Source organism: Cygnus atratus, chromosome 1 (assembly GCF_013377495.2).
Source record: "Cygnus atratus isolate AKBS03 ecotype Queensland, Australia chromosome 1, CAtr_DNAZoo_HiC_assembly, whole genome shotgun sequence".
Lineage (NCBI taxonomy): Eukaryota > Metazoa > Chordata > Aves > Anseriformes > Anatidae > Cygnus > Cygnus atratus.
The window spans coordinates 39,031,086-39,092,033 of record NC_066362.1 but is presented as its reverse complement, the minus strand read 5'-3'; the positions used below and the strand labels follow the sequence as shown (position 1 = coordinate 39,092,033).

At 39.1% G+C, this 60,948-nt stretch overlaps 2 protein-coding genes across 2 annotated transcripts in view; both read right to left on the bottom strand.

The window, feature by feature from the left end:
* Positions 1 to 6,503: 6,503 nt before the first annotated feature.
* Positions 6,504 to 39,529, bottom strand: TBC1D15 (TBC1 domain family member 15). Its single transcript, XM_035544005.2, has 17 exons — positions 39,360 to 39,529; positions 27,831 to 27,929; positions 27,514 to 27,588; positions 26,763 to 26,901; positions 25,142 to 25,352; positions 21,042 to 21,144; positions 19,902 to 20,099; positions 18,290 to 18,418; positions 16,277 to 16,380; positions 15,895 to 15,989; positions 14,371 to 14,487; positions 12,470 to 12,570; positions 11,601 to 11,700; positions 11,086 to 11,183; positions 9,140 to 9,256; positions 8,488 to 8,574; positions 6,504 to 7,840 (listed from the first exon to the last, which is right to left on the bottom strand). The coding sequence occupies exons 1-17, from the start codon at positions 39,381 to 39,383 to the stop codon at positions 7,634 to 7,636; spliced, it is 2,004 nt and encodes a 667-aa protein (XP_035399898.1). The 5' UTR covers positions 39,384 to 39,529; the 3' UTR covers positions 6,504 to 7,633.
* Positions 39,530 to 51,637: 12,108 nt separating this feature from the next.
* RAB21 (RAB21, member RAS oncogene family) overlaps positions 51,638 to 60,948 on the bottom strand; it is a 12,597-nt gene continuing 3,286 nt past the window's right edge. Inside the window, exons 2-7 of the mRNA XM_035544003.2 lie at positions 57,413 to 57,472; positions 57,103 to 57,210; positions 55,464 to 55,527; positions 54,653 to 54,707; positions 54,182 to 54,270; positions 51,638 to 53,327 (exon numbers count right to left, since the gene is read on the bottom strand). Coding sequence (XP_035399896.1) covers positions 53,188 to 53,327; positions 54,182 to 54,270; positions 54,653 to 54,707; positions 55,464 to 55,527; positions 57,103 to 57,210; positions 57,413 to 57,472 — 516 coding nt within the window. The 3' untranslated portion in view covers positions 51,638 to 53,187. The remainder of the gene's footprint in view (positions 53,328 to 54,181; positions 54,271 to 54,652; positions 54,708 to 55,463; positions 55,528 to 57,102; positions 57,211 to 57,412; positions 57,473 to 60,948) is intronic.

Sequence of the window (60,948 nt, the reverse complement as noted above, 5' to 3'; positions counted from 1 at the left end):
GCGAGTATCATAAGTCATTAGTTTCATTTCCCTCAATTCAAAAAAGTGACTTACACAAGATGAAAACTAGGGCTGAGCTTCTACATACAAACAGCATAACACATTAACATGTAGACAAAAGCTGTGGTACAAAATTCACAGCAGCTAGTGTAGGACATCAAAAGATTACTTTTTCTCTACAAATACAGCAGCAGTCAGAAAATAATGAAACTATTAGCCCACTACAAGGAAAAGACAAGACAGAAAAGAAACTTTTTTAAAAAAAAGTATTTAATGTTTTTGTTTTTTTATTTTAAATTATGCTTTGCTAAAAGAATCTACTGTGACCAGGGGGCTATCATAATTAATAGCAGGGACAGATAGATAAGCTCTCAGCTTTTCACAGGATAAAATTTATTGGAGAATACTTGGGTTAAATCTGATCATAGGAAATAACATGGTGCAGAAACTATGCTAACAGAGTAGGCACATTAAATCTCAGCCATCAATAATTATTTTGATAACTCAGAGGATGGACACATGAAAAAATACTTAAATGATGCCTATCTTTGAAAAGATATGGGGGTAGGAAGGGCTGAAGAGTTCTGGACCAGCCTAATTTAATTCTGGGGGGAAAACAGTAGTAGCAAAATTATTTGTAAGAACCTAAAAGATAACAGATGATTAAACAGTCAAGATGGATTTGCTGAGAACAAATTGAATCGAGTAAATCTCATTTCCTCCTATGCCAGTCCTGTGGACCACGGCAAAACAACTCACATCATCAATCTTGATGGTAGTGAAGCATTTGCCATGGTCTCTCATAACAATCCCATGAGACAGATAAGGAAAAATGCAGATGAAACCAAGAGATGGGACAAAGGAGCGGATTCAGAGTTAAATGGAAGGGTGTAAAGAACAGGGGAGCTGCAAGTACCTACCCTCACTCCTATGCTATTTAATAACAGGCCAAAGGACCACAAAATGACCACCCTTGAATTTCCAGATTGTATCTAACTCAGAGATGCTCAACAGTTACAAAAATCTAAATAGATCTTGGGTAGGTGATGGTGGCAAGCTACTTACAGACCAGCTGCACAATTACAAGGGAAAGCAGAGCTCATATCCAGGGAGTCAGAGGCTACAGAAAACCACCAGCTGAATGTGATCACTCAATCTACCATGGAAGCATACAAACACCTGAAAAGTGTTTGGGTAATAGCCTGCAAGAATTACAGTTATTCTCCAGTCCTCTTCAATATGGTGATCTCACCCAGGCTACTCCAGCCAGTTTACATCCCAAGATCAAAAAAAAAAAATTATATGGATCATCTCTTGTCCAGAGAACGTCTATAGGAGTGCAAAGAAGGGTGATCTGTACATAAAAATCTATTGCAATTATGGCAGGGTTTGTTTGGGTTGGGTTTTTTTGTTTGTTTGTTTGTGGGGTTTTGGACTAAGCAGGAGAAAAGGACAAAACTAGCTACACAGAAGATTGCTGGAAGAAGCAATGTTTTCCATGTCGGTAAGCTCTTCCAGTTCAGTGTGAGCAAAGGCCTTCTGACAGCAAGAACCACCAGGCCATGGAAGAGTTGTCTGCAGCAGTTGTGGACCCAACGTTATTGGAAGCCTTTAAGAAGAGCTAAGGCAAGAAAGCATCTGGCAGAAGCAAGATATGCCTTCCAACAGGAGATGCTCTTGCTAGTCTATAGTCACAAGCTTTTAAAAGTGCCTTCCAATGTTGCAAATCCGTGATTTTAACAAACTCGCTGTATGTGTATACTCAGGTATACACACTCGTGAAAAAATGTGCAGGATGGTTGACCTGGCTAAGAGAACTGGTTAGCTCTGAAACTTATCAGATACTTTATGTGATTTAACACACACCTGCACAAATTGATCATACCCACACAAACAGGATAGTAGCACAAGGAAGAGAACAAACAATCTGGACAACCACTTTTTCTAGCAGTAGCTATATTGCTTCACTGCTTGAGGAATTATCGAGTCCGTGAAATCACATGCCTATACTTTAAAGGTCTTCTTGGTCTCCTGCATCAGTTACTTTAACTGAAGAGTGTGGAATCTTTTAAGAAGAGTCTTTTAAACACGAAGAGCATTGAAGCTCTCCAACACCAGTGCCCAAAGCTGGCATGCACCCAAGTAACTTAAGGGACAAGCGGACTAGTTAAAATACCAAGAGTATTGTGGCAAAGTTTCTGGTGTTTCACCTTGCAGAGTTAATGACAGGCAACAGAATGACTGAATAAAAGTTGCTTGTATGTAATACAACCATTTCGGTATCAAGTCTAAATGGGCATTTAAAAAGTATGATCTTCAATAGGAAGGATTAATTTAGTGTAGCATGAGGTCGCACACCATCAAGTGTGGCTATTGTCATATCGTGCTGGGTCTGGCTGGGATGAAGGTAACTTTCCTCACGGTAGCCCACATGGTGCTGTGCTTTTCATTCATGGCTAAAGCAGTGCTGGTAACACCAGCTTTTGGCTACTGCTGGGCAGTGCGTGCACAGCACTGAGGTTTTGTCTCTTCTTAGCCCAGGGGTGCACACAAGGTTGGGAGCGGACAGCTGACCCAAACTGACCAAAGTAGTTAATGAAATCTGTGCACTTTGCTTGCAGGAGCAGCTTTTGCTTTCCCTGTCATCGTCTCCATCCATGGCTCTTCTCACCTTCTCCAACTATCTCTACATTTCATGAGAGGGGAGTGAGAGGCTGAGCAGGTGCCTGGCTCCTTGCTGGGGCCAACCACACCGCACACAGGGGAAACAAGTGACAGCAGTCTCCTGAAGTGCTCACCTGGGCAGAAAGTTAAGTTCTACCCAACAGGCAGGCAGTTGGTTAATAACAAGGTACGTACGGAAAAGGACTAATGTTACTGTGTGGCACATGTATCCTGTATAATCAAGATGTGCATTATAATCCAATTCCTTCAAAACGTAACTGTTTTAGAAGATTTAATTTATTTGAATTACAAGGACAGTTTGAAATATACATTTATGACTAATTTCTAAAATTTATTTGGGATGGGGCAAAAAGTGACATCCTACAATCTATTTTGTTTGGAATGCATCAGAAAATTAATTTGTGACAAAGATAGTGATTTAACATGAAAACATAGCACACGTGCTCTAGAAAATGTTTATGGTTAAAATCCCCACTTAAATGAAAAATGATTTTCAAGCTTAATTTATATGAGATCTGCACTGCAATAACATCACTTAATTGAATAGCAGATGTTATCAGGTCCCACTAAACATGAAGCGCAATTCATTTGGGTTTTTAATACCATGAAAAAGCATTTGAAAGTATCTTTAAATGAAACCTAATTGCAGGCATATATGAAATCTGAATGCTCTGCTATGTAGCTGTGTCATGTCAATGTTCATTTACAGTCACAACATAGGTACATGAGCACACGCGCAGAACCCAGGGTTGGGATTTCCCACCACAGAACAGCTCAAAGAATTTCTGCCGTATGAACAAGCACCAGCCTCTGTCACAATTCTTTCACACAGACAGAGGTGGCACCAACCACTGTCTGGAAGTATTCAGAAAATAGTCAGCAGGTTGGAAAATATATATATTTTAAGATATTTAGTTAGCTACAGACAAAATCTTGTTACCAGCCAGTTTTCTACAGCACATGGAAGAAACAACTTCAGTCTTAAATTGCATCTATACCAGAATATCAGTTAAATGAGAGACTGAAAAATGCTCAACACTTTTCCTAAGCAAGCGATTATTCCTCCTCATAGCCCACTTAAATCACCCATTTCCACATTTTTAATGTCAATCAATACTTTTATCAATACTAATGTCAATAATGTCAATCAATACTTTTAAAATTCCGGTAACCTCATCAGCACTTTCCTTTGTTGTCCAACATGGAACAAGTTGAGAACGTACACGTTGCCTATGGAAATGCAGTCCCTATAACTCAGCAAGGCTCCATTTGCAGCACACCAGGACATGCACGAGTTGTGTCAGTGGTACCAAAACTTCTGTCTATGGTTTACATTCTAAATGCCAAATCACTTACAATAAAATCTCTTTTTCAAGTTTAGGGGAGTCCCGTAGCAGAAAATTAGTTTTAAAATGTGAAGAAAGTGTCTCAAACTTATTTTGAACTGTTATCTTTAGAAGTAAAAGTTGTGAGAATACTTTTGACTGCTTTCTAGTAAGTTCCCACAGTGGAACTTCGATTCAGCACTCAATAACGCATCTGAAAGTATCCTCACTGCGTAGGTTGATTGAGAGCCAAAGAATTTTTCGGGGAGCAATACGTGAGAAAAACCTAGAGAGAGTAAGTGAGGAGGCAACATCAGCATTACAAGTTTGTCTGCTAGAAAAAAAAAAAAGCAAATGTGTTATTAAAAAAAAAAAAAGTTAGCAAGAAAGCTGGCCTTATTGAACAGTAACACCTTCATTTTAATTAAACTACAGATCAATGGGAACAACTTGCTAATACAGTCAACATCACAGGATTTCCATATCTGGTTCTTAAAGCAGTTAGGACCCGTTACTATATGTAGCCTTGATATTTAGAGAAATTACCCACAACTATTACTAACACTAAACTTCCACTCCTGACATGGGTTTGAAGGCCACTTGCTATGATGCTTGCCGGGTACAAATACAGTGATTACAGATGAACAGGACAGGCACACCTCTGCTAAATCTATTCAATATAACTGGAGTATTAATGATGAGCAAGTAAGTACAGCATCACCCTTTTATAAGATTTTTAGACCTGCCACTACCAAATCCATTCTATAAACGTTGACATTAGTCCAAACTCCCAAGAACCTTTAGAAAATTCTCTTTCGTACAGTAACCTCAAAGCCTCAAGAAATTACTTTCCAGGCAAATAAAATTGCCCAAACAGGCTCAAAATGGAAAAACATCTCTTAAGGAGAAGAGTACATAAGTGTAAATCTTACCTTGGAACAGGTACTATTAGAATACTAAGACTGAAAATCATAAAGTTTTAAATACGCACCCCCAAAAGATAACTATCTTCAAGTTCAAGCATTAAAAAACAGGTTTGCAGGAACCTGCTTACAATTATTGCCTTATATCCTAACAACTGTAGCCAAAACTATATTCGGAATTAATTCATATTTGTTAATTCTAAGCAATCTAAATAATGCAAGAATTTAAAAAAAAATACATAATCACACATCCAGAACCTCCAACCCATGAGCATTTTTGCTAACAATCACAATCCTGATTAAGGCCTTTCACAATGCCTGCAGTCTCAGCTTATACTATATCCATCCCTAATGATCAGGAACAGGTTGGTGGAGGATGAGGTTGCTCTTGATTGTAACTCTTGCAAGTTGCCTGTCAGCAGAAGGAAGCTACAGATAATGAACACTGCAATGGGCATTTCACTGCTGGGAAGCACAGTAAGCCTACCTACTCCAAGCCTTCTACAGCAGCTGCTCTCTGTAGTTTAGGAGCAGCCTTCTCATCCTTGACTTCCAAGTGCTTCATACAAAGGGAAAAGGTCAATAATTATACCCAAAAAGCAAACTTTTTTTTCCCCTCACAGGGCTGGTAGTATTTGTTAGTCACAACTGAAATTTTTAAAGAAATTACAGAATCCCCCTTAAATACATACGCTTTTCCTAAGCACTTAAATATTCACCCGATTATTACTTCAAGATCCTAATGTTGCGTATAATTTTGTGACTGCATATCCCGAATAACTAAGACCCACGCATAGTTAATTGACAGACTCGTGCATTACATTTCCCAGTTTTAGATGTTTCCCTTCCCTACTTTCATCTTAATTTTTGACAAAAATATTTAACAAGTACACTTCAAAGTGAACTAGGTGCTCCAAAAATACTGAAACTAACCTGCTTAGTATATTTGAACCACGGTGTTGATTATATAAATTTTAATGCCTTTTTGTATTCTACACCATGTTAAATGAGCTGCCAGGAAGCACAATGCTCCACAGTGAACAAAGGCATGATGCTTCACAGTAATTTCCTGAGCAGGAAATGAAAGGCTATAGATATGCTGAGCTGTGGTGAATCCTTGACTTTCAACGCGTAAGATTTTCTTATTAGCTGATGAGAGATAGCGCATTGACGATATTAAAAACAAAGCCTATACTGATTCAGCTCTTCAGTGTCTGTTCACAACTGGTGTGAGAAGTTTGATCAGGTCTCAAATTGTTGTAGAAACTTGATTTATCTATTAAAGCCTTTTTGTATTGCTTGTGTTTGGCTTTATGTGTTACAAATACCATTTGTAATAGCAAACTGCTCCAAAAGAAAAGAAAGCTCCTCCGTATCCAGCATCAACAGTCCAGAGACGACAGGCATGCTTCAGTCTACAAGAAAGATATTCCCCCTGCTCTTCATTACACATACGATATATATCAATGGACTAATGGTTGCTAGCTGTCCCCTCTATCTCATGATTAGATCAACAACGAGACAACTAGATTTTTTCTCTAAATATGATTTAATTAAAAACACTAAATCAGCTTTGATTTTTATTTTATATATGTACAGTAGTTACCAAATAATGAATACACTGAATCAGTTATGTTAAATTTCACATAACGTCAAAGGACATCATCGTGGCATGGAATAAACTCACACTGCCTTTTGCATATACAAAAAATGCATTAATGTTAATTGTGATTACTTTTTTTAATAACCTGCTTATTAATTCTCCAAATAATCTTGGCATAAAAAGTTTAAGTAGTTAATTGATCCGTTAATATATTAGCAAAGATAAACATTAGTAAACTTGCAAGAAATTATTTGCAAAATGACCTCAAGTGTAAGACTGAATGTATTCACATGAAAGTTTCCTTCAGTTAGAAAATAGTTTTGAAAAAGAGCCCAAGTTTGAGCTGCGCATTAATTTGGTCAAACTGATTCATATGAATGAACAGTCAAGCTTATTCAGATATTGAAAATATGACTATCCTTCTAGTATTCACAAACATCTGTGTATATAGTGTATGCGTGTAAATATATATATATATGCATATATAAAGTGAAGATATGTTAATGTAAAAATATACTGTTCATCCACTCCCAGATACACAAAATTCAGTATTTGGACATTAAACTGTATGTAAAAATGTCCATTTCAAATCTACATTCAACCAGCAACAAATACTTACAAATATTTTTGTAAACATTTGAGATAAGGAAAACCCATTCATTTACAAAATGATCTTTAACATATCAGCATCTCTTCAGCTTGAAATTTTTTTACAGCAGCTTCAGCTGGCCTATTGTGAATCTGCTTAAATCAAAGAACTCACACCATCTTAGATCAATGTGTGAAAGCTCAGCAAATATGTACTTTCCAAATTCTTTCTTAATCACCATTCAATTCCAGTTCACCAGCAAAAAGAAAATGCACTTGGCTACAAAAATATTAAGGAATGTTATTGAAAACAAAAGGCTATTTTGGTAGAAGAAACTACAAAAATAGTTACGTTGAGTCATGTCGTAAAGCTTTAATGCAAGAGCATTACAGTACAGATTTTCTTTCCAACCTTAAAGCTTAATCAACACCAAATTTAAATATCCATCTCTCAAGTGCTTGGAAAAAACTTGCTCAGTAAAGTCTTTCTTCAATTTAATCAACTGTAATTATGCAGGTGTCAAGCTCTGCATCTCAGACATCTGTTGAGTGCTTTCTCTTGTTCCATTGGCAGCAGTTACAGGTGTTGAGATACTCTGATACAACGACGTAGGACAGCTCAGCACTGTTGCACTTTCATCTTCTCCAGTATCTGAATCTGGTGTTACGGAACTGCTTTCTATGCCCAGGATCTCACTAACTGCTTGAGGCAATTCCTGTAAAAGAGAAGGAAAAAACAGCCCAACACTGTAATTAAATTTAAAAATAAAATTTACAAATTCCCCCCTCCCCAAAATAAGTAATCATTCATCTGAATTTGGCTGTACTGCAAACATCTCTCCCAGCACTATTTCCATTAAAGAGACTGTTTTCTGCATCTGCTTTTCAAAAAGACAGTAAAAGGCTCAGTAATCAGTTACTGATTATCTTCTTCATCACAAAAATAATACTCCACGTAACTATTATAATTACACTTCATATTATTGAAATTACATTTTTTAAATCAAGTGAACCATTAGTTGCAGTCAAATACATTTGGTATGCATTCAGTGCAATGGATCTTTCACCTCATCTTTTCTGAGCACACCAAATATCAAACTACTTGTACTAAGGTTACCTAGTAAGAGTAAAGAAATTACAATCGAGAGGCACAATTCAGCTTCTCCCCCCCGCCATGAACAGTATTTCCCTGTAACATTAATCTTGCTTATAGACTTTTGGAACGTAGGTGCCATATAGATACAGCACACCCTTTATCATACCCAAACATTTAGTTGTTTCACAAGTCATACATATACAATTAGAGCCAACTACTGCTTTCACTGTCTAGAAATGCTCACAGATAGATTCAAAATATTGTTACCTTGCAATTCATCATCTGCATAGAAATAGCTTCTGCTTTGCAGAGTATATATTCCACGTCAATTTTCATGGACAGCTCATTGATATGCTGAAAATACATTCACAAATAACAGTAAGTGTAACAAGCTGTGTGAAATATGCTGTATTGTAAAATATAGTAATACTGTGCTGCACTGCTAATAAGTATCACAGGCTTGCCCCTTAAGCTGTGAAGTGCTAAACATACTCTATTTGCATTAACAAAATAGGTACTGAAAGATGCATTTAACAGCTAGGTTTCATCACTGTCTGAGACCTTTCAGGAGAATCCATGGTATTTTCAAATGTGACAAACTACCCAGCCTTTCCAGTTAACCCCAGCTCACTTTTTCAAACATTTATCAAATAAGACTATAGAAGACAAAGCAAATATTAAGAATAAACATACTAAGCAGCAGTCTAAGCAAGAGAACCATCTGTTAATGATCTTACTACAAACCACAGGCATCCAATAAGCCTTTTTGAAATTATGAAAAACATATATTCAAATTTTACACTTCTGAAGAGAGTATGTACCTTCCCTACACCTATTCCCCCTAAACATGAATACAAACATACTGTATTCACTCCAGAAAGTTAATTAATATTTAAAATTATGCATAAGAACTTAATACCTTTAATATTTCATTAAAGCCATAGTGCTTGTCCATTATTTGCTGTTTTTCAGATTCTAAGATAGCACAACAGAGAAGAAGATGAAAATTCTGGCAAGGCAATTCTGTCCACATGACCTGTTAAAATATGAGAAAAACTTTTGAAATGCTTATGTTCTTCCTCTGAGAAGAAGGGTAAATGTTAGAAAATAATGTTTTAATGAAGCTTCAATAAGCCCTAAAGCCTAGTTGTTTAAGAACAAGCTATTTTTGATGGCATCTAAGTATTTCTAGAAATATTTAAAACTTTTCTTTTAGCCAATTAGTGACAACTGCAAGTTTGAATCACTAAATGCCTAATTCTTCCTTTTCTACCCAGTCTTCCTGTGCCATCTTGAGAATGAGGCAGTTCACTTGTGGAAGGGAAAAAGATCAAAGGGCTGGCTGGAATTACCAGGTAATATTGTATGTCGCGGGTATCCAGTGTGAAGGAAGGACTGAGCTGCTCTCAATTTTAGGACATCTCAGCAGCTGGTCAGTATGCTATCTGGGTTGAATTTGGGAGAGACTACTAAAACACTGTACATAATCCCACCCAGACAGAGCAGCGGAACGACTTAACTTGCATTCATCTTTCTGTAAAAAATGCTGAGTATATAATGTTGCACATAGCACTGCACATGACTCTGCAGTCATGCTGTGCAGCCCAACTTAACCACACAAGGTAGAATGTTGCCCCTCTAGTGCACGCACTGCACAGCACACCCTGCTGCCCCATGCAGTGATGATATAACCACCTACATTTTCTACCCCAATCTGATGATTACAACTCTTGCTTAGAGAGCGTAAGGTTCTAGCTGCTGGTCAGCGTGATAGAAACGGATATGCCCCATCTCTAGGGTGAACATCTCATCACCAGCCTTGTGAAGAATCTTCTCCATTCCTTGTTTTGATATAAGGCACTGAACTGCTAAATGATTTCCTTTAGACAGTTTTATATACTGGTCCTCCTCTTCAAGTGGAAAAAATGAATGAAGCACCAACATTATATTTCATTATACCATAAAAAACATTAGTTTTCTTTATAGGAGAAATCTTACACATCTCGGTCCTGTTCTTTTCATAACCCTTCTGTTCCCCAGCACAACTCTATGTGATGTTACGTCCTAGAAAATACTCATTTCCAGGCTGCTCCCATTCATCTGAATGTTTACATGAAAAACTCCCAAGTGAGTGTATCCTGTGCTCTTGTTAAATGCATCTTGGACAATAGAGCTGTACTGTTGTTAGACTTTCTTCTTGGAACAAAGAATTAAACACTGCTCAAAGAAGTTTGTTCATCTTAATTATGCTATCTGAACCCAAGATCGCTTCAGTAAAAAAAAAAAATCTCATTAACCTGGAATTATCAGAACTTCCACATTTTGATATCCTTTATAGTATGTTACCTGGCATCATGAAGCCTCATCATCAAGGTTAAAGAGGATAATGTCAGAAGATTTGGTTATGGCTTTGGCAAGCACAAAAACTACCTGCCACAGCTTCATTCCTCATAATCTATAAAGCAACACCAATATCAAGCCGAATATCAGAAAGATGAGTAACTAATAATCCGAGACACAAGTGCTATTTCTTCTGTTTTTCACAAAAAAAGTAAGCTGACATTCTCCAGTAACTACTCTCACTTATGAGCCTCATCTGAGGGATCCTATCCAAACCTTATGAAAAAGCTGACTTGTCCCCATCAGATCTTAGAAGGATTTTTTCATTAAACTCCTAAGTTGTTGTTTTGGCTAAAAAGACATAACATATGCTAATGTCCTCTCTTTATTACACTGATGCAGATTTTTTTTCTTCTATGAGCCTATTAATTACTTTGTAGAATGACCCATGCTTTTGTACTGAAGAGGGGTACTTTACAGAAATCCAAAAACTGATGGAGTTTGTGTGATGAAATACCTGCTTACCTCCCAGAGTCGAAGAATATCTTGAAAGCTAAATTCCCTTTTAAATCTGATGAGAAGCCATCGGAAGCAAAAATAAAGGTAGCCTGAGTCTTGAGATTCTAGGAATAAGAGTGTTACATGTCAAAAATACCAGATTTGGTTAAGACAAAGGGGGGAAAAAATAAATATATATATATATATGTATATATACACACACATATATATACACACACACACACACATTTACAGGTGCACAATCATACAGCTGATCTTTAGTATGGTAGTCCCTCTTCAAAATCAGTGATGCTTGGTAGAGGATGGCTTATTTTTTAATTCAGTAAGAAGATAACATTTTTTCAACACTCACGGAACAATTATGAAAATCTCATAGGCGTCTCTAATTTAGAAGTCCAGTAAATGAGTCCTGTGTACATTTAATGTTATTATTGGAAATATGTTTAAAGACTGCTCAGGATATCAGTGCACACAGAATGCAGTAAGTTCTTTTAGTTATTGTGCATGAATAACACACCTACCTAAATAACTGCAAAATCCATTGTCTAGTAAACGAAGCAAAGTGCTCAGCTGAATTAGTTGTGTCTTCATACCCTGCATCTGTTCTTCAAAATTCTGATGCTGGATTAAGTACAATATTAGCAGTGTCATTTATATCAATCAAATAATGATGATTAAAATTTGCAGACATGCTTAATTATAACAAAAAAAAATTATCATAGCAAGTGGATCTCACCCTTTACGTATTTCATGTGTGGAGCACTTAAAAGATTGCACTTGTATTTAATGAAATGTCTGCCTTTTACTGAAAGGTTTGAGTAAAGCAGTGAACTGTGTTTCTCTAACAACATTGTTTACTTTGGTATATAATAAATGATATTTTAAATAAGCCCACACTCTGTACTGCAGCATCACTGCACTCAAACAAAAAAACCTTTTCTTTTATTGCTGTACCAGTTTTTATGTGCTGTACCACATACTGTTTCACCACAGGCACAATTCAGAAAAGCTTCTGTTTGTGGGAAGTCTAAATTCCATTTAACAAGTACCAAAAGGCAGTTCTGACAGAGAACCATTACCCTGTACAAAATCCTTCTGGAGGACTCCTGACTGATATGAATTTGGGCACTCTGGCTCTGAGTTACCTCAGAATTTTTTTTGAGTACTAGCTAAATTCATCTGTATTGTGTAGTAAGAGTATCATCAACCCACTGTAATTTCTGTCAACAATCAAAACAGTTGGCTTCAAACTTATGATGATCTTTGTTTTAAATGTATTTTGTTTTATAAACTTCATTTTTTTAAAAAAAATAAGCCCAAATGCTATCTGAAGCTTTAGGTTTCCTTTTTTGTTTTATGCAAGCCAAAAAAAAAACCAACTTATTTTTACCATTTGATCCATGTATGACACAAAGCACCAAAAGGCATCTACTTCATTCTCCATAACATACAAGACAGGTGAAAGCAAGTCGCTCATTCCCTGGACATAACCTCGATGGAGACAAAAAAGGCAGATAGGAATTTAGTTAAATTCAACAGTTAAACAGTTCATTTTTTTCAAGTGTGTTGAATAACCAAGCAAAACAAGTTTTGCATTTCAGGTTTGTACAGACACTATAATTGTACTTAACAGCACGCTTCAGAAGAGTAGAAGAAAAGGATTTTTAGGGCTCGTTGTTTCCCCTTCCTTCTCACCCTCTCAGCTACCTTACAACTGCTGCTATAGTCAACTTATCTACTGCCCCACTGCTGCTGGGGACTTTTCTAAGCAAGGGAGAAAATAATTGATGTGCATGTCTATCATCAGTGGTTGGTTTAACACAACATTACATTTCTCACTTAGACTCAAGCTTGGCTGTTTGCACTTCTTCACGATGCAATTATAACTGAGTAACCAAAGAGAACTGAAGTCAATGAATGTGAAAATAGGAGCAGGTGTGAGAAGGAAAAACAGAGAAAGGAACAGAAAACAGGTAAATAATTCAAAAAGGACAAAAGAAAAGTTCTGCTCCCTGAATTTAATACTACAGCCAATTAAAATAAATCCAGAGAAAATGCTGTTCAAGACAGCTTAAGTCCCTTAAAGATCAAAACCAGTTTCATTAATATTTGACTTGAGGAATTCATTCGGAAAAATGTTGTATCAATAGGTTGTATCAACAGCATTATATCAACAATTGAGTAGCTTATAAACCCTGGAAAGTGAGTGGTGTCAACGGTACCGCATTTCCATTATTCTTGTTTGTTTATAAAACATAAGACTTCTCCCCTGCATAATTTTAAGCCATCTAAATAATTTTTCCACCACTGTGTAGGTGGTGAACAAGCCTTTATTTCACTAAGATATATGTCACTGCATGCTAATGCAGATAGAAATGTGGGAAGACAGGGAAGAGCTGTACTTTTAGACAGAGTCTTTTCTAATTTTCCCTTTTTCAAGCCAAAAGATCAAGTGTCTTTACAGACTTGACAGAAGGGACAAAATCTGACAAGTACTATTGCTCTGCAGCAAGTTTATTAGCAATTAAAGATTAGTTCCTACTTTGTGCATTCAAAATCTGTCAAAGCAGACTTTTAGAATCCCACCACTTTTCTGAAACAGAATACCAGCCCACCTGCAAGTACAGAAGAGCCCAATGTCATGCCAGGGGTGAAGGAGGGGGAACCAGCTAGAAATCTCTTTTCCCTCCCAAGACAAGTAAAAAAAAGTCAAGACAGACATCTCAGCTATACTGTAATTAAAGGAAGACGTTATGAACTTTTCCTTCCGCAACAGATGTGGACTCTATATCACGGTTTTTGACAGACTGCTAAGTGTACTCCTCGAGAATCAGCTTTTGGAGTATTCATAACAACACTCATGCTTACAAATAGCTGGTTAAGCATGCTGAGCTTTAAATACAGCAGTGGCAGCTGGTTTATAATCGTAATTAGTGTATCAGTCTTAAAAATGTATATAATGCTCAAGCTCCAAATATCCAACCCCAGATAAAACTTTGAAAAGCAAACTTGCTTCAACTCTACAAAACAACAGTAAAGCTACTGTGAAGGCAAACTGCCACTTAAGTCCTAACCCCAACTCAGCTGAATTCAGATGCCTGCGATATTAAATAGAAGAGAGGAAGAAGCAGCAGACAGGAAACAAAGTTATTTACATTATTAAAATATAAACATTGACATTTGAAGAAAGTATTGTAATTAAAACAAGTTGAATTGTATTAACTGTCCTTAACACAATTAAAGCTGTAAATCAGAATCTAAAAAGACTAAGTTCAGAGGAATGCAACTTACCTAAGTCAAAGTCATACATGCAATAGGTCATCAAAATATCATGAAGTAAAATCAATCCTGGATTATCTTCACCTTCATAGAATTTGTTTGTTCTATCTGTCCTGTTTACATCTTTCTCTAAAAATAGTTCAGAGTTAAAAACATTTTCAAAACATGTTCTACAAAGCCAACATCTAATGAATTCAGGATAGTTTAAGTGATTTTTTTGTCAAACACTGTTGCAAAGGTTTGAATACTGTAAGACAACAACTACATCGCTGAATGTCATTTTGAAATAAAGTAAAAAAATCCTTCCTGTCTTGAATGAAAAGATTCACTTGTAAATGGACTTGAAACCATTTTTTTTAAAAAAAAAAAAAAGGTTAAACTTTTTAATGGAATAATTACTGATTATGATTCAGAGGACATGTTCTTTACTTACAGGGATTAAGAACAATTTTATGTAAGTTATAGATGCAATGTTATTTATGAATACTTACGATATTCAGCATAAGGCACAGTAGGGAAGTTACGACAACATCAGCAAAAAGACACTGTTATAGTTCACTACAGCACATTATATTTTTTAACAAGTTCCTATAACCCATATTGAGCTGAAACCACCTGTTTCATCAGACAGTTCTCATGCCTCAAACATACCAAACACACAGTATATTCTTTAATAATTTGAAATTCAAAACTAATGTATTGAAACAAGCAAAATTGAGCACACTTGAAAGAAAGGGACTATTCTGTAGGGTTGGATTTAATTTATGAAAGCCTATTCTCTTTTACGTTTCGAATTCTTCGAACAGAACTGCTTCAACTGCAAAAAAACTTCAGCCTTTTTTGAACTCCAAAAGTTATCTCCTGTTAACACATACAAGCACACAGACTCTAATAAGGCAGTTTACTAATCTAAGACCCTTCTCAACCCCTAGATTGCCTGTTGAATAATTTGCCGAGTAAGTTTAGTTGATAATTCAGAGTATCACAAAAATCTTACCCTATCTCCAGAAACAGTTATTTATAAGTTTAGTAGTCTTAAGTATTGGTACCACCAAATCACTCATCTCACTACCACCAAAAAGGACTAAGGATACAAATTGCTAATACAGTCAGCAGAACTTTGTGAAATTTAAAAAAATAGCTGAAAGAAAGTCAGAATGCTTATGTACAAATCCCTGTCAGAAATTTTAAAATATAAAGAGGCATAGAAAATCCTTATTACATCACCATTAATTTAATGAAAATTTCAAGTAGAATTAAATTATGTAACAACATGAAGTAAAAAGCATTTTGCTATTAAGGAAGTAAAAAAGTCCAACCTTTCTGTAATACTAAGGTGTAAAGCTCTGAATTACATTGGTTAAAGAAGTTTTAGTGTTGAGCATATAACAGAATTTAAGACACCTTTGAGAATAGCAGCATGTTATTTTTTAGCGTTTCTTCATGCACGTTACTCAAGATTATATTTCTTCAATTTCATGTTGAATTGTACGTGTTTGAGAATTCATAGTTAGATGTTTCTGAAACTAAATTTACCTATAAGACTCCGGTAGTCTCTTAATCTTGAATTTCGTTTTTCCTGTTCCTCACTGACAGATTTCCACTGCAGTTTCATCCTGAAATATTCATCCCTGAAGAAGAAAGATCATTTTGAAACCAAAACATGCTCAATCATTCCTTTTTTTTTTTTTTTTTTTTTTTTTTTTTTTAATTTAAGCATTCATTCTACTTGTTATTTGGACCAAACAGGCTAAGAGCAATCTGTTTATGTAACATTTTTACTTTCCTTTAACAGAACAATCTTTTTAAGGTCTATCAAACACTTCACTGCATTGAACGAACTTTAACAGCTGTCTCTAAAGATGTGTTTTAAAAGAAAATTTTCATGTATTTTGTAACTTAATAAAACCGTACTCACGTTTTCCTCTTTTGCAAATTTGCTCTCTCTTCTTTAGTGCTATTCCAAGGAAAATACCCCAGAAGAAATTTCCATGCCTCTTTTCTTAAAGTATGGCAGAGTCCCTAGGAAAAAATAGATATGAAACATTAACAAAAAGACCATTTCAATTTTGGAAGGAAACGCTTCTATATGAATACAATGCTTCTCGAAGTAGCAACGTTAAAAAAAATCTGTTTTCTCTTTCTACATTGTAGTCAAATCTTATCTGCTAACTACATAACACAGTTGCAGGAAAAAGAGGGAGAGAATATGATTAAGAAGCAATACAACTTAGACTAGTAAAAAAAACTGGAATGAAAACCAGTTTAACATGTCCCACAAACCACAGAAGCACTCGATTCATCCTTAGAACATAAAGCAAACTTTACGAAAGGTATTTCTTTATATATTTTTGCTTCACTGCTTGGAATAAAAACCTTAAGGGCATCACAGATACTAAGAAGTTAAAAAAAAAAAAAGTACCTTTAAAATTTATATATTTAAACATGATGCTGTGTAACTGCCAAACTTTTGCTCTCTCCACAAACTGATCTTGAGTACTAGCCTTTTATTTAATTTTACTTTTTTTTTAAACAAATAGTTACATCTAACAAGATATGGCCAACATGCAGATGAACCTTCCATGCAATCAAAAATACCACTGTCTACTCAAGGACACTATTTTCCAGAAATCTAAGTAAAATTCATTTCTATATGATAAAAATGCAGTAGCTGAATCCTATACCACTTATCAAAAGAGATTCTTCCAACTCCTGCAGTACAGTCACGAGAATAAAGCATTTCTGCTAGAACACTCCAGAATTTACCAGTCCAAGGCTAGTCTGTGTGCTGGGGACACAATGCTTGATGCCTCACTGTATTTTTTCAGTTACCATTAAGTTGAGGCAAGGAAGATAGTGCTGCAAATAGCATCAGCCACTGAAATTTGGTGCTCTAGCCAAGCAGTAACTGGAACTTTTCCAGTAACATGCAAACAATTTAAGAGAATCATGCTCTTGTAAGAGAATCTGCATTTAACGTATTGGAAGTTACACTGGTTCCAGAGTCATGAATAACACTGGGCACTCACTCCTCTGGCAATGAACAACAGAGAGGACAGGGAAACTTCAGCTGCTGGGAAAAAAAGTTTATAGGAATCGTCATGAAGGGTCCTTAACTAGATGCCTCAGGGCAAGAGTATATAAAAGAACAGTCAAACAAGCTGTAAAGGGCCTCAGTTTTACTTTGCCCTCTTCACAGTACATTCCTTAATATGTATTTTTAAGAAAAAGACTGTAATTTCAATGTTATTATTCTCTATCCCTGCTTAAACTCCCAGAACAGGAGACGGCATGCTTATAAACATGCACCGACAGGTGCACAAAGAATGCATGATTAAGGCAGCTGGATTCCCTTTAAAAAAACACTTCAGTTTTAAAAAAAAAAAAAACACCTAAGTATATAGGGTAGAATAGCTACAGTATAGTTAAAATTTTTAAAAATTGTGCTGCTGAGACTGAATTCACATTCATGTTGCAGTTCAATAATAAATATCAGCAAATGATGAGTACTGAGGGAAAAATCCAGGTAAACTGCTCAGCAAAGAAAGAAGCTTTTGTTGGAAAAAGAAAACACCCTTAAGAAGAAAAGAATAAAACAGCCTAACATTGCAGTGTTTTTCTGAAAGGCACTTTGATTTCTCCCCTCAATCACTCAGGCCTCTGTCTTTCCAGCTCACACCCTTTAGCCATCCACCGTAAGATCTCTCTACTTCTACAGCACAATGTCTGGTTGCAAGACTCAGGAGGTATTCAATTAACATTAAATCATTTTTTATAAAGTCTGTCCAACAATACCGCCTGGTTTGTGCCTGAAGTCCTGCATATACAACATTACATATATAAAGAAAACAGTATAACCATGGTTTGGGATGGAGAAAAAAGGGGCCAGAAGCCAGCCACAGGTCTTGCCGACTTTAGAAAAACAAGTTACCCCTTTGAATATTGATTGCTTTATGTAGTCAACATTTAAAATTCTTCCTTCGGAATCCATATTCTTAGCCCATTCTTCGGTTGACACAGGCTCTCTTCTACTAACTTCAGGTTGTTTTCCCAGATCAATCTGAAACAAACACAAAGGTGTTATATGAATCCCAACGAAATGCTTTGGTATTTTTGAACAATCACACAAATACTACAAGCTTGCCAGTTCCTTATGTACAGTTCAACTATGTTTTCCCATGTGCATATTCAAATTAGCCATAGATCCTTACAGTTAGTAAATCTACATTAGCAAATAGCGTGGACCAATACAGGCAGTAAGAACAAGACACTTTGTGCTAAGAACCTGGTTATCTATGCTACTATTGCAGATTTTGGAGGAGGTTGTATGTTTTAAATAGCCTTCCACCATCCCTAGACACCTCTGAACTGACTTCAGCCTAGTCCCATGGACTGAATGCCTCTAAGCAACCAAAATTGCATTAGGTATGTGCAGCACAGCAAACAAGGACAATAGGGAGCTTCACTTCAAAAGCACGTTATCTTAAGAGAGAACAAACGCAGGTTTGCAGATGTTATGCCCACACAGTCCAAACGGTGTGGCTCTAAGATCAAATAAAGTACACTATCCCTTAAAAACAAACAAAATTGTTTCAGAACTCCTAATGCCGAAAGTTCCATAGTTCAGCTGTTAGTCTCACTCCAAGTTGCATGTTTAAGCACCAAAGAACTCAGCAGACAGCTGAACCTTATTTCCTAGAACCACTTCAATGATAGTAACCACCAAACCAATTTGTTTTTCACGTTTTCAAAGTTTTTGACTTTGAGAAGTCAAAGGCATTAGCCAGATTAACACATACAGGTCAGTATTGTTTTTAATATGTAGTTCATACGTAGTTCATACTGTTACTGGCAAGCTATTAACACTATTTTGAGCTCAAGGAAAAACTGACGAAACAGTGAAACGCTAGGAACATGAGCTGCTTGAATAGTAATCACAAGCATTTAAAAATACAGCTTTTCCACTGATCTGTAGAAGACAACAACAGGAGCCCACAAAAGTGATTCATGACACAATTACAAGTTCATTCTAGTTTTGGTTCAAGTGATACATCAATCTGTACATTTATACACCACAGACATTAATCATCCAATTAAATATTTCATTTTAATGTTTTTAAACCATCTTAGATCTCTTAAAACAAATTGAAAAGTTAAAGCGATGAGCCATGAAAGTTAGGTATTAGCTTGCATACCCCAATTTTACTTAATACTGCTCTCTATCTGACCACAGAGGGAACACTAAGCATGAAGTGAGACAGTTCGGTTTGTAGGGCAGTTATTCTATAAGATAAGGATAATCAGGATTTTCCCTGTTTCAGCTGTGACAATTTTCTTTTTAAACAAAACTTGTACTTGCAGGGATAAAACTGATATTCAAGAAGTGGCTGCTGATCCTAATCTCATCAGCAAATGGCAGGGCAGAACATGCCACAGCTGCCAAACAAACACTACAACTCATCAAGCTTCAAGTCCTACAGTTCCTTTAAACGTACACATAAAAAGAACCAACGTATCTGTATCATATTCATTTACACACTCACTCGTGTAATGACTTCAAATCCTGGTTCTTCCTGCTGATTTATCTTTAGCCCTGGAATAGCATCATTGAGAAAGTCTGCCATTTCTGAGGGTGGTCGCCGTTGAGTTGAAGGGTCACTTAATCGGAAACTGTCAAAAATATAGTTTGTGACTTTGGAAAATCTTCCCATTGTTACTGTGTATGGATCTTTCTTCCACTTCTGTGTTATAATAAGGAAAACAAGCAAAATACGAAAAACCTCAGATTATTTGGAATTGTTGTACTCAACGTAGAAAGAAAGAATTAACATCTACAGTAGGTCTCAAAGCTATTGAAGTCTCATGTATAAGTACTTTCACACAGTACATTCATTATACAATAAAAAGAAGTATGAGATCTTAAGTATTAAGATAATACTACTGATTGATTTGAAAGGTTGGATAGCAGTATGCTGATGTACGTATAAGGTCAGATTTAGTGTTTACTTTCCTGTGATTAACGCCACAAAACTTCTTCTTTCTGCCTACCTTCTCTACCTGCACAGAGGAAAAGCATCTTGAAACGCCACATACTCTGCTAGCAGTATCACACAAAACTTTTTTCTGACAAGTAAGTCAAGAAACTAATGCAATTCACTTACGAAGATTTTATTTAATTAAATGAACCAATGGGGCAGAATTCTGGCCTCATTCAATCACTAGAAATTTTGCTGCTAACTTTCATAAGGCCACAAACTCCACCTAATGATAACCAGTTTTAAGATTAAAAACCTCTTAAGCAATACTGTGCTTTTTGCTGGTGTATTTCCAGTATCCCTTACAGAAAAAGAATATTTGGTCAAGGAAAGCTTAGGAAATCCTAGCTGATACATTTTGATAACACCTACATTTTTTCCTTCTTTCAATTTCTAAAACCATTTGTACCTAAATGTACACAGGCAAAATTAACTTGAATAGGTTTGAAATAGTCCACAGAGAGGTAAAGAAATGAGTAGCGTACTAAACTTACAATTAAGTGTAGTTTCTATAGCAAGCATTTGTTTTAGGATACCATCAACGGTTCCAGAATGGCAATGATTCAGGGGATATTTATGATACAGAAAGGTTGGCTTTTTTCTTTCAATAAATGGTTCAGAATAAAAAAAAAGTCAAACAACGCATACTTGCAGTAAGCCATATGATGGTTCATCAAGGAGATTTTCAAAAGACTGAGACAGAGACTTGTTCTGAGAATTCACAAGAAGAATTCGTTTATCCTGTGGAGATCTGCGAGAAAATGAAAGCATGGTGTTTCTGTTAAGTACCACCAGTTTTTCCTGAAAATGTTTTAGAACTTTTAAAGGTTTTGGAAGTCACATTTCAGGTTTTGTGTGAGGAAAACAGGCTTGATACAAGATCATTCTTGGCGAAAGTCCACATGCTAACATATACAACAGGACTTTCACGTTCCATAAGATTAGTCATACTCATTCTCAATTACATTCTTTAGGTTTTCAAAATATTACAATGCTGTACTGAGAAATTACATGTGGGTTGTAAAAGTTATTTTTCAGAGCAAGTATTTTCTACGCTTGATAGTGGACAAAGAGAGGTGACACAGGAAAGGAAATTGAGTGAGAGACAGTCAACCCCAATACACACACTGAAACACCTCTAATGTAACTGGGCAAATGAAAAGAACCGATGTCACCATAAGCAGTTAAGGGATTCTTTCTACCGATCAGTAAATCTTACATTAAGATATACTGTAAAACATTACATAAAGGAATCCAAACTGCCTTTCAATGTACGAAAGCACATCAACAAATTTCTAACCAACAGTACTACAACAGCTACTGTCAACGTATTTTTAAAATTCATACCAGTAAGAGTTTATCAACACCACAGCCATTGTACTGTGAAACAGGAACACCTCATTACAGCCACACATATATATTTTCATGCAGACTCCAAATGCTACATGAACACAACTGATTTGACTTAATTCACTGTTCTGGGGGTTGTTTTTTTTCTTTTTTATAGTCTTGTACTTCAGACTTGCACAGTCAGATGAAAACTATAGCAAAGGTAGCTGGGACTATGCTGCTCCTTTTTCTTTAATCCATTTTTTTGTTATTGTTCTCATTCCCTCTACATCCTCTTCACTCCTCTGGTATGGACACCTGATCAATTCATTATTCGGCTTCTGAATCACCACAGTTTACAGCTTAATATATTACAGCAGAGAGAACAGTTCAGAAGTCACTCTGACGTACAAGCCTTGGAGTTAGTAGCCAGACTGGAGAAAGCCAAGCATTTTGCCATCTGATCCTAATCTACTGAACAGACTTACGTTTACAAAATACGTTTTTCTGTTGTTCTCTCCCAAAGTTTAAATCCACTATTTCTAGTTTTAGAAAGAAAAAAATACTTTTATTTTTATGAGTACCTGCATCATCTGCCATGTTATTAAAGTTAATGATAAGAATTTTTTAATAAGCCTTATCTGTCTTCAATTCCAACATGACAGGACACTGTTAACACTGACGGATATGAAATCCGACAAGAGATCTCATTTTGGAACAGCCACACACCATAATCACAGATATGAAGCAGCAACAGTTAATGAAGCTCAACTGGCTTGCTAAAAAAGCAGCACAGGGGCACAGGCTGAGTCATGTACTATGCCTTTTCCTAACTAAAAGAACAAAAACTTTGTACAATATTTCCATTTTAATTAAACATTTGCACTGGACAGCTTGTTCAATATGGGCAGCTACTTGGATAATGTTCAAAACATATTTGTGAGCTAGACACTTCAATAAACATTTATTCATAATACTACTGCTTAGAAAGGGTCATCAGTGTGGCATTTTCCTCAATATTACCCTGGTGCAGCCAAACTAGGAAAAAAAAATCTCTAAAGCAAGCGATTACAAGTATCTTGTTCAGGTTCAGTTACTTCACACATACCAATTTCAGCAATGACATGACATTTTATAATGGTGTTAAAGAAATGCAAAAAGCTTTGAGGTAATAGAAAGGTATTTTAGGAGAATGCTCTGTCATAACATCAGTACCTGCTATCTAGATAGATGTAGAGGCTGGATAAACAAGTAATTACATTGACATGTACTTCCCTATGCAATTCAGAAAACTGAGTAAGCATCTTTCCCTAAAAGAGACTGTTAGCTTACATACACCATATATTAAAGCATAAGTAACTATTAGGAAAGGACAGGAACGTATAAAAAATAAAGTTTGCCACTTGCACAAGTTGTGGCATAAACTTTTTTTAAAAAAAAAAAAAAGAAAAGAATCATAAAAGAATCATATGTGACTAGACCACAGAAAAGACTTTGGTGCCAAAAATAGATCTTAACTGGAAAAGAGGAATCTAAGTAAGAAAACTAAAACTGGAAGTTCCTGTTCAACTCAATGCTTGACTTCATGCAAATTTAATTTCCATAGCTGCATCAGCTTTTTGCTTTAAAGTTTCCAAACTATCTGCTGTTCCATTCTGCAACACTCAATACTTTTTCAGGCAGCAATACTACATGCCAAATGCCTGAACATGCCCTCAAGTTTCCCCGTCTTCCCTGGCTAGGGAACTCTATCTGGTAAGCACTCCTGAACCCTCCAGTGGGCACACCTGCTGGATCAGACTGCATAAGCTCTACGCACTGCCTTCTTTTAAGAACAAACATGAGAGCCTCTCTTTCTACACTTTTCTCCTCAGCCTGAGGAGAAATGTTGCTTTGCACTGTCCCAGCAGGAACATCCACATTACCTGGCAAGAGGCTATGAAGGGCAAGAATCAAACATCTACTGGATCAAATAAAAGAACGTTAAAGTGCCCAATCACTCACCACAGACCATGCGAAAGAGTCTTTTGAACAGGAACAAAAATCATTATCTGCTCCATTTCCATTCAGGGACTCACCAATAAGCACCAATTTTACATAGCAATATGAATTACAATTATTTGTACCACATGACTCTGTAGAACTGGAAGTAAATAAATTTGCCATCCAGGATTTCCTAGTCTCTAATTATATAGAGAATATTCTTAATTACCTCTACCTTGGCTCCTTAATGCCCTCCTGCTTTGGTGTTAATGAGTTTTCCCACCAATGAAAAGCCCACCAACAATGCTACCAACAGTACCATTTCACCAGCTCATCTCACTGACTGTGCCACCTTCTCCAAGCAGTTGACAACTTCAGAGTATCCCAAATTCAATCACCACCATACTGCCAAAGCCTTTTGCAAATCAACTCAGTGACTACACTACCCTCATATCCCATTGGCTTGCACTCCGACCTAACAATATTACCAAGGCCTCAGCTTTAACTACTTGTAGAAGAAAATTCTGACCTTCTCAATGTTCCCAACATGAGAACCGTTCTCCATAAGCATTCTCAAAGCCACTTCACTATCTGCCTTCAAATCTTTCATCAGAATATGTTGTTGCAAGTGATGCTAAAAAAACCACATCTGAAAACACAACACCTGTTATACTGATGAAATACATCATGGTTTCTTCATGTTCTAACTACCCTTAGATACCCTGTTGCCTTTTTAAATTATACTTCTGACTATAAGATGAAAGCAGCACATTTTATTTTATTCTGTGTTTACACTATGCCTGTCAAAAACGCTTTTATCCAGCTAAAAAGCCTGGAGGTAACACAATATAAATACATAACAAAACTCAAGTATTTAACACCATGATAGGATCTAATTATGCTTACCTTCAAAAAACTGATTTGAAGAATAAAGATCAAATGTAGTACCTATTCCCCACAGCAAGAAATTACAAGGGAACTGAGTTCTGAGGCAAAATATTTATATATAAAGTGATTCCATTGAAAATACTTTAAGTTAACTCACAGAGCAATGTCAATACTCAGATATTTTACTTATAGTAGGAGATCCAAAATTTTAAACAAGTTATCCCATTTAACAGTAGTGCTTCATGAAGAAGGATTTAAGTTTACATCATCTGAGTGTTCATGACAAGCTTCTGTATCCACTAGAGGGAGCTACACTTCAGCAGATTCTGAACTAGTTTATAAATTGTTCCAAGTTTCAAAGCTTCAGCCCACATTCTGAGTGTATATGTGAAGTTTCAGCTTTAGTCACCTTGACAATTGATTCTACTAATAGAAAAGGGACATAAAAGTACATCAGGATGCATTAATCTGAACCTCACTGCAGAATTTAAAAAAGTAAACAAACACTCCATATTTTAAATCAGAACTAAGAGTTGTCTGATACTTACTCACTCAGCACTACATGATTTTCAAGGCATTTGATGAGGAGTTTGCTATCTCCATGATGAAAGTGAAGAGCTGGAAGCTTCACGTCATCCTTCAGACAGAACACCAAATAAGACCATCCCATGCCTTCTTTGTTTTGTTTGATTGATTTCAAATCTGCCAAACTGAACAGGAACGACCACTTGCTTTCTCCGTTTGCATGAGCTGTAGCATCTTAAAAACAAAATTACCACATGATTTTAGTTTGACTTCCATTATTAGCAATTACAAAGATTTATCTGTCACTGTTTCTAAAAACAAACTAAAAAAAAACCACACAAAACTCAAAATCCAGCATTAGTTCTAATAATAAAATGTACTGTAACTACTACAATGATTTCTCATTGTGCCTTCTTGTCTTCTATGGACTTAAAATAATAAGCAGTTCCATCAGACTGCTTCCCTAAAGCTCTGTCAACAGTTTAAGAAAGCAATCCAGCAGATAAGTATGCAACTGCTGTATCAAATATCAGCAGCAGATGAATCCCATCAGCACCTCTGCCTGGTAGTAGTACTCACTCGAGCTAAATGTAATATACATTACAGTACTGTATGCTGTGCACTGCACACCACGTACATGTCTTGTCAGGCTGCAGTTAAGACACAGAAGAAGGAATTGAAAAGCTTCCCCCACACCTCTTACTGTGCAAGTATATATACACTCTATGCAAGAATACTGTGCAAGACTGTATACATTAAAAACGAAAGGATTGGTTACGCTACCATGGGACACAAAATTGCCAGAGTGCCTACAAGGACTCTGGCACATATCCCACCCTACCCTGATCAAATTACAGTAACTGGAAATAAGCAGAAAGTGACAAAGAGCATCATCCCTGTCACTAACGCTCACTGTACTCTGCCTCTTAAAACTGCAAAAAAGTATTCTATAAACAAAGACTGTGCTTCACCCCCAAACTTTCACAACCTCAAGTCCAAACCCTGAACTCATAAATGACATATGACAACATATATGACAGCCAGCACCATTTAAAACCATCACAGATGGGGGGGAAACAAGTGTCTCCAGTTATACACTAAGAGAATCAGAGGGAAAAGCTGACTGGAGATTTTTTATTTTTTTTTAAGCACATCTACTGCAACAGTGTAACCTGAATAACGTAGCCGTGAAATTATTTTGCCAAAGTACCTTCACTAGACAAAAATAGGTTTTCTAAGCTTTCACATAAAGAGACCCAAGTACCAATATAGCTGTACATTCCATCTCCCCCTGCTGCTCCAATATTGAAATGCATTTGAGTAAACAACTTTTTTTTTCTTCATTTTCCTTTCTAGTAAGGCATCACGTTCAAACTCCATTTGTTTGAAAGAATTTAAGAAGAGCACAATGCACATAAAACTGCTGCATCATTTAAAGATCCTGACAGAATGATGTTAGATTTAACATTTACGTTCTGTACACTTCTCTACTAATTTAAAGAAGAAATGAGATTGGAAGCAGAAGACAGGTATTCCATTGTGGGCTTTTGTTTTTTTACACACTCATATACTGTATATAGCAGACAATTCTTCAGTTACAGGTTAATACAAAGAAAAATGAAAATCCGCTTATTTTTGAAGTACCTCCATTTGAATGAGGTTTCTTTTTAAAAGAGACTGTGGTGACCATGTCCCATTCTGCTTCATAGCTATTTGGACGGTCTGCTCCTCGGGCAAGTTTTTCTTTGGGAGCTGGAGTCCACTCTACAACAGAGCTGGAATCCTAAGCAAAAAAGGTAACCGTTATTAAAGCACAAGACATGAAAATTGAGCTAAGAAACAACACAATTCAACACGGGAAATTTTACTTACGACAAAGACTGAGAGGTTTTACTCAAATTTGGTGCTAAAATATCCTAGCATCTCTCACAGACTCTACTAACATAAAACTCTATTTAAATGTAAAACTTTAATCTTTCTGCTTTAGTCACGTTCTCTTAATACTGCTTAAATATTACTGGCTCTTGGAACCTCTGTAGACTTTTTTCTTTACTTTGCGTTAGAACAGAGTCTCTCTGTTTTGAAGAATGAATCATCAGAACCCAGCATAACAGATGCAGAGGGACCAGTGACTGTGATTTGCTTTACACTCATTTGGTCTTTACTATTCAAGCAAATAGTTCCCTTCTATTTCATGTATGAACCAAGCACAATCGCCTAAATATATATCCCAGTAACCCGAACCGGGCTGTAGTCCACAAGTGCGATCCCTACACATAGCTATTAATACCGACAGTCACGGAAATAGATTTTCCTTCCAGTTTTGAGATCATCTACCCCGAAGTTACCACAAAATGGAAACAGAATGAAAAACATTCACAACTAACGAACATACCTTTCCAGCACAGAGGATATTAGAAGTATCCAAAGTATCATCCAGTGGCCTCCAGTCTACTATTACCTCATTTTCCTACAATAAAAACAATCAATCTACGTAAAGTACACATCTCCCTATATACCCACAGTATGATTCAGGTATAACTTACATTATATATATATATATATATATAAATGATGCAGACGGTGTCAAACATTATGCAATGTTCATTCATTAATGAGTTCCAGTACTTGAGAACATTTGAGATTTACCAAATACATTTTGTGCTTGGCCAACAAATATAAGAAGTTTCCATAATTGTATCATACAAATACCTTTTCTATGACACGTAGTACTCCTGATATTAAGCTGTCCTGATCGTCATTTTTTCCGCAGGATGAATGAATGCAAACTCCTTCTTGCTCATATACAACCTATAACAAAGAAGAAATAGAAGATTTTAAAATTTTATTTCCTGTTAATATTGGCATTTTGATTCACCTACTTAAGTTGAAGCAATCAACTAGCAGTTGTTACAGTTTTCTACCTCTCCTTTTATTTCCCCTTCTAAGAGTCTTTCACATAAGTCAAGAAAAAACAGAAACTGGAACTGATTAAACCTATTCTCTAAGCAGTAAGTTTGAGCACTACACAGCATTTAAAACATTTGAAGGCTCTCTTACATAGTTTGTCTTTTCCCCACTTGTTACCTAAGCACGTTGAAATGATAACCTAAATTTACACTAAACTGTCCATTTTTTAGTTTACAAAAGATGAACTCCAAAGACATTTAAAATTGCAGCCTTAAACTAAATAGCAGCTGCATACACTCAGGTTGAATAGCAAAGGTTCCATTGCAAATGTAGAATGTGTGAGTCACATAAGAGTGGCCTGCAGGACTGTGCACTGCCCACCAAACTTCAGCATTTAAGTGTTAACAGAAATACAACCAAGGGCAACGCTCCCCACAGAATTCTGATAATGCTCTTAATATAATAAAACTAACATTTTTTCTGTCAAAATTCAGCAGGTTCTTCAAAGCTACATTCTATGTAAGAGTTCCTAAGAACCGTATAAACAACATAAAGAAGTTCTTTTTTAAACAGCTCTTCAAGAGAAGATAGAAAAGTCCCTAACACACCAAGCTAAGATTTTGGGGAAGTGAAATACGTAAGAAGTAACAGTAATTTTCTATAATAATGTTAGGTTTTCAAACCAAGCAGCAACCACTGCTTCAAGAAATACATATTTTTAAAAATAAAATAATTTCTTATTTTATCAGAAAGAGAGATTACATTTCTTTAGTACTAAAACACCTGTATCTCTTTTTCTCAACTTACTCATTCGTCAAATTTTTTAAATCATCACAATTGCAGTCAGGCCAGTAAGCTACAAGTTTAGGTATGTAAGCTTAACAGTGCTGAAAAATACCAATAAAACTCTGATTTACTTGTCCTTTCTGTTGTATATATATTTCTTAAATTTCAACAGAAGCAAGAAATTTCTAAAGTGTCAGGTTTAATCACAAAAATACTGCTTGGAAGAGACCTTTAGAGATCACTTACTCTAATCTCCCTCGCGAAGGATTATTGCCAACACTTTATTAAATTCCCTTCCAAATACTCAAAGTCTTCTTTTCTGTTCTCTATTGCAGGTTTTCTTTTTTCTACCAAAAATGATCCCCCCTTTGTATCTACCAAAAACATGCTTTGAAATTCAGTCCGTTTAAACTCTGCAACTTTGTACATTCATTTCAGTTTTACCTTCTAGTATTTGGACCTGATCTATTAAGTCTGAACCAAGAAGCGATCAATCACTGGAACAGACAAACCACCCGTACCAGAGTTGCTCTGGTAGACCCGCATTTCTGCCAATAATTTTACTAATTATCAAAGTACATCTCCTCAGTCTAAAAACACTTGGTCTAATGTATTATACCAGTTATTCCATGCCATCAAAGCAGCCCTACTACTAACAGTATAACAATTAATGCTTTTATTATTTTCCATCCATTGATCTCTCAGAAGGACAAACTTTTCCCTTCACAGGAGAAGACAAAGTGACCCCCGTGCCCTGGTTCTTTGACTCCATGCCACAGCGGTCACCTAACTGGAAAGTCCTGCATTGCTCCACACATCTATTCCTGCCATGTAATCCCACATTGCTCTGTGTAACAGATCCACCTCTGTTATAACATGATGAAATCAAAGAACCAGGAACATGCTCAGAAGAGGACATCTGTAAAAACAGAGCACTTTCCACAATGCAGTTTATTTCCTTCGTACCATTACTCAAGAAAAAGTTTCTCCAAGTTTCAAACACCAGGAAGTCAAGCTGTCAGGTTTTATCCTTATTCAACAACAGGTATAATCTTGTATTTTTTTCCAATTGTTATCAAGTATTTAACACAACTGAGCTTAGAGTGTTTTTTTAAAAAAAAAAAAAAAAAACTTGTTTCAATCAGTGAAGAAGGCTGAGTCTCTCCAATGTTTTCATAAATGACTTGGATGTAGAACTAGAAGGTGTTTTGACTAAGTTTGCAGACAACAACTGGGAGAAGTTGTTGACTCAACTGAGGGTGGAAACGCCTCGCAGAGAGAACTTGACAAATCAGAGGACTGGGCAATCACCAGCTATATGAAGTTTAATGAGAACAAGTGCCGGATTCTGCAGCTGGGAAGGGACAGCCCTGGCTTTACGTACAGACTGGGGGGTGAGAGGCTGGAGGGCAGCCCCACAGAAAGGGGGTTCTGGTCAACAGCAAGCTGAACACGAGCCAGCAGTGTGCCCTTGCAGCCAGGAGGGCCACCCGCACCCTGGGGTGCATCAGGCCCAGCACTGCCAGCCGGGCGAGGGAAGGGATTGTCCCGCTCTGCTCTGCGCTGGGCGGCCTCACCTCCAGCACTGTGCATGGTTTGGGTGCCACAACATGAGAAGGACATAAAACTGTTAGAGAGTGTCCAAAGGAGGGCTACAAAGATGATGTGGGGTCTAGAGAGGAAGAGGTATGAGGAGCGGCTGAGGTCCCTTGGTTTGTTCAGCTCAGCAGGCTGAGGGGAGGCCTCATGGCGGCCTGCAGCTCCCTCCCGAGGGGAGCGGAGGGGCAGGCGCTGAGCTCTGCTCTCTGGGGACAGCGACAGGACCCGAGGGAACGGCATGGAGCTGGGACAGGGGAGGGTCAGGCTGGGTGTTAGGGAAAGGTTCTGCACCCAGAGGGCGGTCGGGCACTGGGACAGGCTCCCCAGGGCAGTGGTCACAGCACTGAGCCTGCTGGAGTTCAAGCAGCATTTGGACAACGCTCTCAGACACAGGGTCTGATTTTTGTGTGGTCCTGTGTGAGGCCAGGAGTTGGACTTGATGTTCCTTGTGGGTCCCTTCCAGCTCAGGATATTCTAGGACTCTGAGTCACACATAGGTGGTAGTCTAGAAGATGCAATAACATAACGAGTTTGAAGAAAAATATGGCATCAATCTTACAAAAGAATACCTAAAAAGTGCATTAACAATTTATTCCATTACAAAACATTTTGTAAGTCATCATATTTGAATTATCTGAAATATTGAGTTGCTCTCTTTAGCTGCACTTTATGAAGTAATTACATAACTGAATTTGAATAAGTTGATTTTGAGAGTGTGATTTTATAGTGGTAGCACTTGAAGATTGGCTACACTTGGCTGTGTTTCACACAACGTTCTTAGCGAGCTGAGAACTCAAAAACTCCATGAGTATTCTTACAGCACCTTACAGCAAGATGTAATTTGTGACGTATTTTTGTTTTCTTGTATGACGGCAATGGCAAGCTATTAGTCAATTAAAAGATGGAAAGCAACGTTAAATTACACATACAAGTACTAAGGAAACTACTAAATTAAAAGCCAGTATACCAATAGTTAGATTTGAATAAAAGCCATCCCTCAGTAGACAACTACTAAAACACTGCATAGCTTGACCCGGCGCACCATGCAGCCCACAAAGGTGTTTGTTCAGTGCCTCGCAGCCCAGCGATCAGGCGAACGTCTCATCACCACACACGGACTTCTTGAACGGCCAAGGAAATTGATGTTTCAAAACCAGGCAATTGCAGCAAGTACTGTCTCTTGCCTGAACAGCACGTTACTGCAGAACACCTACGACGGGAACCTTTAAAGAAGGTGAGGGAGAACAGACAGCAAATGCTGGAGAACAATCAGAAGCATCATTAAAATAGTTAGGACTTGTGTAAGATGTGCAACCAAAATCTACGTAGTGAGCTCCTGGTATGTATAGACAGTGAAGGAAGTAGTTATGAACAGGGCAGCATAATGAGCTCCAGTTGCCCCATTGTTAGCAATTAAAGTAACTGTGACCCCCAAAAAATAATTTATAATCCTATCAACATTACCTGTCAACACCATCTGTGCAGTAAAGCATCCTGTAATCCTTTAAATCTTGGTAACTTTTTGGCTTCAGTGACAGGTCTGATCTAGAAAGGTCTCGTTATCCGCTACGTGGAAGAACTCAGCAGTTTCAGGAGCCCCACCTGTTCAGTTTGTTGACTATGCTTCTTGTATTACAAGGCAGGAAGGTATGCTACTAGCTCACCTTGGTTTTGTACTATTCCTTATTTTACATATTTCATCACCGTCTCTTTTTCAAAGAGAAGAAGGTGGAATCTAGCTTAATCTTTCATTTTCTTTTCGTATGATTAAAGTCATCGCTTTTACTTCCTCTGAATCTATACATTAACAACCCCATCATGAAAAAAGTTGGAAGTTAATAAGCGCACAACAAAGGTGACTAGGTAAGTTGACGTGCCCCTAGGATTTTAAACCCAAAGGTAATCCTCATCCGAATATTACAGCCCTTCCACTCGTCCACCCCCACGGCCACCAGTAAGAAACCTGTGCTCTGCAGAGTCAAAGAATGGGTCATGGAAACAAAACCCCAGAGAAGCAAAGCAGCACGTTACTTACCTGCTTGAGGCCAGAAAAGTTGTCCAGCCAAAGCTGTCCAACCTAACTACACTGATTTAAACAACTGTACTTGCTTTTTTCTACACCTGTTTGAAAGCATATGTTGGACTGTCCAGAGTTCCTCAGGCTTAGATGTTACTACGCACGTAAGAAGTCAGACCCTGCTGGTCCCACAACTAAAATAAAATGAAGAATGAACGGAAGAACATTCAACACAAATGCAACTAAAACAAATGAAGATGTAACGTGACAAGCTAAACAACTTTACAAATAACTTGATTTTAAATACATTTGAATTGTCTTGCAACTGCACATATAATTCAAAGGTTTTCAGACATCTTATAACTTACAGACAGTTCTATGAAAAAGTTTCCTTAATACCACAGTAAAATAAGTGTAACCAAATCCAGGTTTATCCATCTATGATATCCTTAAGTTCCTCAAATGTTTAAATAAGTATTACCCTCTAAGGAGAGCTATCTCTGTAAAAGCATTCAGTTGGCAACTGTTTCCTAAAAAAATGGTGGAGAAAAAAAAAATCTAAGTATTTTTTAATAATCTTAAAATTTCACGCTTGCCGGCTGTAAGCATGAAATTGTACTATGTCTATTTTCCTAATTCTGTAGGATGAAAATGAGACACACTGCCTATTCCATGCAGAATCTTACCAAAAGATAAAAAATTGATGCAAGAATTCCCAAACACTGTTAAGCCACCTGTTTTGTTTGTTTCATTGTTTTTTTTCCTGTAAGTACAGGGAAAAAAGCCACTGCTTGACCTGTTTGTTTTTTTCCCTGTAAGTACTACAAAAGTCAAAGGCAAATTCACAATTCATCCCAGTCAGTCGTGAACAACTCTGTGCCACATGGGGACAGCAGCTATTCTACCAAGTAAACTGACAGAGGGTCCACAGAAACAGGGAACCACAGCACAAAATTCAGGAAAGCCGCAGAAGAGCTGTTTACCACCTCCTACGAAAAGCAGAAGGAAGAAGCAGGATGTCGGCTCAGTTTACCCAAGACAGCCCCCTGAGAAGCACCCTCCGCTGTGCTCCTCTGGGAGGCATCACGGCCTATGCTCGTTCAGGTTACGGAAAACTGCTCAAGTATTTATAATCCCTGTCCAGCAAAGTAACTTTCTGAAGTCCCACTATTATCCCAGTAACATTTTCTGAGAAACAGGAGGTATCATTCTTAATACTGTAAGGACAGAGCATGGAATTTTTTATTTATTTATTTTTATCTCCAGCTCATCATGCTGCTTACAATAAGGACTCAATGGGCAACGTTTACAGCATTTATCGCCAGGGACATCCATCAGAAGGCCTTCACCAAAACCGCACCGACAGTTACAACATATGCCAGAACATAAGCAAGGTTTTTGGATTAAATGCTTGTCATTCAAAGGCAATTTACGGCCTTCCGCAACCATCTAGTGAGAGACTGACAACACCGCATCCAAAGACAATGAGGTGTAGGCAACAAAAAAGGAGAGCGACCCCACAGCAGGGCACTCCTGCCCTCCCTACTTGCCATTTCCCATCCTGTCTGTGCTAGGCACAAAGTACTAGCTGACGTGAGCTGGCAACGTGAGCCTGCAGCCCAGAAAGCCAACCGTGTCCTGGGCTGCATCAAAAGCAGCGTGAGCAGCAGGGTGAGGGAGGGGATTGTCCCCGTCTGCTCTGCTCTCCTGAGACCCCACCTGGAGCCCTGCCTCCAGCTCTGGGGCCCCCAGCACAAGAAGGACATGGAGGTATTAGAGCACGTCCAGAGGAGGGCCACAAGGATGCTCAGAGGGCTGGAGCACGTCTCCTATGGGAACAGGCTGAGGGAGCTGAGGTTGTTCAGTCAGAAGAAGAGAGGGCTCTGGGGAGACCTTACAGCAGCCTTCCAGTACCTAAAGGGGGCCTACAGGAAAGCCGGGGAGGGACTCTTTGTCACGGAGTAGAGTGACAGGACAAGGGGTAACAGCTTTAAGCTAAAAGAGGGAAGGTTTAGATTAGATGTAAGGAAGAAATCCTTCCCTCAGGAGGCGGTGAGGCACTGGCACAGGCTGCCCAGAGAAGCTGTGGATGCCCCATCCCTGGAGGTGTTCAAGGCCAGGTTAGATGGGGCGGGAGGTGCCCCTGCCCATGGCAGAGAGGTTGGAACTGGATCATCTTTAAGGTCTCTTCCAACCCAAACCATTCTGTGTTTCTGTGATACCACATGCACTCAATGTTAGTACCTCAAATTCCTCCTCTTACCTCTGTCGCACACCAACAACCCATCAAATGCAGGACATTTCAGGGAATGGAGAAGCACTGCAACTCTACGAACCAGTCCCATCTTTCAGATACTTCATATTCTCTCCCCATATGCTTGATCACATTCTCCTTTTCTGCCAGAGTACGAACTGGGACCGCTGTCACTCCACCAGATGCCATCCAGCTTATGACAGACACAGCCTGTAGCACTTACGCAGTGAAACCGCCACCACGCTGGGGTCAGTGAGCAATTGCGGCACTGTGCGAGTCTGGTCTCTAACAACTTTTCAAGAGCGGTTCTTTCATTTTTGCCTTATATTATAGCATCAGGTAAAGGACCTCATCGTGGATTCAACAGCTGAAGTAGCAAGCAGGCATGCTCATAAGAAAGTAACTCCATTAGAAAGTCTGAATGCTCCCCAGACTACAAATTAAGGAAAAAATTGGTCTGCCTGCAAACATTAACAAGATGCTAATCAGCTGCTCTATCTGTTATTTCCAGATCCTGACAGAAGGTAAACAGAACAAAAGATGCAACACCGAGGAAACAACTACAGGCCAATAGAATAAATTCAATTTAGTCAATGGCTGTTCTGAGATACCTTACATCAACAAAACATAGTAAAGCCAAGCTCTAAAACAAGCTGTCAGAAGAAATGGATCTCAATTTGAAGATCTGCATCGTGCTGCTTTCATTTCCACCTCCCTCTCTGGAATAGCTGAGGTTTCCCCAGAGCGCAGTCACACAACCACTGCTGAACTGTCAGTGGCCATGTCCAAACTGCACCAACAGCCCGCTTCCAGTGCCCGGAGACCATTACATTCAAGCGCTCTGCAAAGCATCAAGCTAGCATTATTGACCAACATCATCTTTTGCTCCAAAGATACCCAAGAACTTCTGGCATTTGAATTCAAGGTTTAGGAAGACTACAAAACCATACCCTTGTACGTCGTGTTTGCTGCGCCTGTGCTCAACCTGTTTCCTAGGACAGTGAAATCTCTCACCCCGCTGGTCTTAGAAGCGTGAAACTCTCACACCAAGTTTCTAAGTGGGCGGAAAAAAGCACAAACATTCATATTGTGATAAATATGACAAAGCTCCCAACAGTGGGAACCACATGTCATAAGAAAAGGCTTCCTGCTTTACAACAGTAAGTTTTTCAAGTTCTGCCTCTGCAAGTTTCTGGAATCAGGTATTTCTGCTACTTGTGCAACAGCTGTGGGGTATCAGCGAAAATACAAGTGTAGAGTAAGTGCTTGAGACAGAACGCAGCATTTCTACCACAAATACTTCTGCAAGAGAAGTCCTTAATGAATAACTAAAAAACGGAAAGAATATATAAGAATTTCAGAATGATCAGTGAACTGCTTTAGTCAAACATAATGAAACCTTAACTAAATTAAAAAGAGGCAGAGGCAGGCAGAGGCTTTGTTCACAGAGAAAAACGTATGAAGTACAAAATATTCAGCAAAGATTACGATTCTATCCATAGTAAATGATAAAGGGTGAAAAAGATATAATGAAGACTTTAAATCAAGTGCTTCATAAAACAGTACAACCCACAGAATGGGAGTTTTGAAGCCCCAAAATTCAACTAGTTGACGGTGCAACAAAACGCTGCTTACACCAGAGTATATCTACATCTAAAAGTTGGCTGCATACGTGCCAACAAACTACCTAGAGGACATAAAGCTCATTTTAACAGACGGTATTGTAAATCTTTGTTGATACTAAAATAAAAAAAACTCAACCACACACCCCCCAAACACTACAGCTTTTACATCACAGTTCAGGAACACGTACAGTGCTACTTGAACACTTGTAGTTACTCTACGCTGGCCAAATAGCTGCGCTTAGACCAAGATTTAGCTTCAAGAGGAAGGGCACGAGCAAATGAGAAACGACTTCTGACAGCTCGTGTGCCAACTAGTAATTTGAGGAAGATCTAACAGCCCATATGCTGAAGATAGACTCAACTCCAAGAACATGAAACAAAAATCATTACTGTCTTTAGACCAGCTGTAATAATAGCCTATACACTGACAGGCTAAATTTATACTTGTCCCCACACACAACTTTTTGCCTCGTTTTCTAACATAGTTTTCTGTTATAAGGGTGAGAGACGGTCCAGAGACTTCTCTGAAATCAGGGAAACAAAATACCACTTGCTAAGCAACAAAAAGAGGTAATATACCTGCTTTCATGTCAGAAGCACTGTAACCAAAAGACCTTACTGCCAAGTTACACACAGAAAAACCTAGAAGCTCTAAGAAAGGGCAAAAAAAATGAAGTTCACACTGTTCTAGGGCAAGTGGTCATTAATAAAGGATGAGTCAGGACTCCAGAACTCTGGCGATAACCTCAGTCTTCTGGAATTGAGTTAACTGTATATAGAAAAGCACTGAAAAGAACCTTCACAGTAAAAAAAAATAGGACAAAATTCTAAGGTAAGCAGTACATATGGTTACATGAGGTGACTAAATTTACAGTTCATACCACATTCATATATGAAGCTGAAACTAGAGCTCTGCAAAAAGAGATGAGAATATGAAATAGTTGAGTTGTGAATCCATTTCTTTTAACGATGTCTGGGAAATAAACACGACGGAAGAGGAAAGTGAACGTGGTGCAACTAAAACCCTCAACCTTATATGGTTTGCTGAAATAAGATTTCATGAAGTCTGAGACAATGCAGGCTATCCCAGCTATTTAATCTATCACCCCGTGCACTCTGTGGAATTACCTTGTGCCATATTTTTCAAAAAAGAATTTATACATCAGAATACATCACTTTCATGTTACCATACCAAATGCGACTAAAGCACCCCACAAGCTAGTACCTACCACTCTTCCAGACACCTACCACCTGCAATACCTCATTAAAACACCGCACAGCCAGAAGGAAAAGTGGAATCAATTTAGGACACTCGTAGTTTGGAAATATACCAAAATGCAGAATGCCTTATATGAGAATACTGAGTCTGTACCAAGTTACACTGTTCATTCCACCTGGAGTGAAGGTTTACTACTCTGTGAGCCCGTCTAGAATTCTGCTGACGTCCAAAGAAAAAACTTGTGGTCCAGCGCATTCCCCAAACTAAAAAAAATGAACCCAGCCAAAAATAAATTCACAGTTTTATGTATTTTTTTTCAGCTCCCTAAATCGAATCACTTAGAGATCAAACGAGTATAGTATCCAAACAAGCAGAAGCGCAACACGCAGGTGGGGAAAGCCACAGAGTGAAATTGCTTCTAATGACAGCAGCGAAATTTCAAATCAGCAACTCTGTGAGGTTTTAGAAAACACAACTGTCACTTTGTTCTCTGTATCAAGAGCTTTTACTTCGTTGAGATACCACAATTAAAGTACTTGAACACTAAGGCCACAATTAGAAGTCACGTTAACAAGCTGCATGAGCACTGTAGATGCAGAATAATTGGAACAGAATCTTGCAGCAACTTAAGAGACTTACAAAAGTCCCAAGTAGACAGACTAATAAAAATGTGAAAAAATATGAAAATAGTTACTAAAACCCAATCAGCTACTGACCTTTTTAAATGGTCAAAAATCACAAATTTCATTTAGGTTGGATTTTTAAAGAGCAGCACGATTTCAAAGTTTATTTTCCAGACTTTTTGGAAAGACATCAAGAGAGGCATGGCCAGCAGGTCAAGGAAGGTGATTGTCCCCCTCTACTCTACCCTCAGGAAGCCCCACTTGGAGTGCTGCGTTCAGGCCTGGGGCCCCCAGCACAAAAAAGATGTGGGGCTGTTGGAATGGGTCCAGAGGAAGGCCATGAGGACGATCAGAGGGCTGGAGCACCTCTCCCATGAAGAAACGCTGAGAGAGCTGGGGACGTTCAGCCTGGAGAAGAGAAGGCTCTGTCGAGACCTCACTGCGGCCTTTCAATACTTAAAGGGCTCTTATAAAAAAGATGAAGAGGAGCTCTTTACTCCTGTAGATAATGAGAGGACAAGGTGTCACAGCCTTAAGCTAAAAAGGATAGACTTAGATTAGACATTAGGAAGAAATTCTTCCCTCAGAGGGTGGTGAGGCACTGGCACAGGTTGCCCAGAGCAGCTGTGGATGCCCCATCCCTGGAGGTGCTCAAGGCCAGGCTGGATGGGGCTTTGGGCAACCTGGTCTGGTGGGAGGTGTCCCTGCCCATGGCAGGGGGCTGGAACTGGGTGGGCTTTAAGGTCCCTTCCAACCCAAGCCATTCTATGATTCTATCACTCTGTGATTCCATGACATTTCTCAGTGAGATGAGCATCCCCGCATCAAGACGCCAAGAGCCTTGAACAAAAACAGTCTGTTTCAATTTCAGGATTGATCAGAGAACGAACATAACAGCAGCCTTCGCTCACATAAGCGAGGGCTGCATTTACCTGCCTGGCAGCAGCGGGCAGGTCAGCGTGCCTACCTTAACCCCTACCAGACCTCAGACCAGTCACGAGCCCCCCCGAGCAGCCCCCGAGCACACACACCTCCCCCGCCCGCCCCTGCGGACACAAGGCCGCCACACCGCACCGAGGCGGCTCCTGGCCGAGCCGTGAGGCCCAGCACCGGCGGAGCGGGCCGCAGAGGGGCCGGGCCGCGGGGCCGGGCCCCGCCGGGAGCGGCCTCCCCCCGCCGCCCCGGTCCCGTCCCGGCCCGGCCGTTACCTTGCCGCTCGGAGGCGCCGCCATGTTGCCTACGAGTGTTTATGGTGACGTTGCGCTCCTCACGTGCTGCCCCCCCCGCCCCACAACAAGCCCCGTCAGCCCCTCGGCCGCCGGCGCATGCGCGCTCGGGTGGGGACCGCCTGCCGGCGGCCGCCCTCGAAGCCCCGCCCCTCGAAGCCCCGCCCCTCAGCCCCGTCTCCTAGCAGCCCCGCCCGGCCCAGGCCTACTGAGCCTTTTTCCTGAGCCCCCTGATGGTCGTTACAGAAGCACAGAGCCGCTTTGAGATTTAATCATAATCGCTTTGAGATTGTGCTTTATTTGTGCTTTATTGCAAATCTGACATAAAATCACTCTCCAGTTGGTTCCTTTCCATTCTTCCACAACATCAGTACTAAGGAAATACCAGCCCATACGCACCATCAAGCTGCCCTAATATCAGATTTCTTCTGTCAGTAAAAAATACAGCATTTTGTAGATGAGATTTCCCTTGGCTTTCAACAGCTAACACATTCATAGTCATAATGGGATAAAGCCAAATTTTAATGGCAACAGTGTTAGCAAACGTTCAGCGTTTGGATGCATGCAGATTTACAAACTGAAACAATTCTCCTGCTGATATCAGCAAAGTTTGATTCATCTTCTTTACCTGGAAAAGCACATAATGTGTGTTACTATTTAAATATAAAAAATTAACTTAAAGTCTGATTAAATAAAAGAATTACCTTTAATTCAGTAAGTCTGAAATATTTGGTTTTGCTAACAGCCATAAATCAAGTTGGTTTTTAAGACTACATTTGTTTTATTCCAACACCTTATAAAATATTTTGAGTAAATAGTGTATCCCCCAAATTGTGTAACCCCAATTTTGTTTACCCAAAACATGTGGTTGAGATGCTCACAGGGAAGTGATTCGCTACTCCAAAGGAGCAAAAGTAATCGGGCTTTTTTTGCCTCTCATAAAATGGCAGTATAACTTCACAGAATCACAGAATCGTCTAGGTTGGAAGAGACCTCCAAGATCATCTAGTCCAACCTCTGTCCTAACACTAACAAGACCTCCACTAAACCATATCACTAAGCTCTACATCTAAATGTCTTTTAAAGACCTCCAGGGATGGCGACTCAACCACTTCCCTGGGCAGCCCATTCCAATGCCTAACAACCCTTTCAGTAAAGAAGTTCTTCATAATATCCAACCTAAACCTCCCCCGGTGCAACTTTAGCCCATTCCCCCTCATCCTGTCACCAGGCACGTGGGAGAATAGACCAACCCCCACCTCTCTACAGCCTCCTTTAAGGTACCTATAGAGAGCGATAAGGTCGCCCCTGAGCCTCCTCTTCTCCAGGCTGAACAATCCCAGCTCCCTCAGCCGCTCCTCGTAAGGCTTGTTCTCCAGACCCCTCACCAGCTTCGTTGCCCTTCTCTGGACTCTCTCGAGCACCTCCATGTCCTTCTTGTAGCGAGGGGCCCAAAACTGAACACAGTACTCGAGGTGCGGCCTCACCAGAGCCGAGTACAGGGGGACAATCACTTCCCTAGACCTGCTGGCCACACTGCTTCTTATGCAAGCCAGGATGCTGTTGGCCTTCTTGGCCACCTGAGCACACTGCTGGCTCATATTCAGCCGACTATCAACCAGTACTCCCAGGTCCTTCTCGGCCAGGCAGCTTTCCAACCACTCATCTCCCAGCCTGTAGCTCTGCTCGGGGTTGTTGCGCCCCAGGTGCAGGACCCGGCACTTGGCCTTGTTGAACCTCATACAGTTGGCCTCAGCCCATCGCTCCAGCCTATCCAGATCCTCCTGCAGAGCCTTCCTGCCCTTGAGCAGATCGAACTCATGTCATGGATTGTACAATCCACACGTATCTTTTGGGCTCTCTGCTCGCTTATCCTAGTCACTGCACCAAGCCTGTCTGAATTTAAGAAGCGTTTGGACTGTGCTCTTAGTCACATGGTCTAAAATTTTGGGTGGGCCTGTGTGGTGCCAGGAGCTGGACTCGATGATCCTTATGGGTCCCTTCCAACTCAGGATATTCTATGATTCCTCTTCACTATGACACACGCACCTAACTTGGTGTCATCTGCAAACTTACTGAGGGTGCACTCGATCCCCTCGTCCAGGTCATCGATAAAGATATTAAAGAGGACCGGCCCCAGCACTGAGCCCTGGGGGACTCCACTAGTGACCGGCCTCCGACTGGATTTGACTCCATTCACCACAACTCTTTGGGCCCGGCCATCCAGCCAGTTTTTAACCCAATGAAACGTACGCCAGTCCAAACCACGAGCAGCCAGTTTCTTGAGGAGAATGTTGTGGGAAACGGTATCAAAAGCCTTACTGAAGTCAAGGTAGATCACATCCACAGCCTTCCCCTCATCCACCAGGCGCGTCACTTGGTCATAGAAGGAGATCAGGTTCGTCAAGCAGGACCTGCCTTTCATAAACCCATGCTGACTGGGCCTGATCGCCTGCTTGCCCTTCAAGTGCCGCGTGACGACATTCAAGATAATCTGCTCCATGAGCTTCCCTGGCACTGAGGTCAAACTAACAGGCCTATAGTTCCCCACTTCTGGCTTCTCAAATTTAAAACTTTTTTGCTAGATTAATATCTATACTGTACTTTTAACCATTGAAAAACAGACTTTTGTAGGTTGTCGGGTACATCTCGCTACTCAAAGCAGGACAGATTTTGTAGTTGGGTCAGATTGCTGAGGATCACTTTTGCTCAGGATGGTGTCTTGGCAGACACAGGAAAACAGCTACAAAAGCATTGGATTCAGCTGAGAAGCATGATTCTCAGCTGAAAGAGGGACCAAAACCAGTGTGTGGGAGTTAGACATACCCAGTGTTAACGTGTTTACAGAAGATCCTGCTCTGAGCAAGACAGATTTTGCTTTTTCTCATCTGAGGGTGGGCGAAAGTCTTGCTTACTCCTGACCCAAATTAGGGTTGATAGCTGCTTTTGAAGGAATTTGGTCATTTAAAGGAAAGCCAGTTCAAGATACTGCCTTTCAAGAGACTGGCTTATGTACCAGGGTTACAGACCAGGCTACAAAAATCTAGCACAGCAGGATCTTGATCCTTGATGAAATTTTGAAGGTAATGTCATAATCTAATACTACTGAAAGCTGCTTCTTATAGTGTTTCCATGGCTAAAAGCATGCTAATTGACTGTTAATTACAGTACATCTGTAGGCTCCCTAAATTCTAACCTGTGCTCTCCTATGCATTTTCCCTTAAGCTTCCAGCATGCCCACATCAATTTGTACAGTCACTCAAGGAGAATAGAAACACTGTGTGGAAATTAAAAATTACTAAGATGCTGAGATGTGGTACTGTTAGAGACTATATAAGAGGTGAGTGGTGAGGAACAGCTACTGTGTGAACAGAGTGATCCTTGTGTGAACACTTTGACCTAACTTAGGAGTGGGCTGTGTCAAAAATGATCAGGAAGGCAAAGCAGTCACTCCAGGCACTCTTTGTGAGGGAAGAAGGGGTCTAGTACAATAGGTTTGTGTATCTATGCACATAGCCAGAGTTGCTTTGCCAAACATGGAACCACGACTCAAAATAATGGCAAAAGTGTTCTATATAAAAAGGACAGGAGAAGAGGATTACTTAGCAGAGGCCAGGCTAGCACAGAGAAACTCAGCAGAAATGTTTGAAGGAGATGGAGCTGTAAAAATATCCAGGAAGTAGTAAATTATTTCTAGACTGATTTTCTTAACTGTTTTAATGTAGATAAAGACAATTTAATTAGGACTGGTTATTGTTGCCAGACTTGCACTGAGGTAATCAGTATTTGTCTAGGGAACTGTAGCTCACTCAAAACCTGAGCGAAAAGACATATTTTCCATTATTTAATGAGAAAAGCAGCAGCTGGGACTTCCAACACTGGACTTTGAGAAGATGAGGTATAAGAAAGGTACCCTCTTTAAAAATCATTTACCAGCAAATTTTTGATCATCCCTGAAGCTCATTGGAACCTGAATGCCTATACCTAACATCACAGTGTTCTGGATACAATGTCTTGAGAAGAAAATAAATAAATAAATAAAAACATGAGAAGAGAATGACCAGGCTTAGCTTTGAGACTTTATGTTCCGTTGATGGAAACGTGTTCATTGCAGCTTCCTTCTCCTTCCACCAGACATAGGAAATGAGTTTCTGCCAGAAGATTCCTTGGTGAGTGTTCAACAGTTCCCACAGGACTCTTCCTGGGACTCCTTTCCCACTGCAGTCCTTTCACAGAGTCCCATTCATGAGAACAAAGTTTTCTCGGTCGCACAGAGCAATTTAATCCCTGAGATGCTTTACCACTTTCTAGCTAGTTTCCCAATCTCCCAGACATTCCTCTTGGGCCGTTCTCCCTTGTTCTTTTGCAAACTGTCATTGCATAACAACGAGCATGTCGTTATTCAAGACAGAGAGCAAAATAGCTCTTCTCTTTCAGGTTGCAATATCAGAGGATCACAGAAAGGTTGAGGTTGGCAGGAACCTACAGATATCCCCTAGTCCAGCCCTCCTGCTTAGAGCAGGATCAACTAGAACAGATTGCTCAGGACCTTGTCCAGTTGGATTTAGAGTATCTCCGAGGATAAAACCACCACACCCTCCCTGATCAAGCTGTTCCAGTGTTTGACCTCTCTTGGAGTGAAAAATATATTTCTTATGCTTAAATGGACTTTCATGTATTTCAATGGGTGCCCATTTCCTCTTGTCCTGCTACTGGACACTGCTGAGAAAAGTCTGGCTCCATCTTCCTTAAGGACAGTAAGAGCACAAGGTGACATTACATAGATTTATGCCAGCATCCAGCCCCTTGCACACTGCACAGATGGGAGTCTAACAAGGAGGGTACCATCAGCTCGGTGGCTCACTCTTCTTTGGATTTTAAGTAGCCATCTGCTCTAATAAGGAATCTTCTGCAACATAAAGGTAGTCACTGACTGTGCAGCCAGAAACAGTTCCTGGCTTTCCTGTGGTTTCTGTTGCTGTCACAGCTGCAATTGCAGCTACTATTGCTATGCCAAGAGCTGCAGCAGCTGCTATTGTTGTTCACCCAGCTATTTCAGCAGAGCTCCAGGCTCCATTCCCGTATCCAGAAGTGTCATCTGCCCACATGCCCAACCACAGGAAAACCTGGCCTGCACAAGACAAGTACAGATTCTGTCAAGTCCTTCCATCACAGGCTTAATTTGTACGAACAAAAACCTCACAGCAGAGAAACTAAGATATACAATGCCCAAAAAAAAAAACTTCCCATGACCTCTTTTTCGCTTACAGCAAAAGGTTATGTTTCAAGCTTTGCTTTGACATATACAACCCATAGTTTTTCCAGGCCACCCCAGTTGTCACAAGTGACAAGCAGACAGTAAATGTGGTACTGTGTCTTGGACTCCAGTTGCAGCACAACACCCAGGAGGAAGTTGCAGTCCAGGCTTCAGTTCCTCATATTCTAAGAGGTGCCAGTCCTCAGCACGAATTATATCACAGACAAAGGATATCCCAGGATTTAGCTGTCATATGCTCTGCTTTTCCACATATAAGAGGAACAGAAAACAAAATAATCCTCCCATCCTACTTCACAATTAAAAGAATAGGAGGGAGACCAGGCTGCAGGTACATCAAATAAACCAAGCAAGCCTGGGGTACTGACCTCCCGTCATCCTTGCCGTTTCATCATTAGCATGCTTCTGTGTATAACTATGGTCCGTAGCATTCAGGTTCCCTACAGGCTGATATCTAGATACAGTGTGGTGAACACACAGCCATCCCAAGCAGGCAGTATGTAGAAGTTTTTTAAAGGGGAGCAGATGGTTTAGGCACACGGATGAAAAGCTGTACTGTGCCATTTGCTCTCAAGGCCAGAACTCCTTATGCCTAATTTACATAGTAAAAATAAAATGTAGCCTTTGGGACTAATGAGGGTCTTCTAAACTCAGTTATCGTCTTTCCCTCAATGTAGAAACCAAGAGACTCTTTCCTACCTGTTCCTTTAAAAAAAACATGCAACACCTAACCTGTGGAAGTAGAGCACACCAGTATATTTATGTTCCATGCTTGGCTTCCTTCTGCTGCAAGGTTACACAAGGACAGAGACAAAGGAACTAAGCAGATAGACTGAAATTAAAAGGAAGGAAATCCCTTTCCCCAGTAGCATTTATTTGCATTTGGAGTGTGAAGGCATGGAGATGTATAAGATATGAAGGCAGTACGCAAGATAAGGAGCTTTCTTCAAGCATGTCACATTTTATATATACATAACCATACCTGTTTGTTTGTGAACCAGATTTTTTTTTCTAATCTGTGCATATCAAGTATTAACAGAATTCCAGAATATGAAACAACCTAAAACATACAAGAATCAACATAAGAAAAAATTACGGTTGTTAAGAATGATGTCAAGTTTACAATGACTCTGTTCTCTTGGTGGGACAAGACATTTTATTTTTATTTTTTAAGTATAAAACAAGCAGAACAGACACCGACACAAAATGCTCTGTATTTGCCATGCAAGGAAAGATTCATGATTGCATCAGCCTCCAGAGAGGAGCTGGAAACTATCCGAGAGTGATGACTAAACAGAAACTGATCTGTTGTTTGCTGAGCTGATTGGCATAAACCAGCATTGCCAAAGCTAGGAATTCAGAGAGCAAAGACAAGCAGTAGTACCCCAATTGCTTCTACATATGCATTACAACACCACCAACCAGAAACGTTTCCCAGAAAGAGCAGGAAACTAACGGAACAATTGTTTTAGGGCGGGGGTAGCCAAGGCTGTATTTCATCTTAACTGCTCAAAGGTCTTGTCATTAACAATCATTTCCTTCTCTAATTTGCCACCATAATCCACTTCAGATATCACTGTTTGCCATACAAGCTGAAATCCTTAAGTCCTGAAAACCCATGAAGGTCCCACAGTGCCAAGCACGGCAGTATTCACATACCAAAAGGATTGTCAGGATTCCCAGAACGCTCCAATCAAAGCATAATCTAGTATTTTAAACTTTAAACCAACTTTTCTAACAAGTACAGGCACATCTTATGGTCAAGGATTGTTTTATTGTTTTGTTACTCTAACTAAAGTCACAAAACAATGGCATGGGCATCTCCATGAGGGCAGGCAGGCCACCAGAGGTGCACTGGACACTGCCACCTCTACCTGAAACATTCCCCACAGGACGCTGAGCACGGGCCAGTACTAGAAGCAGCACTCCTGCTCCTCACCATTTAATACAGCGCCCTTAGCGAGATGCTGAGAGCGTGCAGGAAGAATAAATCAGTGAAAGCACTACATTTACTCAAAAAAAACTCTTAAGACCTTACTTTTTTGATCAATAAACTACTCAAACAGAAAATACACCCCTTGATGCAAAGATAATCGGATCTAAGTACTGACTTTTGAAAAGTGCAAACGAAGGGGTTAAGAACAACCAATGCAGCATCTGTGCAACACTTCTGTTCCTGTGCTTGCTACTTTCATTCACAATGTCCATCCAGTTCAAACCCTCAGCAGCTGCCGACCAGTGACTTTCACTAGGGAAGCGTGCACAAACATTCGTTACAGAGGTGGGACATCAGTATACTGTCAACACGACTGTTGGTAAATTCTCAGTCTTGGTTCCATGTCTGTTGAACCAACAGATCTGGTTCAACAGCATCTGCTTCTCCCTTATCAACTGCTCTGCGTTTTGAGTATCAAAGCTTCATTTTGATGAGTCCTTGCTCACCCTACAGTCTCTGAGGCATGTTAGCATAGCTTGAGCAACCTTTCGGAGCCAGATTTCACTTCTTAAAGCCATCTTTCAGCAGATTATACTCGATGTGTTCAGAAATTGTAACATGAAAAAAAATTTATTTTTTTTTAACCAAACCTATTCATAAGCCAGACCACTCTTCCCCAACCCCCAGTAATTTTCAGGGCCACTTTATTTCAGAGCGTTCAAGTTTCAAATTTTATCATTTATTATACGTAAGAGAGAATTCAGATACAACGGTAACAAGTTTTTAGCTTTTCTCCCCTATTAGACTGCCCAGCTCTGTTTTTTCATTATTTTTTTTTTTCAATACACAGAGGTACCAGAGATAGCAAGGACTTCATATCAACCTTCCAGTATCTCCCCTTCACTGGGTTTGGGGGCAGGATAGGACCAACTGCTACAGCAGGCTGAGGGGAAGATCATTGCATAATGTACTCACCCTCCTTTGTTTCTGTAGTTTCAAATTACATTGCTTCCAAGTAACCTACAAATGAAGTATTAACCCTCACTCCACCACCCCTCACCCCCACATCCCCCAAGAAATACACGTTCCCTTTCTTGTACGGGGGGTATTCTGTGGTAGTGATTCATTAACCATGAGGAACAGGGCAGCCAGCAAGCAGGAAAAGAGGGACACGAGCTCCTTATTGACTCTATGGCCACGTCAGGTCATGCTGTTTGCCTGAGTGCACAAAACAGTGGGAAATAGAAACTATTAAACTATTCTTTCAGGCTACCTTTCAACATCCTGGTATCGGATATAATCAAAGCTCTACACCATCCAATGGAATGAACGCTCAGCTACCCCGTGACGAGACATTTTAGGGCTGCAGAACCTGCCAACCAATTGACCTTTTTGGCCCAGTTTAGTAAGCCTGGCGGTCTCAAAGAGCAATCAAAATATATCACCTTGAAATAAATTTTCATTTTGGAAGTAATTTGAACAATTTAGATTTTTAAACAGGTTTTTTTTTTTTTTAAGCCAAAACATTTTTATTTATCTTGAGCACAATAACACCTCTCTCATAATGGAGACAGTTTAGTAGATTCTCACTTTCCAAGCCAACTCAAGATGAGAAACATTGCAGATTTCCCAGTTCTCAAAGCTGTTTCTCTGTCTCAGTCTGCTCTACACACAGTGGCTAATGAATGACAGCTCTGAGAACACAGGAAGGGAAAGAATATACACTATTATTTCATTGAGAAAGCCTAAGTTCAGTAGATGGCTACAACACTGAAATGGCACAGGTTGGCCTTCAATAAAGTAAAAATCTCGGTGTTGATCAGAATCCACCCCAGAAAGTAGCGTGAGAAATATGCCCAGTTAAAAGGCAGCTGGTTTGTATTTGCACTTGTGCAACAACTAGTGCCAAAGATCTTAGCCTTCATCTGCTACTCCTTGACACAACAGCAGTTGTCAGAACTTCTCTTCCAGTGAAGACAAGTCAGGAAAAAATCCCAGTATTTGATGTGAAGATGAACAAAATCAAGTAACCAAATATCTCATAAAAGGAACATATTTTAATCAATCTTTAGGTAGGGTAGTATTGTGCCTGAAAGCCCATTCAAAGTTAGTTGTATTCTCTTCTTTAAGGCAAAAAAGAAGAAAAAACAGTATTTCACAGAAGGAAAACTAACCTAGGATATCACCTTAGTAAGGTCTTGAATTAGGCAGTTACTGAAAAGACATGCTAGCAGCTCTATTAAAAGCTGGTTAACTTAGCCCAGACAGTCCATTACCAACACCTTCAGTTTTTCCTCTCTCTCTTATTCCCTTGCTCTACCCATTCATCCCACTTATCTGCTTTCAGCTTCTGAAGATTTCTGATCTCCATTTACCCTCAAGCAAGCCTTCTATCCCTCTTACTTTCTTTAAACTGTTTACTCTGACAGCACCCTGCATTTTCTCTGAACCTCATTTGAGTTCCCACCACATTCTGTGACCTCCTAACTTTTTGCAAACTTTTTAAAAGGCTTGGAATCTACAGCAGAAATTGAAGAGCTGTAGGCAGATGCAAGTTAAACACCTAGAACAATTAAAAGTGGCAGGATAAAAGGGCTAAGGGATACCTTTTGATGTGGTAATAAGCAAGAATGCTTGTCCATAATGTGTCAATATTGTCAGAGAAAAACACACAAATCAAGGCAACACTCCATTACTACTGTCTCAAGAGACCAGTCAATGCACTTCACCTGGACATTAGATTTCCCCCGTTTGGAACTCTATGCACATCCACTGCAAACCACATTAAGTAACCACCCCAAACCGTAAGAGCTAGTTACACTCATCTCCAAGTACTACAGATCTGAAATAATTTAGTAGAGCGTCCTCGTCTCAGTTGGTCTAGCTGGTCATGTAGAACTTGTGAACTAGCGCCTAAATACATTAAGGCTGCATCCATAAACAACTACTAATAGAGATACATAACCGCTGCATTCCTGGTTTTGGACTTTGGTTTGTTAGACATTATTTCAGCAAGTCATAAAACTTTGCATGTATCTCAGGTATTCACAGCAACGGCAAAACTGTGAGCAGCTAAAGTTGTTTTAGAAAGGTATTTTTACTCACAGGCTACAATAAAAAAGGTCTCATACCAATCTTTGTCAAGATTTACCCAGAGGAAGTGCATTCCATATTACAAGCACTTTTAAAGTTGACTTACGTGTTGTAGGAAATGCCTGGCTGGTAATACCTATCCAACAACAGAGGTGTTTGGTAAAGACAGTTTTCTCTTGCACTCTTCTCAAGAGAATGGGAAATAGTTTTCTTGTTGGCAGCAAAACACTTTTCCTTAAACAGATACTTCAGACATACAAACCAGGTAATCTAGATTTCAAAGGCAAGATTCTTGAAAACCCAAGCCACACAGTAGTAATGCTAGGTTACTCAAGGAAGATCCTTGAGATCAAGTATAGAAAACCAAGCTATCTGTACTTCCTTGCACACTTTCTCCACATAATCTAGATATCCTCTGTAAATAATAAAAATGCCTTTTCCAGGAACAGTTGTACTTTGGCAAGAATGAATAGCTTATGTTAATCAGTTGCAAGAACTAATAATATTCTCTTGCGTCTTGGAAACAAACTTTCATGAATTCATATTCACCTTGAGACATTTACTTTTTCAATTTCTTCCACCTCAAGCCTTTTAGATACACAAGCCAATTCATTCTTCTCAAACTTTTCAAGAAACCGTAAATATTTTAGTCAATGCCACAGATCAGTAGGTAGTATTGAGGAAACAGGCTTCTAGGTGACTTTCACTACTCATGCAATTAAACACAGTTGTTACTTCTAGCTAAGAAAACTCAGTGACAGGGCACAAGTCCACCCACCCCCCTTCACAAGGATCAATCTTGCTACAAGTGTTTATAAATAACTCTGATACTAATCCTTACTGTAGTCTATGGCATTTGCCTGAGACATTAGGTTGTCACATGTATATTGTAATACCTATGTCAGAAGTAGGATTTTTATTTTAAAAACTACACTCATTAGATACTATAATAAACATCTGTGCTTAGCAAGGTATCAAGTTCTACAGATAGAGTCCAGGCCAACTGCAGCTTAGACAGAAGCTCCCATTCAGGATTTGTCATGCTGTAGTTTCACTGAATCTAAGGACAGTAACTTCTCACAATTTCTTTTAAAAGGTATTTTGCAAATAATAGTAGTAATAGTAGTAGCCAGAACTTTTTTTTTTCTTAAGATACAAAGGTGTCAGCTTCTTTATCCCCACCCAAGTTTTCAGTAGTTAATAGTTTTAGTCTTGCAAGTGACTTAAGAGTTGGTATAACATGGCTTTGTTGGTGAGACCAAAGTCTCACACTGCCCCTACTTCAGAATACACACTACAGTAAGACAGACTACTGAAGTTTGACACTTCAGTGGTCAAACATAACATTTCCTTTGATAAACATCTTGTATGAATTACCAGGCCAGGACCACAGCTGTCTAGTTCAACAAAGCAGGGAAAGCTCTGCTCTGGAGAAAACATAAGCTCTAATGAGTTATCTATGCCAGAGCATATCTGCTTCCTTATCAAGCCTAGTCGAGATTTTTTTGCATCTTTTTAAAAACTGAAATTGGAATCCAAAAAATCTGCAACTCTTCTTATAATGAAATTTCAATCTTGAACAGTCTCACCAATTTCACTCCTCAGTGAATATCAGTATTTTGTTACTTACAAGACTGACTAGTCTAGTGTATGGATTTGAAGGTACTATTTGTTGTATCAAACTGACCCCAATTTAGCTTTGGCGAGGCTCACTTATGTGAGATATAATATCAGGATGTTGGCTTAACACAATGTTGGTATATACACATAAAATCATGAATTTTAGATCCACAGCAAGGCTCTGTACAGTCAAGTAACTTTGTCTTCACTAACAAAAACAGAGCACCTTTGCCCATCACGCATACAACATCAGAAGAGCACACCAATGTCATCTTTAGAGAAAGTACACCGCAGTTTTGGCAGAAAGAAAGGAAATAAAGAGCATTGGGACCAGTCTGTAGCAAAGCCATCTATTATTTCAGAGAAAATAAGTCAGATGAAGACAGCACACTTCTTACATGTCAGACTGATTAGTTACTACTACTCCTGTTGTGCATTGTAATACACCCACACCATTAAATGCATTTATATGCAATATTAGTTCTACCCTTCAGAAAAAGGAAGGCCAAGGAATATTCTATTTTGTCATAGACATCACCTTTACTGTTTTTCCAAGCATGACAACTTAAGTAAAAAAAAGTCAGACCACAAAACATTTTGAAGTTTCAACTACCACCATTTGTTTTCCTTCTGTGATAGTAATGTATACACTTTATTTCTGAACACCCTCCTCCCAAACCTTAAGTGGGCTTCAAAAAGCTTTACAAGAGAAAGAGCAAGTCAAGATTAAGTTCAGTTTTGTCTATTATTCCCAAAGTTACAATTGCATCTGGTAGTTCCATATCTTCCACATAATCACTCAAAAATCAGAAGCAGTTCTCATTAATGCCAATTCATTTGTTCACTCAAGCCCTGCAATATAGGAAAAAAATTACGCTCATAAGTAGTTTATAATGCTGCCTTGGGACACAAATGTCTTAGAACAGCTTAAGAGCTTCCCATGCATCTGGTTTAGCAGCCACCAGACAGACAAGGGCTAAATTTGCTTCAACTTTCTGGGGGATATCTGGGAGGCTGAAGTAAATGCAGAGGCAAGATAAATGCATGCTCCAACTGTTTTAGCTGGGAGTCAAACGCCTCAGTGTTAAACAGCAGTCTAAAGAAGCATTCCCTTCCTACTTAGGGGGTACTCTAAATACTGCTGCTTGACAGAAAAAGCTTTAAAAAATGCTGTAGCTGTGAGTTTACCAAAAAAAAGCTGTTTTCAATTTTCAGGAAAGGGGAATAGAATGAGCAATTCAACAGTACACATGAAAAGCTTGCATCTTTTCACTGACTTACTCACTTCACAATCACTGACAAGACTGATGTACATATTTCTGCACCTGCACTTGTAAAAGCAGATAAAATATTTAATATGTAATTTACAATGTATTTTACCAGCTTGGCATACAAGATGAACAGAATATATCAAAGTAGTTGACGGTTATAGGCTTGTGGAGACCCTGCAAAAATATTACTTCAGATATCTGCTAATTTAAAAAAAATCAATTTGCATTTTAGAAGTGATATAATTCAATCTACCACAAAATACAAAGAGCTGCAAAAATGTATACCATTCCAACAACAACGTATATAAGTTATTAAATAATGATCTGATTTAAAAGAATATAAATGAAGCCTTTAAGTAGGTCTTTTCTACATGCATATTATTCCTCATTAAAGAAAAGTATGTAAAAAGGCCATTGGTAATTGCTTTGTTAACCACTGTAGAAAATGCCAATTCTCTGGTCACAGACGCCACTAGTTTAGCACTTAAGGTCTCTGCAGTGTTATGTGTGATTATTTTTAAATACTGTTAATTCTATTACTCCACTGGTAAAGAATGTGTGACTTTGAATATGGCAGTCTTCATATTGAGAGGGCAGTGATGCACAGTTTTGTTACTATCCGGAAGAACAGCACCCGCCGCTGCTCTGTACTTGGGGTTCATCGTCAATGATCTGTACACCTCGCCTTGCTGTTCCTGACTGACTGGAACCATTGCCTCTTGCTCTTTCATCCACTTGAGCAGTTTCTATCATTCCTGTAAATGAAGTGTATTAGATGACATGTATTAGTACTCCACTGCATTTTTACACAAGGCTTCAAGATCTTAATCTATGAATTATGCGCACGAAGTTCAGCAAGACCAGTTTTCTTACTAATTATGCAGAAGTAAGCACTCTGGTATCTCATGACATAGTCTTAAGAAAATACTTAAGTGTTCTTCCTAAAGCACCAAATACTCAGAAGCTCCTGTTGACTACGGAAGACCTTAGATGCTCAGATGTTCTGGAGTTGGTGACTTCAAAAGCTAGATTTACCCACCCATTATAAGAACATTTATTAAACAAAAATACCACACACACCACTCCTCTAAAAAAAAAAAAAAACAAAATGTTTTGCTTAATTTCTTGTTTCATAAGAACAACACAAATGGGATAACTTCCTTGTGCTATGGTTATACTGCATCCCACATTCTTTATCATTTGCTTCAGCTGCTGTGTAAGATTTGCGTAATTACAGCTTCAAATTCATGAACTGTAATTCAGAAATCTTGTCAAGTGATGTCAGAGATGTTGCAACAGGGTATAAAGTAGACAATAGTGAGAGCAATCACATGGAGTGACTGCAGATCAAGCTTCATGTATGTAGAGTAAAACAGAACTCCAACCCAGGACTCCAACAGTGGCAGAAAGACGTTCTTAAAGTACAGCATGAATTTGCATCTACACATCAAGCTTCCATAGCTGTTATAATACACAAGTGGCTAGAAGTAGACTCAAAAGAAGCCAGTTCTTCTCAATGGTTTAAATTAAGGATTTTCTATAGGGTTTGAAGCATTCCTGAAACCTTTTTGTGTAAGAGCTTTTTATGAGCAAACAAGACAATACCTACTTTTACAAAGGTCAAGAAACAGTTCTTCAATTCCTTTGTTCTGCTTAGCTGAAGTATGATAATGTTTTGCTCCAACGGATTCAGCGTACCTGTAGGAAGGCAGATAAAGAAGAGCTTCATTGCACTGAAGAATGCAGTCTTCCTAAGCCACCTTACATGAAGTGGAACAACTCTTAATTCAAAATAAAAACTCTTAATCCACACATGCTGACTTAAGGGGAACTGTGGTTAGAATTGAGTAATTCATTAAAAAAATTGAAACTTTCCTGTTTAGAAATGTATTTAAACTACAAAAGTTGATTTTCAGTGATGTACAACTCACAAGTTACACTTCAGCCAGTAAAGACATCCCAAGACTCAAATAGGAACAGAACACTTAGCAGCCAGCGAGGCATGGCTGGTTTACGCCTGCCAGCTGTTAAGAGCATAATTCTGCAATGACTGTTTCTATTAATAATTGGTGTGACTTACGTTTCTGCTTCTTGCACTGAAACATGCCTCTCTTTTTCCAAGTCTATTTTGTTACCTGTTGGAAACAAGTTATGCGATCATTTTATCCCATCAGTTTCTTACAAGCTGCCCCAATGAAAATTGGCTCTTAAACAGGTCTCTATCTAGACAATGACAAATGATTTGAGAGTTCCTTTCACTCAAACATATACAGGCAATGAGCTTCTATCAAAAGACCAGGGATAGCTGAATACCTTAATAAATTAAAACAGAAGTGGTTTTTATTAGGCCAAGTATCTGTACCACAAAAGTACCTTTTTGTAGAATATCCATATATCTAACCTCCTGAAGGTCTTAATCACTAGATCTGATTTTAAATCTAAAACAATATTTACATGCACTTGTAAAAAATGCATTGAAATATCCTAGTTTTAAGAATTATTCCCCCTTGCAAGCACGTGATTCTAAAAACAGAAGTATCCTTCTATGCCACTAGAAACAGTGCATAAACAAAAAAAGAGTCTGAGAACTTGCAAGAAGTATATGTAGCACATTAGATGTTTGTTTGTTCAACTATGCAGTCTGCATCTGTCTGTACCCATTCACTTTTGCCATTACGTATCATTAAACATTTTTTTTCCAAATTAATTCTCCTTTTCTTCAGTTGTGATCTATTGAAACTTCTAGCTCAAATTGCATTTTTAATTATCAAATTCACATAAGCTTTACCCCTTCACATGCACAAACTATCACAGCAGCATTTGGAAGATGTTATTAACCAAAGGAAACTTTTCTGATTCAGTCACTAGAATTAGATGTTAAAAGAACTTACCTACTATACATAAACAGATTTCATTTCCCAACATTTTTCTTAATTCCTTAACCCAGTTTTTTACCTGCATAAAGAATAGAGATAAGTTTATTTTTTCTTGATATACTACTACTGGTTTGGGCACTGCAGAACTGACCTATTTCCTTCATTAACTGTTCACCCTAACCTTGAAACAGACATGTTTAGAGCAATGTAGATTGACCAAATATTCTTTGTATTGCTGAAAAAGAGCCACATGCAGATGATTTTAGTTCACAGTTGAAACTTAGAGCAAAGTGACTTGTATAAAATGGTTCAGTTACTCCAGAGATTGAACTTGCATTCATATTAGTCCCATTCCAAAGAACAAGTTCATTACATTGACCACTTTAGGGCAGGCATGAGATCTTCAGCCACAGGAACATACTAACACATCAGAAGTGGGTCCTTAAAGGTAGAAGTACCTGAACCAAACCTGAACCAAGTTTTTCAGATTAGATTATAACAGATGTTTGTTTCCTAAAGGAACAGATGAATGTTGAGTCAGCTGGCACTAAGGTGTGTTATTAAGTTTGCTGTCATGCTTTGAAGTTGGATGGTCACTGCATTAACTTGGAGATGCTATTTTAAGGGAGTTTAAGCTATGAAGAGAGGCGACCACTTCAAGGACCTAGAAATAGTTAGGATACATGATACATAGGTAGTTATGCAGTAACTTCTGCAAATTAACCTTCCATCTTACTTCTGAGAAGTAACTTGAGTGTCTTGAGATGACAGCGTTTTCGCTAAGCATGGCTCAGCATGAAAAGGCCCGAGTTGAACTCATACAAGTCACAGCTCTACAGATAGGGCCCAATGCTGTCACCACAAAGTGCTTCACTTGCCCAAATCAGACTGTTTAAGTTGCTTATTCTGCTGGGGAACCATATCCTGATACTACTTGCAACACTGCTAGCCCAAGCCTAGCCAATACAACCATGACTTCTTACTCCTCTACACAGAAGTCCTACAATTTTTACCACAATCTAATCAGGTCCAGACTCACCTAAGAAAGTATCAGTAGCTTTCAGCTGGAACAACAATACAGTAGTACCAGTCTGACATAGGACTGGACAAAAAGTCATCTGCCCTGACCTGATCAATTGATTCTGCAGTAAAATAGTTAACCATCGAATTTCAGATTAAATGAAGCCTTGGAAGTCTAAATACCTATTGTTACTGAGAAAGTAACACTTCCAATGTCATGTATTGTGATTTCAGAGTTCGGATCTGTCAAAGGTCACACCACTTAGTATCTTTTAGCAATTTGATTTATACAGTAGAAATCAGTACTGTATATTATCGCAAGAGTGCCACTTTACATTTATAGCCTGCCACAGTTAACTCATACTTTATTTCTCTAGTGTTCTTTGAATAACCCTACTAGACCTTTATTAAGAGTAGACTTCAGAAAATATTAAGGTGTACACTTTCATTACATGGTCTGAATTTGCAGGTATAACAGAAGATTTGCACGTGGCAAAGTCAGATACCAATCCTGTAATTCAGGCAAATTAAGCATAGATGCTATTGCTGAAACGGAAGATTCCCGTGTATGCACTCATATCACAGACCCCCTCGCAGTTTACATCTTACGTAGAGGTAAAAGTCTCTCCAGTACCTTCTGAAAAGAATCTTCATCTGTTATATCATATACTAGAATAGCGCCATTAGAATCTCTGTAGTAGATCGGCCCCAATGCATGAAATCGTTCTTGACCAGCTGTATCCTGCATTTAAAATACTCTTGTTAGCACGGAAGACTAAACAAACACATCAAGAGATTCCAAGTACTTCAAAATTTTACTTTATTACAAAGTCCCTAACATTTGAGTTCTATCAAGCAAGTACTTTTTCAGGAAAACATTTTGTTTAACCAAGAGGGGAGAGGTGATGCACAGTGGGGAGGACAGTGTAGGAAAGCAAACATACCCATATTGCAAGGTTTACTCTTTTCCCGCCAATATTTAGCTTCTTTGTAAGAAAAGATGCCTGGAAAACAAAACAGAGTTCAATTTTTTACACACACAAGTGTCTCATTTGACTTCAGATTTATTTACTAATAAAAACATCTGAATCAACAGAAGACAGATTCCTCAATCCAAATACTCCTCAAGCCAGAAGGCTGGGTCAATACTAAGCCAGTTAGTCATTCCACTACAGTTTGCCAGAAGTCTATTCTAAATAAATTTGCCTTAAGCTAGTTATTTCCTGCATCTTTTAGCTGTTTAGTGAATGATTTAGGAAGGATACGAGGGTTGGGTGTGAGGAGTTTCAATTCAGAACACTGCTAAATCTAAGCTGAGCTTAACATTTCATGATAGTACACAAAGGAACCAGCCTAAATGCCTAGATTTATAGATTGCAAGAATTCACAAAATAGTTCGCTACTAGTAAATTACCAGAACAAAATAAAAGGGTTTGAATTTATAGCCAAGGTTAACTTCTGTCTTTTTCCTGAGTTATACTCAGTTTTCCTTTCACCTCAGCGTGCAGTCAGCTATCAAGCACTCAGCGGTATCTTAAGATACATTCATCACAGATTATTTTAGGCTGGCCTGCAGCATCTCAACACAAGGTCTCTGCATGAGAGCACTGAGCAGGCATCGAGCTGACTAAAAATCACGTGGATGTGGGAAGGGAAAGTGTCATCGGTCAGGTCAACTGCTTGAACCAGGCTGCTGCTTAACTGCATAAGCAACCAGTACCTGCACAGAAGACCACAGGAGTTCAATTTACACCAGCCTCAACTGCTGTGAAAATACCTTTCTGGTGTGCTGCCTGTGTTAAATTAACCCAAGTCAGCTCCGAGAGCAGCTCCTGTTCTGCTGCTTCTCTGGCATCGGTAGGACTGAAGAGGCGATGATTCAGTAATATTTTCCGGAAAATATTTTCTCCTTTTCTGAGAGAAGTTCGCTGCAAAGCTTTCCACAAAGTGTGACGAACAGAGCAGATCCAGAGAGAAGACAGCCCGCAGGGAAGAGAAACGCCCAGAAACTTCCCACCAGCAGGTAGAAAAGAACGATCCCTGTGACCGCTGGCTGCAACATACCTAGCGATTCCTGCTACCCTTCTGGTCTACAGTAAGGTGGCGTACGTCAACTTCAGGAAAAACTCCGGGCAGCGTGTTTGAAGTACTTAACGCCAGCCAACTTGTAACAAACAAGTTAACAGCAGCGTAGCAAGTCTTACACATCCGGCAAGCTTCAGTGGATTTTCAGGCAAATCCAAAGTACCGCACAAGTTATTTTACAGCTTTCACCCAGCTGTCCCTAAAGATTGTACGATCAGCGTCAAGTCTTCCTACAGGTTGGTTCTACAGCATCACAGCTTAAAAGCTGTACGCTTAGAAGAGAGTTTAGAAGTTTCAACGCACTAACACTTGGACCACATTAAGAGAAGCTATGGGTGAGGCACGCTGAATCAAGCTTACTTGCCGATATGTTATTTATCTGCTGTACTCAGCACTTGACACAGTACTGTAAATCTCAGAGGAAAAGCTCTTCAGGGCACTGTTGGCTTTTGTCACTATAATGAAAAGTCAATTCTGCTTAGTTGATGCAAGTTTCACAGAAACGCTTGAGAACCACATTTCTGGGCTTCTGGACCAAAATGAAGAAAACTCTCACTGAAACAGGAGTTATATTTAACACAGAACACAGCATTCATAAGGTTATGTCATCGGGGCCTCAGACATTGGCCTAGTCAGGGTAATTGTGCTATTAATTGTCTGACATATCTAATATTAAAGTGGGTTTCTCACCATAGATAAAAATGTGGTTTTTTGTTTGTTTTGTAATAACCTGTCCTTCAGGTCACTTCAGCTTTTGATACAAATACTGCCTTTTAACACTAAGAGTGAGTTATGTCCTCTCCTGTACACCCAAGTATTAGAAGGCCAGTACATTCAGGTCAGCAGTCTTTTCGTGTCTCCTACAAGAAGTGACAGGAGGCAGAAGCAAGGACATTTAGGATTGGCTATTGCACTTGCTCTCTGTATTATAACTTGATGAATTTGTACTTTTTAAGATTTAGTTCAATAAGATCTTACCTCTTTGGCTAGGGATCTATCCTAGATCAGATATCCTGATTACAAGCAAGTTTGTATAAAAAGCTTGCTTGATAACAACACTGGAACCTGGTATTGGAAGCGGTTGGAGTTAATAACGAGCAGAAAGCTTTGAGCATACTGTGAGAACCTGTCAATACTATATTACACTTGAAATGCTTAATTCCTCAGTGTTCATATACTTGAGGAATACTGTTAGCAGGTCCTGTTCTTGAATTAATTGGTATGGGTAAGTCTGGCATAATTAGCACCAGTTAAGTGCATTTTAAAGCCACAGTGGCGCACACTTTAAGACCAAACAGCAGATATCCAACTGTTTAAATAAAACTCCCCCCACTCAAGTTCCAGTTGTCTCATGAAGAGTGAGGTTATTTCTCTTCATTAATTCTGAAGTTAGAGAGCAAAAAGCTCATCAAGTGACTGGCAGGACACAGCAGTGTTTAGAAATCTGGGGGGGGTCCCACGTGTAAAGAAGAGCCTTAACTGTAAGTTTAAGGCAGTGAGCTCCGAATCCAACCTAGTTTAGAAAGAAAAAGCGTTGCTGCCAAGAGCATCATAGCCTTTTAAAGCAATGCAGTCCAGACAGCATTAGATAATCACACAAAGAAGAGGACTTGACATTTGTTCTAGTCTCTTGAGACTTCACTAAATTGAGTACGAGAGAGTTAAGTATCAGTCACAACTCGGTTTACAATCAGTAATTCCTTTCCATATTCTTTTCATTACTATGGCAATTTGTTTTTGCTAGGACTTTCAAAAAACACAAGTGTACGGGTTCTCAGTTAACTCAAAGATAAGTAATCTCAAACAGCTCTTTGAAGTATGCTACTAATTTGGGTATTTTGACTCCAGTGTCTTATGACTGGTCTGAAGAATACTTATGCACTCAGAAGAAAAGGATAATGCAATTACAAGAGCTAAAATACCATTTTCTTTACGTGTCTGCAGAAAATCTTCCCTTTCCTTTCATTCTTTTTTAAGAGCTCAGTTCCACATGTGCATCAGGCCCTGTTGAGAGGGGATAAAAGGGCCTGAAGAGAACGCAAAGAAGATACAGCTAGAAAAGATTCTCTTGAAAAAAATAGGAGGTGTACATCACCCACCCCTTGAGTGCTTTATCACCAGGCACATAAACATCACATACAGCACTGAGCCGCCTTCTATTGCTTTTTTCCAAGCTATCAACATCCAAGACAACTCTGCCAGGTCAGGCAGGTCCCCCAAAGCAACGCGGATCACTCTGTATGATTAGCATCACCACTCGAGCGGCTCTCTCGGGTTGGATACTTGGCAGCCCTCCAAATGTTTGAGAGATTAGTACACAAAAGTTATATTTATCCTGAGCAATTAACAGACAGCATCCACCCAGATTTTAAAAGGGCAGTTTGACAGTAGGTTT

Excerpts from the sequence above, each read along its gene's own strand:
- TBC1D15 (XM_035544005.2), bottom strand. The coding sequence starts at position 39,383 with ATGGCGGCGCCTCCGAGCGGCAAG. Across the intron at positions 20,100-21,041 it reads CATCATATGGCTTACTGCAA|AAGTGGAAGAAAGATCCATA; the intron begins GTATGCGTTGTT and ends ATTATAACACAG. Across the intron at positions 11,184-11,600 it reads TGGATTTTGCAGTTATTTAG|AATCTCAAGACTCAGGCTAC; the intron begins GTAGGTGTGTTA and ends TCTTATTCCTAG.